The sequence below is a fragment of the Platalea leucorodia genome (assembly GCF_965183815.1).
Source record: "Platalea leucorodia genome assembly, chromosome: 6".
Lineage (NCBI taxonomy): Eukaryota > Metazoa > Chordata > Aves > Pelecaniformes > Threskiornithidae > Platalea > Platalea leucorodia.
In genome coordinates, this window is record NC_138828.1 from 39,881,369 (window position 1) to 39,953,457 (window position 72,089).

General features: G+C 39.9%; 2 protein-coding genes across 3 annotated transcripts in view; both read left to right on the forward strand.

The window, feature by feature from the left end:
* Window positions 1-368: 368 nt before the first annotated feature.
* On the forward strand, window positions 369-47,402 carry GLRB (glycine receptor beta; the record flags this gene model as incomplete). The annotated part of the gene is made up of 9 exons (XM_082315254.1): window positions 369-490; window positions 12,072-12,178; window positions 14,752-14,819; window positions 21,662-21,891; window positions 24,850-24,932; window positions 27,612-27,752; window positions 31,183-31,335; window positions 37,324-37,616; window positions 47,106-47,402. 9 exons carry the CDS (start codon window positions 369-371, stop codon window positions 47,400-47,402), a joined length of 1,494 nt encoding a protein of 497 aa, XP_082171380.1.
* Window positions 47,403-66,571: 19,169 nt separating this feature from the next.
* The window catches only part of GRIA2 (glutamate ionotropic receptor AMPA type subunit 2), a gene marked incomplete at both ends in the record, with an annotated part of 92,436 nt that continues 86,918 nt past the window's right edge, over window positions 66,572-72,089 (forward strand). For both annotated transcript variants that reach the window (XM_082316559.1, XM_082316560.1), the window contains 2 exons: window positions 66,572-66,659; window positions 67,067-67,207. In XM_082316559.1, the coding sequence (XP_082172685.1) occupies window positions 66,572-66,659; window positions 67,067-67,207 (229 nt within the window). The remainder of the gene's footprint in view (window positions 66,660-67,066; window positions 67,208-72,089) is intronic.

Sequence of the window (72,089 nt, forward strand, 5' to 3'; positions counted from 1 at the left end):
TGAAGAATTCTGTTTCCAAGTTTCTGAGGATTTTTGAGTTAGGCAGCCTTTGAAGGACATCACATTTATTTCTTAAACACACCTGAGCAAACTTGCACTTAAATCTCTTCCTCACTGTTGTTCTCTTAACTTTGGGAAGCAGCTTGACTCTCAGAAAATTGCCTAAGTTAGTTCCATATCAGAGGTCTACCTCAAGTTGCCTCTGTCTCCCAAGGCAACTAAGATCAAACTTTAAAAAAAAAAAAAAATTGTTTTGTTTACTTTATGTAGGTATATGTTTCCATTTGCCATATCTAGCCCTACTAACATAAACCTGTTTCTTTTCTTTTGCCACAGACTGAAGGTTTCTCTGAAGCTTAATCTTCAAGATGAAGTTCTTCCTAGCGGTTTTCTTTTTCGTGTTGTTCTCCTTATGGGTTGAAGAAGTCTATTCCAAAGAGAAGTCTTCAAAGAAAGGAAAAGGGAAAAAGAAACAATATCTGTGTCCATCGTAGGTTCCTTGTTTCTTTTATACTTCTGTATGATGGTGATCCTGCCATATTTTTAACAGTGGAAGTTACATGACAATTGAAGTAGAAGGTGATGCTTTCTGCCGAGAGAATGGGGTTTGGGGTGGGAATGGGAGGAATAGGGTTTGACCAGAATCATAGCTAAGTTCTGTCAATGAGTGTGTTTCTTCTGCAGCAGGTCCTCTGTTTTAATGAAAGGAAAAACCTGAGCCATAGTAAATCGGTTCTTTCTTTGTGGGGGATTCCAACGCGGTGTCTTGCTATTTATGGGGACAGTAATGTAGTCCCATAGTGCTATGCTGTCTAGCATTGTGTTGCAGGTATACTGAGAAAAGCAAAGATGCAAAACTATCGTGCTGAAATTCAGTTTCTGGTTAGCTTAGTTCTGTAAGAGAAGGCTTGTCCTATGCATATTCTTACTGCATGTTGGATAGAACTAAGGTTTTCAGCATCTTCCATCAATGATTTACAGTACTATAACTTTTATGGAGGTGGATTGATTGTTGCTACAAAGCATGCCCTTACGGAATAATCTCTCTGTAAAAATACAGAAATTATTTATAAAATACAGAAAAAGACAGAAATTATTCAGGCCAGCTGAATAGAGGACGTATTTGGGGCACCTATGATTACTTGATGTTAAAAATACTCCCTCTTTCTAATGCCTACCACGTTTTAGGTTGTGATCCATAGGACAATACAGAAGTTTTATTTGTGAGGGCTTCTTTTGTCATTTGCTTGGCCAGCTTTGCTCATCTTTTTAGTGTTATGGTGTAAATATCCGAGGAAAAGATCGATGGAATATAATAAGTTGCCAATAAGCATAGAAAAGCACTATGCCTGAAATGATAAAATTGTTTACACAAATTAAAAAACCTGTAAAATGAGATGTATCTTTGGATTTGAATACCTTAAGATACAAGTCTCAAATGTGATCCATGACTCATCTGAAATGACCCCTACTCATTTTATCCCCTTAGTGAAGGGGATAGTGAAGCTGAGCTCTGTATGGAGCTTTTGGTCTGAGCTACTGTGAGGATTTGTAGCAAGGAGAGAAATGTCATAGATCCCAGGACAGGTGTAAGCACTGAAGTCCTCAGAAAGTGAGTTACACAGCTGGGAACTGAATCTAGATCTTCCATGGTCTCATCGAAGCAGCCAGCATTTCCCCTCATTCTTGGCTTGGTCTTAATTAGAATTCAAAACGTTGATGTCATTTTATCTTGATAAGTGGGTGGATTTTTTGTTTGTTTGTTTTTCTCTTAAGCACAGTATTTCTTGGTACCCTGTTGTTTTTGATACCAGTTGACGTTACAGCCATTAAATACAACGTCATTTGTCACCAATATACTTGAAAAGCATTGAATAAATGCTATAGTTTTTGAAATGACACTTCTACATTCCAGCCAGTTGAAGCTTTCTGCGAAAATACTAGCGGAATCCAGTATTTGTCTGATGTATCGTGTGTGCAGTGCTGCTAGCTAAAATTGATTGCCGTAGCACTAAGCACTATCAGATTTTCTGAATAACGAGCAAGTTGTCTATATCTTACTTGGCTGAAGTTCACAGCTTGAGAGACAACCACTTGTAATAGCAGGGCTGCAGGACTGCTGGTTTTGTGGCTGGCACCTAGAAGATCTCTCATGTGAAAGAGCAATGAGAGTCAGTTCTGTCTTGCAGCGAAATTACCTAATGCTCTCTTAACTCAGACTACTGATGGCAAACTTTCAATCATCAGCATGTTTTTTTATAATCTTTCACGAAACTTCTTTACTTGGTGACAATCTGCGTTATAAGAAACGCTTCGTACTCTTAATAATTTTTTTCCTGTGAAAAAAAAGTAGGGAATCTTTCCTCCAAAACAAAACAAACCAAACCACAACGCAGTGGAGTGGGAATTAAGTGACACCATAAGGGTTGACCAAGAATAGTCTCAAAGGAAGTGACTGAATGAAAAATTTACTAGTAAACCACAAAATAAATCTTTTAGAAGAATGCGTTGTATCTTTTCTAAAGAAAATAGATAGGATTTTACATCATTTATAAAATTGAATGGTACAAATTCCTAGTGAAAACATACATTTATAAGTTAAAATCTTAATCTACCTTTAATTTGCAGTTGTTACTGGTGTAATAAAATTTAAAGCTTAATTGTAACAAATTACTGCCTTTTGTTTCCCTACAACATGTGAAAAGCTAAATTTTACCTCCTCAAGAGAGCAAAAAAACACACTAGTAATTATATATGGAACAGTCTTCTCTTTAGAAACTTTATAATGAAATTCAAATGTATGCAAATAATTTTCCAGGAAAGATTTATGCTGAATCTGATGTTACTGCTTGAGTTCCTTAGTTTGATGTTAAGAAACGGATGGCTATAAGACTGGTTTGGGACTTTAGCATGAATTTGTTTGTATAAAAACTGAGCATACTTGAACTTTTCCTTTTATGGCTCTCCAGAATACAAGCCTTTCACCAAATGCGCCCCTCTGGCATGAAATTAACTACTATTAGAATAAGCTGAAAACAAGCTGATTAGAAACTCCATAAAAAGTTCATTATTGTCTCATAAACAGGTATTTGCTTCCTTCAATTAGGAGAATTCTATTTTGTATCTTAGAGCAAAACCTCTTACTTGTGATTATTCATAGCACTGTACTTCTCAGTACATTATGTGATAGGGGCTTGATTGACCATCTTATTTTCAGTTATTCCTGAAACTGTTTTTCCCAGCTTTTTTATCGAGGGGTTTCATGAAGGTGATGCTTAATCACTTGGTCTTTATTTTGATTTAATGCTTGCTCAGAACAGATGTAAGATTTCACGTCCTACATTTAGATCATTTTCCTTCTTACCTCAGGCTTTCCAAATGAAACTTAGAGTAATTATGCTTGTGTCTGATTCCTGAATGTTCGTTGATTAACAAAGAAATTGATATATTAGTCCTAAAGTCCTATAATAGGGAGCTTTGTAGCATAAATCTGGGAAGCTGGTTTCCACAGATGCATAGTGTAATAAAATATAAAGCTTTAGTGCAACAAAACTCTTGCCTTTTGTCTCCATGGAAAATATATAAAAAAAAAAAAAAAGAAACAGGTCCACCTCTTCAAGAAAAAAATTTTGTGGATTACAGTTTTCTGTTTATAAAGCTATTTTGAAATTCACTGCACTGAATACAGATGATTTCAATAGAGCTACAGATGGATTTAGTCACTTGATATCTTTTGCGTGATCGTAGACAACCCATCAGCTGTATTACTTCCGTTAGTTACTTCTTATTAATTTCTTCATAATTCCTCATAATACCACTTTCTGGTAAACATGTTGGATACTTAGCTGTGACTTTTTCTAAGAGCACTGCTGAAAAATGTTTTTCCTTTTGTTACTTCGTAATAAATACTTCAGTTCTTTTATGATGTTCAAGCTGCTGCTGTTATCCCCACGATTGTTAGCAGCCCAGAAGGTCTCTCCTCAAAACTACTTGCAAGATCTCTAGACAAATGAAATTATAAGGAAAGGGAAGTTTGCTTATGACAGTGTTATAGAAGGCATAGAGATGTAAGAGTGTCAAATAGCGGCTAACAAAATCAGTTACGACTGTGCTTATAATCACAACTCTCCCTGTTAATTATAGTTCTAGTATGACTCAGCTGTTCACTTGCACAATGTTCATTTCTGGAGATCCCACAGCGTCTCTTATGTTACGGCAATGCTAAGAGTAGAGCCTCAAATCACTGAATCTCATCCTTTTGTCTCGATATCAAGACTCTGCTTTTAAAATAGCATCCCTCCTCACCTTTATGCATTTTTCCATATGGAGATTTAAATACAGTATGATATCTATAGAGACTTTTTTACCCACGAAGCAGGAGTAAAAATCATATTTTGGCTTGTATTCAATAAAGCGTATCAGCTACTTCAGAAACTGTGAAATGGCCCTCTAAGCCCTCCAGAAAACATGGCTTGTGCCATCTGCCAGGGCAGAAGCTTAGAAAGGTCACAGATGCCAAGGTTCAATAAACAGCTTCTTTTAAAAAATAACAACAAAAGACAGTGGAACTAGGGAAAAAAGCCTTTGATGTGTTTAAAACAGAGAGTTGTATAAAAGTCTGTCCTAAAATTTCTCTTGGTTAACTGTCAGCTTCTGACATGCTCTTCCCATAAAGACTAAAGTAGAAGTTCAAAGTATATCTTGTATCTTGGATCCTCTCCACCTTCCCATGGACAAGGACTTTTTAAAATTCTCTCAAATGTTTGGGTATACATGGCCTCTCTATTTGTAGTATGTGATCCTCCCCAAAATGTCAATGGTGGGAAACTGGGATCATCTCTGTCTCCATTCCCATCTCATAGAAGACGCTGTTGATAGTTTGTGAACATTTTCGTTTGTAGGTATGATGGGAGGGTTGATACAGTTTGTGGGAGAAGATGGAATGAAGTTGAAAGAAAAGCCTGAATTTGGTCATGGAGGCAGTTACATCTCACAGTCATTCTGAAGATAAGTACGTTGCAGAGCCCAGGTCTGGTTCCTATAAAAATTCTTTTGCCCCATAGTAACAGCACTTGGTCAATGGTTTAATTATTCTGTAGCATGTAACTCTCATGGAAAGCCGTGATCCTGGACAGATAGGCCACATTCCAGGAGGTTTGGGAATTTGTTTTCAGAGTGGATAAACGTGCTGGGGAGTAAAAGATAAAGCTATATAAGCAAAACCTAAGTGCTCTTGTGAAACGGTAATTAAGCATGGTAGGCTGGTTCTCATTGAGTAATTCTCCCTCTCAGTGAGCAGCATTTACTCTATTCTAAACACTGTAGTGATGAGACACTACCATCGTGCGGTAAAGTTACAGACTTTGTATTTCATATACAACCTCCAGACTGAGAAAATACTTGGATCTGCAGGTTAAATTACACCCCCTTAAACCTAAGCGCAAGGAAAACCGTAGGACTAAATTCTGTTCTCAGCTCTACCAAATGGATGTTCGAAAGACAAATTATATAGAATGTGTCTATCTCCACTTACACCACCATACAAGGGGGTTAGATTTTACCAAGATCCATGTATAATCTCAGTACTTACCACATTTAGAAAAAAGACTGGGACAAGGAACTGACGTGGATAAATTATTTTTAAAATGTCTGTAGTTCTGCTTAAACATCTGGCTGCTAATCATGTTTCATGTCTGCATGCGATATCAGGACACAACAGGACGCCCACTATGCACGAGGGTTGCTTAGGTGGTGACTGCGGTAGGATGCAGAGATGCCTAAGCTAGGCACAGACAAGCTAACTGTAAGAAAGGGAAGCACGGTTAGCTGGCTGTGAGCAGTACTAGTCAGGCTGGAGGAAGTACCGTGCTATCCTGGTTCTACTGGTTTGGGGGCTATCATCATCTCTGTGGCGGGCAGATAAATCGGCTTGCTTTTCTCAAGCTTAGGGAATAATAAGGCGGCACTTCAGATTACCATACTCACACACTCCTTAAGGTGTCCAACCCTGGCGATGTTGAATATGAAACCAAAGCTGGCCTTAGAGATTTCTGATAGACAAGGACTTAAGTAATGACACTAACTGAGCTATTCACACCACCCAACTTCAGGAACGTTGCTTACGTGCCCACATTAGGAGACTATGCTCTTTGGTCTTTCTACAATAGGAGATGAAAGATGAGTTATTTCACCCCTACAATTCAGGGTTCACAATTTGGGGTGCCCAATCTGGGTTTCTGTTTCAAATTCCACTATGAAGGAACATTTTGCTTTGTTTACCAGGCTGCATTACCTCCAAATTTAGGTACTGAAGTTATGTACCTAATTTTAGGTGTTTAGCTATCAATCAACTGCGTTTGTGAGGGCACATGAACAGTTATTCAGAGTTCCATAGTTTTAATGTAATTTGAGTGATACCACTTTGCATTGGAGGCATCATAATTATTCTTCCTAGTAATAGAGATGTCACCCAGTACAGTTTGAAAATGTAGCTATTAAGCATACTAGAGATCATAGAGATCACTCAGAAGAGTTATATAGTATCTCGTTGATTTGTATTAACCTGGTTTTATGCTTTGAATTATTGCACTCAGAAAATCAAATGCCTGCAAATCGGAACACTGATAGTTTATATCAAGGAAATAGTCCTTAAAATATATGGTGAGATGACAGATATTGTGTTTCCTAAAACTTATTTTCTTCATTCTCAGATATACACTGCCATGTTACGTGACTAAAATGTCAGTTTCCATGACATAGATTAGATAAACTCTACTAAAATCTGTTGTTTCAGCATTATATAGGAAATTTTGCTGGAGATAACTGAACAGGGTGAGTTGGAATACATATTTTTATCTGTCAGACAGTAATCTAGAACTATGCAAAGGCAAAGCTTAATGCTAGATTATCCAAGCTATGCACTCTAAGCAAACACCGACAATAGAATAAGCATGCTACCTGACTGTCTGGACTGCACTGTGTTATAAGATGGTGTGTGAATATGTGCCTGTGACGTGCCTTTTTTTTTTTTTCTCCTGGCTGTCATGCCAGAAGTATGTTCATGTTCTCTTCTAAAATTAGAGGTTCTTCAGCATAATGGGATCTTAAGACTAGGGATCAGGGCAGTAGGTGAATTAATACAACAGCAAAGGTTCTCCTTCCCACTTAGGTAGAATATTGTTTATATTCTTTTCTCCAGTCATCCTCCTGTAGCACTGTGTGTGATAAGAACTCCTTGTAACTTTAGTGAGCTCTGAGAGACTAAATGTCATGATAACCCATAGAGATCTAATGTCTTCTGACACATTTGCTTAACACAAACGTAAGGAAGCTATGTACATTTCAAACCAAGTGTAATAAATGCTTCCTTTTGCCATGCATGTCTGCTTATCTAAACTTTTGGATTTTGGTTAGTGAATTATGAAAATAATTATATGTTGCCATCAATTGAAAATGCTAATCATATTCTTCAAAGGCAGTAATAAAATGTGTAGAGCTGCATTGGAAGAGCAGATGGATATCTTACTGCATATCCTGTGAAATACAGTATTTAAAGTCATGCTTTTGTTCATTAATGATGCCAGAAGTAACCTCCCAAAGACCGGAGAGAGGCCAGTCATATCACACAGAGATGTTATGCCAAAAGACTAACTGTACTTTGTTTTCCTTCTGGCTTTTGAGGACACCATTTGTAGAAGTGAGAACACTTTTGAGAATAATGTTTTTCTCTTTTTTTACAGAAAAAGAGAAAACATACTTTGGGTTTGGGTTTTTTGTGGTTTGGGGTTTTTTTTGGTTTTTTGTTTTTTTTTTTTTCCAGAACTGTTATTTAGGCAAAATTCTTGTTAAGGCAATTTCTAGCTTTACTACTGCTTGCTTTTAAATTCCCTTTGTAGCAACTGTGAGACTTCTCTTGCCTTACCCTTTGTTTGGTATTCACCATATCTTGATTAGAACTCATCAATTACTGTGAAGAATGCTGCTGCATTTCCTAATCCTTTCCAGCAGCTCCACATACATTCAGCACAAGCTGAAATAAATGTATTAAAATTACAATGCATGCTACAACTGGGGGAAATCGAAGGGAAATCTTAGGCTAGTTATCAGCATTTCACAAACGTGAACATTGTAGGTTGAATAAGAAAAAGTACTAAGTAACTTCTCAATCGGAGTGAGTGGTGTTATATGGGAATCAGACAGCCTTTAGCAAATTGAAAAGTACTGCTTCTTTTAGGAAGGGAGATCTCAGCTCAAATTCTTTTTCTCTTATGTAGTCTACACGTTTGCCTGTCATTAATTCATTCCTGAATGGCCAATTAAGCAGGGGTGGTAGTGGCTTTAGGTAAATATCTTAGTGGCATGAATAGTCCCAGCCTGTTTCTCCAAGCGCCTAACCAATCCCATTCACTGTTTCCTTAAGTCATTCTGCTCATCTGTCGCTCTGGAAGTGGCATAACCTCTTAACTCACCAAAAGCTACACATATGATTTATTGATTTGCAGGTGAAAGTTAGGCATTTTGATCAGCAAGGCTCTCTGAAGGAAAACCAGTCCTTGTGACGATGTTTAGTCGCATGAGTGCTATTCAGTGACAGTAGTTTAATGACAGCATGCTGTAAGAGGCCACAGTGAAAATATAACTGATACTCAGCAGAGCTTTTTTTCCAGTAGCTATTCCAACCACTTCATTCAAAGTCACCTTTAAAAAATAGCAATTACTGACTCTATGCTGCTTCTTCCAACTCAAAACAGCCAATGCGGTTGTATTTCACTTTGTTCTTATATAAATGAGGATAAATGTGTGTGCATTACACGTGTATAAGTTCAAAACACTACCCAGCAACTTACGGAAGATGTGATCATGATGTTCTTTACCAGAAAGCAGCGCTGCCACCTGTTCTTCATCCCATCACTGTCTTCCCAGTGCAGTAAATCTCCTTTGCCTAATTTATGGTTGACCTTTGAACAAACAGCCTGAACAGGTATTTGTATTAACGTACTTCTGCAGTGCAACTCAGATCTCACAAAACTACTGCCTTATTCCTCTTACTTGAAGAGACAAATAAACCTGCCAGCTGTATTTGGCTTTCTTTTGCTGTTTGATGCTCACTCATTTAATTTCTCAGACTTTTTTCCTCTTTTCCTCATTGCATTTTATGAGCATCTGTATTTAATTTATGTGTCCATGTTATCCCATGCGTGGTTCAGATTACCATCATCACTATTTAATGAACTTCTTCGTATAATCCATAGCAGAAATCTAAAAAGAAAATAAGATTGAAGTTTGTTCATTAGTTGTTGTTTGGTTTTGCTTTGATATTTCGTTAATACCAGGTATATATGATTTTGAAAGAAATCCTTTTCCTTGTGTTAAGGAGACCCTCATTTTAGAAATATAATTTCTGTAGACATCTGCTGTAGATGTTTTAGATGTTAAGATGTGCATCTTGCAAGGAAGCCATGCTGTATCAGGTAGAATACAATGTACAGAGTGTTTGCCACCTTCTAAATAGTTAAATGAACATTCTTTTCTGTCTTGTTCCTGCTACAAAATGGAAAATAATCTTAACATTTAACTTTATTTTTTCCTATTGTCCAATTAGTGGTAACTGCAAAAAAAAAGCATACAAAGCTGGTTTATGATATTTCTGTAGCAACCTGCTCATTGCTAAAGGTCATCACTGAAAACTGAACGCAAATCTCAAAGTGACAGAAATAAATTACTTCTTTTGCATAATGATCCAAATCCAAATCAAATATGAAAAGCCATAAACACAACCCTGGGAGAATTGTTTGAAAGTGAATTTATCAATTATTCAAAGGGGCTAGAACACCTGTTGCTATTTAATTGCTTAATAGTAAATTAGCAGAGGTTTATTGTACACAGAATAAGGAGATACTAGTGGAAGTTAACATATGTTCCTAAAAGTAAAAATTTCCTTGTTTTGTTAGTGGACCATTTATCTCTGGATAAGTGCTGATAGAACAAGTAGTTCACCTGTGTGGTTGTTAAATGTGGCAGCAGTTTTAGTGCGTTTGCAAGAGGTGGGTGGGGAATTATATACTGCAGCCACTTAAAGCTGCTCCACATTTTTTTCTCTTCCTGTGTGTTATAATTTAACCTATACTCATGGATACATACTTTTTGGTAGCTACATCTTTGGGCAGCCTTCAGAATCCATATAATCCTGCTAGCAACTGGTGAGTAGTCTGAAATTTCAAGGAGAATTGGGTGGTGGTTTGCTCTCTTAGCTGAGTTGGTGTACTTTTCTCCTTCATGTATAATGTCAAACAAATACACGCAAATGGTTAAACAGATATGCAGCTTTAGGTTTCAGAAATATCCTGAATACAATAGGGAAAACAGAAATCTGATTGTTTTGTTTCTGAAGGATAAAATGCTCAAAGGTTATCAAGGAGACTATGATAGAATAAAATGCAGTTGCGTTATCATAAATGGTTGACATGTTTTTAATACTAGGGAATTCCTTCATAGTTTTATTTATAAACATTTTAGCTGTTAAATGTTAACTGAGGAGATTAAATCTCATTGTGAAGGCATAGTAAGTGCTACCCAGTCAGCAGATCTTGTTCAATTGCTCCTGTTGTTTCCCTTATGGTTTGAGTTAATTTTAAAGAGCTTTCATAAAAGCTCTGTAAGGGCTAGGATCTGGTCTCATCTCCAGTTTTCAATCAAATAGTGATATCATGCCATCGTGACAGTTACTAATTAATTAATTATTTTCCCAGTAGTTATTAAGGAAGATGCTGAACAGGAGCTACTATAATGGGAAATCTTAAAATCAGGAGGTCTGATACATTCATACAACTTTTTTTTTTTTTTTGAACTGGCCAAAAGCCGTTTGGAGAGTTAATATTTTTTTCAATAAATGTTTGAATAATGCAGAAGTCACAGAGGACATGAAGGAAACTGAAGGATGAGAAGAAAACTAGCAGTGAACCGAGACGTTATAAAGAATAACCCATAGGTCCGTCAAGCTGACATTGATATGGGAAAGAATAACAAAAAAAAGAAATTAACCAGGGTAAAGGAGGCAACAGTAGCTGATGCTGATTATGGAAAACATTTAGGAAATAAACTGGATCATTTTCTAAAATATGTTCATACATTTGTTTGCTAGAGATGATAGTGTTGATGCATATGACATGCCTCTGTAGGGCGTTTGTCTTATTTTTAAATGGCATCTTGATTACTAAATTATAATGACAGAAAGTCAGCAGAGGAGTCTTCGTAAAATGGATGGAAAAGTGATTACAAGACAGGATTCAAAATTGGAAAACATCGCTGGACAGGTTCTACAGACAGCATATAAATTCATTTACATGACATTATCAGCCTGCTAAGTGCGTAAAGTACATGGGGTGGGGACCGATGCACCCTTATTGCTTGTTATTACAGTCAATTTCCTGTTACTCGTATAGCTACATTTACCTGTCACAGGTTCTTTTTAATTTTAGCCCTGGTTTTAATTTAACACCCAACACAATAACAGCAAGGTAAATGGAGATGTTTAAATTCCCCCTGTCAAACCAGAGGAGAGTCCAAGGCCTCGTTTTCCATTAACAAAGCTTTTATTAGCACTTGACAAGGAGATTATGCAATGGCTCCAGCTCTGGGTGGAATAGCTGGCGCTGGCCTGCGAGAGCAGGAGACTGCCAAAAGCCTCTGCATGGTTTGGCACCTACGAAGTGCCTGTCAACTTACTTATGTTCCTAATCTGACAGTCACTAAAAATAGTTCAGGTGGCTGCTTTCTACTAAAGAAGAAATTATGTCCCTCTGGATATTTGTTTTAGGAGGGAAGGGAACAATTAGTGAATCGCGGTTTGTTTATTTTCTCAGATTTACAGTTAAGAGTATATAGGAGAGCTTTGACTTTTGTTTCTTGAAAAATAGTGAAGCACCACAAAGAAAGGAATACAGTATGGAACCTGAAAACAGTGAACATATTTTGCTTACAAAATGATATTTGTGGCATGACTTTAAAATGACTTAAATTTAAGCACACAGTTGTTTCTGTCTTAATAGTAACTAATGCACTTTTTTTTACAGCCAGCAATCAGCTGAAGACCTTGCAAGAGTACCAGTTAATTCTACCAGCAATATCTTGAATAGGCTATTGCTCAGTTATGATCCCAGGATAAGGCCTAATTTCAAAGGTTTGTCAGATATTTCAGCCTTTTTTTTTAATCTTCGGAATTTAACTTTTTCTCTTTTCACACAAACAAAATTTATGTAGAGATAATATTCACAACCTAAATTTCTGTTTTGTTTTTTTTTTAAATGGCAGTTTCCCTAGATAATGTGGAACTGCAGAACATATTTACCCTTTTGAGCTGAAAGGTGATATGTTAGGATTTCATGATCATAATAGTATGTGATGCTTTAATATTATTATTATTTTATGATTTTTTTAAGCAGAATTAGATTTTATAGAATAAGTTTTTTCAATGTCTTTTTATCTCTACCTTTTAATTAGACTTCAGTAGTATCTCCTCTTTACAGTATTTTAAAACACCAAAATTCTCTATAGAGATCCTTTAGGATGACTTTATAAAACTTGGGATCAGCAGTATCACTATTTGGAAACCATCCAGTTATTAAACCCTTTAAAGGCATGTTAGTAATACAGCTTACACACTTTGGGATTTCAAATAGGCAATGAATTTAAACACGTTCTCTGACTTTAAAACATCTCCCTGGTAGTCAAATGTTGTAGGAATCGTCCATGTAGGCAAATCTGATTTCTTTACAGAAAAGGTTGGAATACATATTCTCTGCAGAACCTCTAAGAACTCATACAGCTGTAAGTTACGCTTTCTAGGAATTAGATTATTTGCCTGCTGGAAAAAGACATAGACAGTTTTATTACATTACAGACACTGCAGTTTACATAAGTCAGTTCTTTCTTTTTTAAAACTTATATTTAATTATGTGTACATTAGGAGACATTTTAACATGCATATCAATAGTATGATAAATTTGGAAATCTATAATCTTTACTGTGCTTTTGAAGAGACCATTTTCAGATGTTCTGTTTAACTAAGTTTTATAAATGTTTTAAACTGAGTTCTCAGCAAGTGACCTGCTTTTTTCTTATTCTCTGTATAATCTTATTTATATGTTTTCAGCACTGAGCCTTGTCACAAAGAATAAATGTCCAGCCTCTGTTCTACCTGTTCTTCAGCATGATAAATCACAAAGCATGTTGCAGATTTCTTTATATTTTTGATAACCCCGCTGGCAGTCTGGTAAGAATCAAGATGGAAGGAAAAGGGAGGACACGCAATGTTAACTCACAGGGAGGCTGAAGAAAAAGAACATTTTCTGACAAGTAGTTTGCCCATGTTAAAACGTTCCTCACACATGAGTGATTTTCTTGGACGGCACTTCCTATTCAAATCTGGAAGAGATAGTACACTCTTGGCTACTAGTGGTGTGGTGGGTGCTCTGTCGCATGCGTCAGGCGCTAAACAAAGTATGACGCTTATTGCATAACCAAAAGCACCACGTTTAACTGGTCTGATTTTTTTTTAAAAAAAAACAACAAAGTGGTTTAACTGAAAAAAGTGAAATTTTATCTTAGTGATCTTCTGGTGAACCAAGAGAACGAGTTTGAATTTATGTATTAAATTTACACTGAAATATTGTATGCAGACAAGCAAACTATTAGATGAGGCATGTATTACTTTGTATTTGCTTACTTTGTCAAAATAGTCTTTATATATTGTTATATCTCTTACTGCTGAAAACTGGAAGAATCCCACTGAATTAAGTACTTTTAACAGTGTAAAGGAGATCAGATACATGCATCTAGTGTACATACTGACACTCTCAACATATAGGTGCTAAATAAAACCAGTGGACCATAATTAGTTCTCACAACCATCAGGCCACTTCTCCCTGCTTCATGATGACTCTCTGTTAATACCAGATTAAATGACTGCCAATCAGTTCCTGCAGCTTGACAGAGGGCAGATGTAGCAGCTGTCACACCATCCCTCTTCAACTACAGGAATCCTGGCTGTGGAAAAGAGGCAAAAATCCAGTCCATCTTAATATCTTCACAGCTGCTGGCTTCTAGAAATTTTTCTTGGCAGATTGGTAACCATTGTAAAATGGAGTGGCTTTCTCTTGCACCAAGGCTAGGTAGCTGTAAAAGCTGCATGCAACAATTTTTCTCTGCCTGTATTCATACTTTACAGGTATGTACTTGACTTGCACAAAGAACTATCCTCTTAGAGTATAAGTAAATGTGTCATCATAAATCATAAACAGGTAATCTGGGATGGCAGATCATCATTATGACCTTGACAGTTAAAAGTGTCTGCCGCTGAATGTGAATTGCCTCTATCCATTACACTGCGTGCAAAAGTGATACTGGATTGTGCATTCTGTCATAACAGAAAATCATGGAATTTGAAAATTATTTAAATTTATGATCTGTGAAATGCTTTAAGCTTAGCACTCTGGACTAAGGATTTTTTTCTCTGTTTTCTTATCACTGTGTTGAAAAGAGGTTTTGCGATTTCCATTGACTTTCAATGGAAATAGATTAAACCACAGATTTTGAAAACTTGAAGTTATGCTAACTTGAAAAGATGAAGTTGTATGACCCTATAAAAACAAATTTCACATTGTGATACTGGTATAAAGGAACTTTAATGAAGGATAACATAGCTTTACTGGATTGTGCAGTTCACTAGAAACCTTTTTCTTTTTTTTTTTAAAGGAATTCCAGTCGATGTTGCAGTCAACATCTTCATTAACAGCTTTGGGTCAATTCAAGAGACAACTATGGTAAGACTGAAATGAAATTAATATATCACACATGGAGATTTTCTTATTAAATTAAATTTCAGGCTGAGGATTATGAACTGTAAAGCAGAAATAATTGTTATGATTGTAGACACTGAGAATTGAGTTAATGGGGTTAGTGATAGACTGACTGTGCTTTATGTCATAAACCTATTAATCTGTTTCACTCTATATTGTTCACACATTGTCATAGCTTTTAGAATCTGATGTACATGAAAGGAAATCCATGGTTTCTAAGATGCAAGAAATACACTTATTTCCACAAGTTATTAAGTTCAGGGGAATTAAGTAATCTTCCTGAGAGTTAATATATATGTTGGTTGGTGTATTACTAAAGAAAATACTAGGACTGTATATGAGAGAAAAAGAACATACATGCAGAAGGCTGAAGCATACAGGTTCTCTGTTTTATGTAGTTCTGAGGATAGGAGTAAATCGTGGAGGAATAGAAGGAGAAGGAGTAAAGGAGTTGATCAGCACTAACCATACTCTTACTTCTGTTTATTTGCTGTGTGAGAGAGATAAACTGAGGAGTGAAGTGTCTAAAAATGTGTTTCCAATTCAGTCAGAAAATTTCAACATGTCAATAACAGCATGAAATAAACCTCATTACAACCTTGACTTTTTTGTTTCTATAGGAAATAATACCAATTTCAAAATAAAAAGTCATTTCAGCAAAGCCATTCCAAATATTTTTGGACTTGAAGATCTTTTTGCAATGGTATTTCCAATAAATATTGTCAAAAATATTGCAAAAAAAATGACATTTAATTGTTGAAGATGTTCTGACCTGATCGGGGTTTTCTTTTCTGTAAAAAAGAGGGGAGCACACCATGTCTTGCCAGTATGCAGGAAGCCACAGCCAGGGCATGCACTCAGCGAGGGAGTTCTGGGGCGCTCCCTGAGCATCCCATTTAGAAATATCTTTGGTGATGGGCTGCATCCAAAGCACTGAGGCAGTTCCCAAAACCAGGCTGCTCTTTTCAATGCTGTGACTAAGGCAGCGTTCCTACTTATAATGACAAAGAAACGATAAACCATAATACGGCTAATAAATAATAAAACACCTTTTGGTGTCAGTGGAAGTAAGTACCCACTTAAAATTCAGGACCAGCTTATGCAATACCCTAATGCCTTTTCAGTAGGACTGCAGAGCCTCTCAAAGTTAAACATGTGTGATAGCTGAAACAGCTTTTGAACAGCTTGGCGAGAAATTTCTGTTTCCTTAACTAGGAGTGAATAAAGATTTAGATTTGATTGCAAATGATAGTAAGTCAACTAATAGCATTAGTGGGAAGTGATATTAAAGCAAAGAATGTAAGTATGCCGAAGATACCTTGAGATTTATTTGCTGAAAACAGAAAGGGGACTGAAGTTTAAAGAGGGGCAGGGAGGAAGAGCAGGAAAGTAGGAGTGAGATAAGTGTCTAAGATGGCAGGTATATTAGTCCAGATGGTCCTTTCAAGTTTTGGAAATTTATTGCGTGCTTTAAAAAGTGACTTTTACAGAGGCTTTTTTACAATTCACGTAGATCCAAATAGTAACAAAACATGAATGTAAAGGTTGTGCTTCCCCCCCAAAAAATTAAGTATGCTCTCTACAGCAGTGCATGTATACCTGTCTGTGAATTCCTGATACGGTCACTCACAAATTTACTAGGATGTTCTGTAAGATAAGTCATGCTTTCCTCCATATTTCAGAACTTCAGACACCATCCTTACTTTAATTTATGCTTTTATTTAGATTTCTACATCCAGCTGATCACCATGATAGCTAAGCATGTGTATGTGAAGTCTGGATTACTTCGTGGTTGCCTTAATGTATCACAGGAAGCACTGACAAAAGAAATGGTCAATCTGTATATCTTCCATATATCACTTGGGAAACTCTTCCTGCTGCAGTGGGCATTGGGTCCTGTGGATGTTCAGGAACCACTGCTCTCTTGGGGATAGCGTTGTACATGTCTTCAGGTGGTCTGAATAATGCACCAGAAACAGTAGAAGCAAGTCCCTTAGACTAGGAAAAAACTTGTACCTCCAGAATGACAGGAAAAGTGTTTCCTGGAGCTGAGGCACCAACTCTGTGAAGGACCAGAGGGGCCTCTTGCATTCAGAAAGGAGAGACATTTGTAGGCAGTAACAGAACAGCTGAAAAAGGTTCCTCAGTGTTGGAGAAGAGAGTGGCTGTCCACATCTCTACTGTCTCAGGTGTTGGTGTGAATCGCAAGGAATATTGATTTCTTGACTGTCTCTAAAGTTACCAGAAGCTATTAAACTGGTTGGAGTGATATCATTAGTGATACCAAAATCTGTGAAATAATATATTTCTAAGTATTTCAGTCGATGAAGTATCATGATGATTCTTGGCTCTGTAGCCACTTCTGGCTGTAATAGCTGAATTCATAGGTTTTTGCAAAATCTATGTGGGTGTAAAGTGTCCTGGTTTAGCCATGCTAAAGGGACAATTCCTTCTTTTGGATGATGGAAGGGTGGGGAAAAATAACCATGGGTGCCAGGTGATTGGAAGTGAGGTGGTGGTAGAAGGCTCAACAAACAAATGTGTAAAGTGCCAGTGAGTAAAGGCCAGTCAGCATGCTGATCTCCTTTTGTTCAGAAGGATGTTAAAAGAGATGCAGAAGGAAATATCTTCAAAAAGATGTCCTGTATCGCGCTCTTAGACCCCTCTCTGAAATAGCCAACTCTGGGCTTAATGTCTGGAACTGCTAACTAGTCAACGGGCTCCCACAGTGTCCCTTGCCTTGACATCATGGTGGCTGGTTCTGATAGTTCCGCACATATTTCAGGAATCCCACAAAATTATTTTCAATTATTTTTTGCTTGCTGTCCTTCTGGTCCCATGACGATTGCATTCTTAGCTATGCAGTTGGCTCATCCTCAAAAACAGGGCAGAGATTACCTCCCACAGAGCTAGAGTCTACCCAGTTTTAAGAGAGAAGGGAATTTCTTTATAGAAAAGCATCGACAGGTTTGAAGTAGTATTGGTTTGAAGCAAGATAGGACCCACAGTGTGGATCCTATGCCCAGAAGCCTCTATTGCTTTAATCAAGCCCTTATGAAGTAACTGAAGGGCAAATGTTCACTCTGTGTCTAGAAAGGGTAGTGTTCATGTTATGTTGTTGAATACTCAAGAGAATTGTGGCATTTTCACACACATATCAAACCAGTTACCTGGAAAAACTAAACAAAAAAATGAGTTAACTACAGAGTGAATAAGAATTTGTACAGCTGAAATGGAGAAGAGCTTATACCAGAGCTGCTACCTTCCAGTAAGTTCCCTTTATCTCGAATCCTGTAACTTGTTTCCTTCTAGCTCATGAGACTTCCTTGTCTAGCATCCCCATGCTAACTCTGCTTCTGATTTTGCAGATGTTTTTTTAGACTGCAGATTTGTGGGATAATATGGTGATTATGTCACATTTAGAAACTGTTATAGACTGAGTGACCAGTCAAGGATTCCTGGGGATAGATCTGTTCTGGTATAAATACCCATAGGGCTATAATATTTCAGCTGTGCTGATGATCTAACCCTCTGTCTATAGAATCTCTATTTAAGGTTTGTACTTGCAGTGTAACCTTTCGTCACTGACTCAAATGGCAAAACACTACTTCCTCCTTCTCCTTTACTTTAAAACATTGCAGAATGGTCTTTTTAATATCTATGTATAAAATGAAAATTTGATTTCCTTATTTTTATCTTAAACATGCCATTTTCTACTTTATTAACAGACAGTGCTATTATGCTTCCGTTCTTTGTACGAGTGCAGTTCATGTAGGAAAAGCCTTTCATGATCTTCTGTGTGTTCCAGTTTGCAGAAAGAGATGTATTGGCTATGCCTCGTTTCTGGCCTGAGGAGTTTTTCTGGCCACATGCCCACTGTTTAGTAGGTTGCATTTGAAATATTTCCTAGAATGCCTCCCCTTTCAACCTCCCTGAAAACAACTTGCCTTCTGTTGGAGTTTTGTGGGAAAACAAAGCCCTCCTCTGATTCTTTTTACCTACCAGGTCCTCTTAGCTCTAATGCTGATGAATATCTCTTCTACCCCCCTTAGTTTCAGGCTTTTTAATTGCTGTTTGACTCTCCTTTATTATAAAATGCCAATCATTCTGCAGTATTCAAAGAATGTTTGTAAAACGTATAGGAGGAAGACTGTATGCTTCATGTAGACCACTTCTTCAGCCCCTGTTGAACCTAATTGTAGTGCACATACTGAATCTTAAAATTCATTGCCCAAATTTGGGAGAACTGGTTGCAGACTTCTTTCAAAATAGATTTATACCAGATCATAGTATATACTGCTGCCAGATGCTATAACAATTCATATTCTTCTAAAAAGAAGCCCTTCTGCACATCATCGTCTGGCTAGCCACAGTTGTGTATCCTGATATCTCTCTGCTTCTTTGCAACATTTTCTGTATTGCCTCAAGTATGTTGGTGGCCTTCCTCTCCAAGTTTCTAGTCATGTAGGTAGGTCTGAACCTACCCATTTTAGGTTAATGGGATTTTTCTTCCATTGCCTTAAATGGGAACAGAATCAAGTTCTTAAAATGTCACAACATCCCGTTGTTTGGTATATTTAAATCCATTTGTGACAGAGCAAGGAAGGAAATAAAATAGCATCCACCTGATCTTACTTCCAATTCTTATTTTGCTGGTGCATTCTGCTTTTCAGTGATGTAAACATCATCTTCTGAATGGGTAAGCTGAAGGCAAGCATTGGACACTGCTTATCATTTGCCTGTGGCTTTGAGAAGGCATTTTATTTTGTTAAATTTAGGGGAATGCACTTGTTTATGGGGAAATTAATTTTGGTGTAATGAATAGTGTAATGCTTGTGAGCATGAACAGTATGGAGTACTTATCTCATATGGTTTAAAGTAATTGTTTTCACTGAGACAAGAAGTGCATGTGGAATGGGAACTTCAGCAAGAAGCAAGTAAAGTGAATTTTCAATTATATACATATAATAGAAAAGATGCTTTCTGAGATAATGACCTAAATTCCATCCTGTTCCAAAGCTTCTCTACGAGACCCTTACAGTACAAAGTCACTTCATTTCAACTATAATATTTTCTTCTTTACTTTGACAAGATAATATAGGTCTTTGTATAAATAAGAGTCAGACTACATACATTTTTTCAGAAATGGACTGCCAACAATTAACGTATCTCTCAGAACTGTGCATATTAGTAAATATTGCCTCAGTTCTTTCTACTTAGTTTTGATGTTTTGCTTTTCCTTACAACGCACTAAGGAAAAATATTACACAGTATAGCGTAATAAAGAAGTACCTGGGCTGATATACTGGTGGACTGGACATAGGAGAGTGGGCACCGTATTCCAGTTAACAGGGTAAATCAACAGAGTAAATTATTCTGCATGAGGTCTTAGCCAAGTAAACTCCTCCCTGTTGGAGTTAGCATGACTGTCTTAACATGGCACTTGCTTTGAACTGTAAATGTATACATTATAGTAAGTACAACAGAAGAGAACTCACATTGTATCAACAGAAAAATGTGTAAGAGAGCATTTATGTGTAAAATAAACAGCTTTATAAAATTAGTTTGTTATGCAGAATACACTGACAAACCAAAAATATGTTAAGAGCCTTCACTCACAGATTTCTAGCATTTTGCTGTAATTGTCAAGCAGTAGCAGTGTTTTCACTGCTCTAAAAGACACAGCCCTTCTCTCAGGATGCTTTGTACCTAATAAACAAATATGAAAAACCAAAACACACCATAGAGGACAACTAGGAGGACTAGAGATAGAAGTTAGCTTACATATAGAATTTTGGTTTATTTGTTGTTTTTTTTTTTTCACTTTATTTCAACAATACCTTTAGTCTTTTTCTGTTATGTGGTCTGCCTAGTTTACATATACATAAAAAAGAGGCACCAGCCTAAATGTAAACGTAAAAACCAAGAAGACTTAGAGGTAAGACTGAAAAATCGTAATTGACATACTGGGTCAGATTTTTCCTTTGGATGCACACAGCTTTCATGAAGGACAGAACGCGTGCGGGTATCGTTTTGTCCTGAGACACATGCTACTCCAATTCCCGAAGGCAAAATTAGGTTCTCATTGAGCATGGCTCTACTACTGTCCATCTTTGAGCAAGAGTCCTGCTGAATTCAGAGGGAAGTTTCCTCTGTGTAATGTCTTGATTTTGTCTCTTTGAGACGTACTGTTTCTGCTTTCACACATGCTACCTCAGTACTTGTGTTGCAAGCTGGCATCAGTTTTCCTCTGTTACCACAATAGTCCCAAATCAGTGTTACAAGGTCTGGGGCTGCATTCTGGGTGTGTAGTGTAAAATCTATTATCTGCCTGGTCTGTGCTCTGCTTTTATAATGTGATATTTTGCCATCAGTGTGCCACTTAACCAAATGCAGAATAAGCTGGAATTTACACTCGCAGGATATCCTGATAGAAGTGATATCGTGCCTGCTGCCTGCAGCAATTTAGTGTAGTCAAGCTATGGCCTCCCTGTGTCCTGCTGCATGCTTTTGTCTATGCCTAGGTAACAGAGGACTAATATCAAGGAGACATAAAAATGATCCTGGGGGGGAGAATTTCACCCTTTCTAAAAAAAATGTTACCGTATTCAAAACATGAGTGAGACATAATCTACCAATTTGTCATAAACTTAACAATGTCATTTGAAAACTGATTACTAGCTTTGTGACAGAAAAATCAGGGCATAAATTGCTTTTCTCTTCAGTCTGATAGAGTGGTTTTCTTTCTCCTTGGGTTTTTGGCTAGATTTTTGATTCATCTAATATTTATGCATTCTTCCTATCAGGATTATAGAGTCAACATCTTTCTAAGACAGAAGTGGAATGACCCCAGACTCAAACTGCCCAATGACTGGAGAGGTTCAGATACGCTGACAGTGGACCCAACAATGTTTAAATGTCTTTGGAAGCCGGACTTATTCTTTGCAAATGAAAAAAATGCTAACTTCCATGATGTCACACAAGAAAATATTCTCCTTTTTATATTTCGGGATGGCGATGTCCTAGTCAGCATGAGGTATTTTATTGATATATTTCTACTCTTTTTATAAATTACTTGATATGAGATATATGTGCTGTGTTAGACTTAGTAACATAATACAGTTTATGACTAATATTTAAATTTATATAACAGTTTGTAAACAATACTGCAATAAATTAAATGTGTGTAAAGAAATCAGATGACGATGTTTTAAAGAATGTCGGTTGATAGCACAGCAAGTACTAGAAATTTGAAGTGTATGTACGTTTGCATGTCATGTTAAGCTAACACATTAGGTAAACCAGTATTATTAGAAACAAGATTTAAACCATTTTGATAATTGCTTGGATTCCTGGAAGCATAATGAAATGGATAAGATATCTGAAATAAAGCCTTCAGCAAAACAATATCATTTGCACACCACTTGAATTTCTACATCAACTAAAGAAAATTATGATTACTTACTAATGATATAAGGAAAGGCAGAAATTACAAAGTTTGTGAATATAAATGTTTTGTAAAAGTACTGGGACATCATCCTGATTAAGTTCTATGCCTTACTGGATATAGATTTTTTTCAGATTTTTTTCAAATTGTTTAATTTCATTGCAATTAATGCATATTTTTTTTGTGGTTTGACTTGGTTTATCAAAGGTATACACCATGCCATAAAAATAATCCACTGAAAATAGTAAATTGGTTGATTGAAAAGGATCCCATAGTGAACTACAGATGTGGAGAGTTTATAGACACAATGATTTGTAGAGATCAGGCTCAATTTCCTAACAGTGAGTGAATTTTCTTCTGGTGTGAACTGGAACATATTACCCTGATAGAGGAAAAAATGATTACGTGAATATACCGCAACTTTACCATTAAGAGGGAACCACTTCTGAAATTATGGTCACATGAGCTATTTCTTCCTGGAGTAGAACTGGCTAGAAAAAAGAAAGAAAACAGGAGAGTCTGGATTCTTTTTTGCCCATTTGAAATCAGGATGAGAAAACTCAATTGCAAGACTTCTGCTGACAGTGATCGGAAAAGAAAATATATTGGGCAATCAAAGCATTTCATTTGGCTTACTCCGAAGGTCCTAGTTCTGATTTCAGTTGTTTATGTAGCAGGTTTTGAAGTCTGTAGAAATTAATATTTCAACATAGAAAATCACTTTCAGCTATGAAAGAAGCTTCCCATTTGAAATAGCAAATGTTAAGTGAAACATTGAAACTTTTTTCAAATATTTTTCCAGGTTGCAGCTATTCATAAATGAGCTTATTTCAGTCAGTAGGTTGGGTTAGCGAATAGTGAATATTGAGTGAATACTAATAGAAGTGTTTCTAATGGAAAAATTCTTGTCTGAAAACTTCCAAATAACAAAACCAAATTCAATAAAGTTTGAAATTAATGTCATCCTCTAAAAATATTCTGTTGATTTTAATAATACAGTATGTTCATAAATGATGTGTATGCAGGTAAGATTAATTTTTTGAGGCACTGTGGTTTGGTGACATGCTACTAAGATTTTCTTCTTTTTTAAATATATTATTGCTATGCCTTGTGTTTTTAGTTTACAGAGATACTATCACATACTAATGAAAGAATCTCCAGTTATCAAAATACATGAATGACAGAATGCATGTGAGAGAAAGCTCTTGCCTGCATAAATAGTTAAGAATTAGGAAACTGAATGTAGGATTAAACAGCTAGTGCTCACAGGAGGGGAAGTAAGCAGTAGAGTCCCACAGAAAAACCTCTTCTGGGTCCTGTGCTGTTCAACATAAATCATCTGGAAAACTGTGAATTGGCAGGCACTTTTAATGATGCCAAAATATTCAGGATAGTAAAGATAAGAGACAACAGTGAGAATTACAAATTAGTCTAATGACTAGGCAACAAAGTATGAAATTGAATGTAAGTAACTGAAAATGATGCACGTGGGAGAAAAATATTTTAACTTTACATAAAAACTGATTGGTTTTGGCGTGGTTATTACCAGCTAGGAGAAATGACCTTTGGGTCATAATGGCTAGTTCTCTGAAAATGTCAGCTAACAGCTGAGTACTGGTTGAAAAAGTGAATTGAATTCTAGGAAGTATTAGTGATTAAATAGAACGTCATGCCACTATACTTTGATGCTATCCTTGCATCTTGAATACAAGGTGCAGTTCTGGTCTTCCCACTGCAAGAAGGGAGGCAAGGATGTTCAAAATATGGAACAGCATCCTTTATAAAGAAGAGCTAAGCAAGGCAGAACTTTTCACACTGGAAAAAAACAATATAATTGAGGTGGTGGCATAGAGGTCTCTAAATCATGAATGGCACAGAGAGAATGGATGGACATTGATTTTTTCACCTTCTTTTCCAGTAAAAGAACTATGAGGCAGGCTCAAGATAGAGAAAAGGAGATGATTAGAGTGTGTGCAGCTTAGCTATGGCATTCCTTGCTGCAGGATGCTGGGCGTGTTTAAAGTTCACACAGATTCCAGAAAGCAACTGGAAGCAAAGCAGCTTCTTGGAGGGAAAAAAAAAAAAAATCTATCGATGTCCCTTAAATACTGAAGCATCACTTCTGGTTTAGGAACTCCTTGAGGTGCAACTTTTGGGAGGCTGATGGATATCTGGTGAAATGTCATTTCCTGATTGCTGTAGTCTCATATTCTTCTTCAGGAGTCTGCCGTTGGCCACTGCTGGAGACAGAACTCTGTTCTGTATGGACCTTTAGTTTGGTTATTCTTACGACCTATATGTATTTTGTCATGTATTAGTAGGTCTCTAATTTGTGAACTACTATATAGTTAAAACTGCCTGTAAAATTTTATTCTTGGACTACTAGAAATAGCTCAATTTCAAACTCCTACTTATTATAACTTTAATTAAATTTTTCTGCTATTTTAGAAGCTGAAAATCAAATACCTATGATTTTTTTTTCTTACTGCAGTCTGCTGCTTACATGGCAGCTCACACTGGTTTTAAATTCCATTTCTGTATTTTCAGATTGTCTATTACTCTGTCATGCCCTTTGGACTTGACCTTGTTCCCCATGGATACACAGCGCTGCAAGATGCAATTGGAAAGCTGTATGTAAATCAGTCTGTGCATAAAAACAATTGCCTTCTAGGCATGCCTGAGAATCAAACGAAAAATGATCAATTCTGTATTGTTCATGTCAACAATTTTAATGAAACTTGAAATTAATTTTCACTGGTTCCTACCATCATACATTTCCCTATCAGAAATATTTCTTACAATTATGGCACCATGCACTCTGTTTTTAGCTTTTGCTATCAAACATAATGACAACTGATGAGTTTTATAAAAACATTTACAATAAACTTAGTAAAATGGAAACACATATAATTTGGAAAAAAGAATACATGATTTCCCCAGGTAGTTTTAACTTCCACAACCTTTGCTGCTTTGTAGGTTGTCGGGGTCCAATTTATCCCCTTGCATTGATGATGCAATTTGTTTGAATCCCTTTTGTGATACAGTACTGAAAGAGAAGTATTTGATGCCAATAGATTGAGAACATTTAATATGAAATTTTTTGAAAGTGGTTTCAAGATGTGTTGTGGGTGTAGTCAGGCATCTCTCCCTTAGCAATCCTTCCCTGGTCTCTAGGTGATTTGATCTTATGAAGGGGCAGCCAGGTCTCATCTCTGAAGGGCTTCATGCCATGCTGGAAGTTGCAGCCAAAACGTTTCCGAAACCCGTCTTCTTTCCTGCTCCTCAAGTGCAAGGGCGTCCATTCCAGTACAGCCTTTTCCCAGTATTCCAACCCTTGGTGATCCCGCTCTCACAGCAATCTGTTTTGCTGAGTAAGGACAAGTGTGAAGCAGAGAGAAGGAAGGTGGCTTGCTCCAGCCCGTTCCTGCTATAATACAAAAACTTCATGCAGTTGTTACTCCACCAAGTCTGGTGGGGAAGGTGGAGTTAGGGAAGGGAAGACAAAAGCAAAGAAAGAGCAAGGTTAATCAAAGCTGAGCAGGGCATCCCAGTGGGGGCAAGGGTAATAATAATAATGATATCGGAGCTTTACACTGTAGTTTTTGATTGCCAGCATTTACCTTTAGAATTGTGATATGTCCATAGTAGTTTTGCCCATCATTAATATGTATATGCATTAGCTGAAGTAAACTATTATGGTAAACCCAAACCAGTTTGTGGTTAAACTGGAATTAGACAGTAATATTAATGGAAGTTTGCTCATACTTTCTCAGGCTGGGTTGCTTTACAAGCATTGCAAGGTATAGTTATTCAACGAAGAACTAATAAAAAAATACTCAATAACTTTATTTAAACAACCTTATTGTGTCTCCGTGCTAAGTTGATATATTCAAATTCAGGAGGAAATCGCTCCTTTGGAAAGACAGTGTGCACTAAACTTTCTTCTACCTTTTAATTCAGTTGTGAAAAGTAAGAATGGTACCCATGAGCTCCAGTCTGTCCCTCCAGTTCCAACAGTGGGTTTACTTTCCCTGTTAGCCATTGACAGCTTTATTCTACTTCAGTTATTTTCAAATCAGTATTTTGTTTCTAGTTGTTAGATTTCCAAAACAAAAAAAGGCCACCAGCTTTTACTAAGCTGTTCTCGTATCTGCAGTTATGATTTTCACTGTCCGGTAATTGGTATCATAAAGGATCTGGGCAGTTTTGTGATTTGCTGTATGTTATAAGGGGGTGAGAGTGATTTTATGAATGAAGCATTAGAACAACTAATTTTTTTTTTTTCATATTATCTTCCATCATGGAGCTTTGAGACATTGTGATTTTTACTAAGTAGTTGTGAATCTTAGAGAAGTTAGCTTATGAACAGTTTGCCTTTTTTAATGACAGCTGTTTTTCAATGATATTAAAAAATCTGTCTAATGCCTCCAGAAAAAAGAACAGTTCTTGAAACATTTTTCAGAGGCTTTGAATTGCAAAACGCTGCATTCCAACTCCATTTTTTTATGTTTCCCCATCTCTGTTACCATTTAACACACACTATCTCTGTTTGAATTAAGTTACTCCTTAATAAACAGAAGGTAGAAGAAAAATGGCATGTAAATTCATGATTATGACTGCGTATTTAATTAATATTGCTTTATGCCTAAATATTGTGAGCCTAACTTTCACTGCCTCTCACTTCGTGGTGGTGTATATGTCATGATTTAGACACTCAGGTGTATACTGAAGTCTGTCTGTACTCGGGAGATCACGAAGGCACTGAACTGATTTCAGTAGGACTACACATCTGCTTAAATTCCTGGTCAAGTATTTCCTGAATGTCAATGCTTTCATGAATCAGGGCCTTTAATCTGAACAACTAAGCGGAAAGGTTGTTTTACACAAAAGCCGAGATTCATCACACTAATTGAGTTGTTAAATTCTTTTGAAGTTACTGGGACTTGTGAGTGCTGTTGAAGTTCAGTATATTTTTCGTGCTTTGCTGAAGTAGAGTATAAATGAATATGGAGGATTCAAAGCTGTGGAGAATAGAGCTTTGCTTTCTTTGTTTAACCAGTAAGCACTGTAACAAACACCTCTTAATCAGTGTAATATAGCTGATAATGTAACGTTCCACCCACCAAGTCCTAAATTAGGCCTACATAAAAATTCAGTTGTGGATTATTTCATTTTTGTATTTAATTCTTTGAACCGGAAATAGAAAGAAAAATCGTGAAAGAAATGTGATACATATATGCTAGATTTTCTTGCAGTCTACTCTGATTGAGAGGGTTCTTTAAACGATTACTATTATTTTGTTCTTGCAGTTGGTTACACAACTGATGACTTACGGTTTATCTGGCAGTCTGGAGATCCTGTACAACTAGAGAAAATTGCTCTGCCTCAGTTTGATATTAAAAAGGAGGATATCGAATATGGTAACTGTACCAAGTATTATAAAGGCACAGGTGGGTAATATAAGTGATTTTCTTGGTAAAAAACTTTAAGCTTCCTTCAGCGTTTAAGGTTAATGGTTGATACTCCAGTTCATGTCTTTTACATTCTATGGGGGAAAACAGATTACTTTTAACAAGCCAGTAGTTCATATAATAGTAACTATAACATATAATTACTGCAAACTAATTCAAATATAGAAATATCTAGGTTGAAGATGAGATTCAATGTTTTTCTTGGTTTTACTTACATGTCTTCTGATCTTACTATCACCGTTTTGTTTCTGTAGTCCTAATACCTTTTTATGCTTGTAAATTATTATCTTTTCTGATAGGATGTTCACATAGAATTATGCCAGTTATTATGCCAGAATTATGCCAAAGTAAGATAATTTTGGTTTTCTGGTTCGACTTTTGTTCCGGAAGTGGATAATATTAAAGTGTAACTTCAAATCCTTCACCCTGCAGGTTCTTCCTTTCTCTAAGTGTTCTGGAAAGTCTGTCATTACAGAAAGCTGCCTACAATCCTCAGACCTGTATTTATTCAATCCTATGATTATTTTCTGAGTGTGGGCACAAATTTATTCAATGATGTCTGTACTCTGGGTTCTAATGATTTATCTTTTCTACCTTGATTGATTCCTGCCTATAATTATATCCAAACTACTCGCATACTGTGGCAACCGTAAGACTTTCTACAACAACAGAAGTCAGCAGGGTGTATTTTAGTCAGTGCTCTTGCGTCATATGAATAAATCTCCCATTAAAATTCAATGATGATGGCTGTGGTGCTGCAGCTTCTGAGGATCCTCTGCAAGTTACTCATTGACTATTCAGCTGAAGTCGAGGGTCTGTGACTTGCAGTTGCTCCTGAGCTAGATCCCACATCTGAAGAGACCTCAAGTAACCTTAGTAGGTCTCAGAGTTAAGGAATTTAACTTGAAAAAGGTAATGAAAATTGAAATGAGGTTTGTTTTTTAACTGCAAAATGAGTGAGTTCTTAGCCTAACTACGTAATTCAGCATCTCAGGTGATTTACCATTTGTAAATAATATGAAGTTAGCTCCCCTCAGGAAAATTCTGCATTTGTGAAAGCACAACGAACCAGCAGTGAGTGCATTCAAATCTAAGTCTGGATATGGTAGAAGTTTACTTAGCAGTGAAAAAAATATTTTATTCTTAACTAAACAATGAATTTACTGAAAAAAATAGGCTATAAAGTAGTGAAAAATTAAAGGGATGGGTCTTGCAATTCCCAAATAAAGTTCATACAAATGGGAAAATTGGAAGACTTACATTCTATTTGAGAGAAAAAGGAAATACTTACTCAAGATTGCTATCTTGTTATTGAAGTTATCGTGGTCATTTTGAGTTTTTCCCTAAATCTGAAATGAAACATGTAAAAAATCTCTAGATATTTTAGGTATTTTTAGAAACCTTAAAGAAAAATCTAAGAATTGTACACTTTACCATTAAACAGGAAAGAAGATCAGTAGTGTTCTCTCAAGTTTCAGTATGTTGTGACCACAAGCTGAAATGACACTGTGCAAAGTGCTCCATAAAATGGTCACATTTTGTGTGTGTGTATGTGGTTTGAACATTAAAGAAAGAATATTAGAGAACTGTCAGTGGGTGGAGTGACAACATGAAATTTTTAAAAGTTTTCATAATTCTTTTATTGCAAATCCTTTTTGTTTGAAAATTAGGAACATCCATATTAATCTCATAATCAAGACTGGAATTAATACTTCATTAATGTGAATGGAGTATTTTGGTACTCTGAAGTATTTTTAAAGGTTGTTTTCAGTAATCAGTGGCTGTTTGATTACTTGAAATTCTTATATTGAAGGTATTTAAAAAAGCAGATTGTGCACACATAGTTAAAATGAATTCAGTTAGGAATTTTGTCAGGTAATCAAGAGGCAGTGTTGCACATACAAATTTTCAAAATTATGGCTTATGTAGGAGATTCTTGCCAATCGCAAAGAACTTAATCTTTACTGCCTGTTTACGTCAACTGATGTTTTATCATACCTAGCTAAGTAGAAAGAGGGTCAACAAATTTGGGGTGACTTTTTGTGGCAAGAAATTGAATATTTAAATTTGTAAATTGCCTGTTCTTTGTTTATCAAAATGTATGACAGATCCAAATAGGTCCTCTCGAGCTGAATGGTGAGGGCAATAGATAGTATTCTCTGCCTGATGAAAGATGATACAAAGCCATACAGAATGCATTTCTGGCATAAAGCAAACAAATAATGATTTTGAAGGTCATCTCTCATTTAAAAATAAAACCTAAAAGTATCTGGAAACTATTCAGAAATTATAGAGGGGAAATTTGTCAGACAATGGATCATTGAAGAGCATAGAATGAAGTATGAAATACCATATAGTGTCTTCTACACAAGAAAATTTTTCCTTCATGTTTTATTGTTTTGTTGTTTTGGTTGTTGTATGCTCAAACAGCACTTTTAGTATGACACCATTCTACGGCACTTAATTGATAAAATACAGAAGACAAATACATATATATTTGACAGATTGTATCTTCTAAATAAGCTTTGCACCAACTTTATTTGTAGATAGACTGATCTGAATTTTGAAATTGCTGTCATATAACGTAGGAATGCTTTTTCCTTGTGATGGAATAGTTTATGAAGTTGTTCTAATGATGCTGTTGTGTTAATATTAACATAAAAACACCAGTTCTGCTAATTGCCTGAAAATATGAACAGAATTTGTTTTCTGGTTATCAGACTTCCTGATCCACCTGTTATCTCCAGCAAAGCCTCTAGTATCTGCAGCTTTATTTTTTATTGACTTCATCTTAACAGATATCTTAAATGTTTGGGTGATTTAGATCCTCATTTTAAAAGATTTGAGGCAGTATTCCTTGTTTTCAAAATTCACAGTGTTTTTAGAGTCTTTTTTAAAAAGTCTGTACCAATTTTAAAAGTCACCTGTACCAGCTTTCAGTACTGGGGAAATCTCTGCTTAGAGTCACATTCAGATCACTTCTTTCCATTCTGAACTTTCTACACTAATATTTCTTAATTCCATCTTTTGCACAAATTAACGCTAAGCAGGATTTTCAGATGAGCTTAAGCTAGTATGACGGCTAGACCCCATTGGTTTTATCTGGACCGCATATTGAAGCCAGCATCAAGATGAGAGTCACTTTAACTGCCTGTTACTGATGTGCTGTGAAAAGACAGAGGGTGCCTTACAGAGCACAGAGACTACCACGTGCCTGACCACACTGGGCTGTTACATAGTTCTGTGTTTTGAACATTTTTTTTTCAAATTGAACTCTGTGCCTTTATGAAGAAAATCAAATCATTGAACTTTTGCTCTTAACTTAAATAGAAAAAGGCCTAGAAGATACAGATCTGAAGAGGTTGACCTGCAAAGCACATTAAACATTAATGCATTTATTTCTTTAAAGGTTATTACACTTGTGTAGAAGTAATCTTCACTTTAAGAAGACAAGTTGGATTTTACATGATGGGTGTTTATGCTCCTACACTGCTAATTGTTGTTCTATCCTGGCTGTCATTTTGGATCAATCCTGATGCAAGTGCTGCAAGAGTCCCACTGGGTAACCTGCATTTACACGTACCGTCACAATCCACTTTAACGCCATTGAGCCATTCTCAGTTGCTTTGACAACATGACACGGGACACTGAAAGCAACTTCACTTCCATTATCTGCTCATCATTTTCACTGAAACCTCCTCATCCCTAGTCCTGTAAAATCCACCTCAACATTGAGACTTACTTGATAATGGTTCCAGCACTTATGTGATAAGCACACTGTCTCTGCTCCCCTCAACCCAGACAAATCTGATCTTATCCACGTATGGGTGACACTGCAGACACTGTGGCAATATGCAGTTTATAGGAATTTGAACATCTGAATAAGCAGTAAGAAAGCAGGACGATGAGTAAGGCTCTAAATAGCTACCTCTTGGAGCAGTTTTTCTGAAGAGTAATAGAAAGAGAATGATGTCTGGAAGAGAATTAACATCCTTGTTACCTGATTGGTTTTATTTCATTAGGGACTCAGTTCATGAGAGTACTTCAGACTCATGCTTTCATTCTGCTCAGCACAACGCGGTATGCAGGCCCTTAATTTATTATGAGACAGTAGGACACAGAGTTAATCAAAACAATATTATCTTGACTAATTGGATTGTACACAGGACTCCAGCTCTGGGGTGGCCAGACCTGCTGACCCCAAGAGCTCAGTGAAACGCAGAGCCAGGCTCTTGCATCCTGACGCTTCTCCTCTTTGCATTCCCATCCCCGTGCCGTGACCTCTCCGTCCCCATGCTCTGGCCTCCCCATGCTCCCCCCTTTCCCTGACACTCCTCCACGAGTCCATACCCTTTATTTTCCAAATCTTTTCCGTGTCCCAGGAGGTTCAGCAAACCTGCTTTCAAGACCCTAAGGGTGCAGTTGCAGAATCCCTCCAGCCCCCTGCCTTCCTCAGAAACCTCTCGCCCACACTTGAACCTCCACACCCCCACAGGACCTGAGTCCTGTGCAGCCTCACGGGAGTCGATAAGCACTGGAGACCCTTGGCGTCAGGACCTGCCACATCACCTTACCAGTCCGTGTCTGTGGTTGGTGCAGTCTTGCAGTAGCGGGTAGCTGAAATGCCTGGGTTAAAAGCTGGCGTGGGAAGGGTGTCTGCTCAGTTTTGTCAGGTGGAAAAGTGTCTACAGAGCCCGAGGTCTGGGCCCCGCTGCTCCCATCTCAGGTCATCTACCATGCCTTTTGCTCCTCCAGTGATAGGACAGGCAAAATAAACTAAGCTGTAAAAAGTGGAGAACCATGACTGGAGTGCTACTTCTGGCCTCTGAGTCAGTGTTGGCTACCTTGCTCTAATTAAATGTAGCAAAACCACTATTTAATTATATTCATTGTATCTTTTTCCTAGGGGTCTGTTTCAGAATACAAATCAGCTTTATTTTTCTTGACCTTTAAAAATATTAATAGTTACTTAGGGAGGAGTCACAATGTATATCAGTTTGATAGCAAGTAACAAATATAACCTCTTGAAAAGTAGCAAGGATGTATTCCGTAATATGACATATAAGGAAAAAAAGGGGGGGGGGGGGGGGGGAAACACGTAGCATGCCTTAAATTAAAAACATGATAGAAACAAGAACTGGAAATATTTTTCATGTAGTGAGCTCCAATATTATCAAAACCTGAGCTGTATTTCTACTTTTATAAACCTGCACTTCAAATAGCTGAGCAGACAGGCTTATTAATTATATATTAGATTTATAAGAGGTATAGTGCTGATTTATGTAACATGGATGTCTTTGTGACTAAACATGCATGCTTATTTATTGTTCATTTATTTTCACTTATTGGCTCCTTTTATGTATTAGCATTTCTGAAATAATGCATTTTCAAAGATACTGACCACTGGCCTGGTTATGTGACTTTTCCTGACTCCCCAGAGAAGCAAAAACCACTAAATCTGACCATCACGAGTCAGAATTTAGTAACGCAAGTTGATGACACTGTCACTGGGCTAAGTTTTATGTTTGCAAGGGGGGTGACAAACTAACTCTTCTAGCTACATCCTTGAAGGTAGTTGACCTTGAAATCTAACAAAATTAACATTTTTGTGTGAAGTGGATGATATCTAATCCCAAAAAAGTGCTACCAATGGCCACTACACTCTCAATGGCTAGATACAGATCTCATCGGATGAGAAGCTACTTCAGATTTACTTACAAATATCTTAATACAGTCATCCTTAGAATTAAGTGTAGTGGGGTACTGCTCCCCATGGCTGGGCATCTCAGAAGTGTCCAGGTGATTTAGGGATACAAGATGCTTTGCAAACCAGTAAGCAGAGTATGTTTGTAGGCTGATTAATGTTCTGGAAGAAGGATGTATGTTTGTTTGAAGAAAAAGCCTTTGTCCATATAGGAACTAAATAAGTTGCAAGCCCTGTAACATTTCACCCAGTTAGATCATCCAGTGGTAGGGAAGTCCACAAAGGACTGGTACCTGGACAGCTGTGGCTGAGCAACGTCAAGGCTGGTATCACTGAATGTTTCTTTCTAATTAAATGCTGGTGTTTCACCTTTTAATGAGCCTGACAGAGGACTCTCCAGTTCTTTACAGGTGGACAGTGTGCCAGCATCTGTTTAAAAAATTCCTTTCTTTCCTTCACTACCATGTGATCCCCAAAGGGAGTAGAATCTTCCCTGGAGTTGTAGGGGTCTGAGGGACGTCGGACTTCTGTCCCCATGCAGCGGCCTGACAGCGTGGAGCATTAGTCCAGAATGCAGGTGGGAGTACAGCAGGGTAACTGAAGACTTGGAGTAGTGATGATATATTCCACACATAAAAAGGACAGCTAGATCTGAGGCCAGGCATGCCCCCGCCCCGTCACTCCTGTCCTCAGTTCTGTCTTAGTTCTAGTCATTTCATTTTATGGCATTGTAACACATGTAGGGTCTCAGAGGGAGACACAAAGATACATGTTAGAACTGTATTATGAAGAAGGATTGGCAAGAGTATGTCTTTTAGTTTATTAAGTTTAATGAGAGAAGAGAATATATTAGAGATATCAAATTGTACGGAAAGGAAGACAGAGTATTACCTTTTTCAATAACATTAGTGAGATGAAGCCAGACATTTTTAAAGCAGTAATATGAACCAGAAAATACTGTTTTATACAGCATATAATTAACCTGTGGAATTCACTGCCAGGAGATAGTGCTGAGGCCAGTAAGTTTGATGGATTCAAAAAAGGGAGATTTATTTATCTGGCAGCACACGCTGAAGAGCTTTGCTGGATTGGCACTTTCTGATATTATCCACGTGTAACCTTAGACAGTATTTTTAAAATAGTAGCTCTGTACAATCATGCATTAGGCTGGGAGCTAACTAACCTTACTGATAAGCTAAACTTTGTCATCAAGAGGGTTGCCATGCTAGGGGCAAAAATGCAGAGGTATTTCCTAAAAAGGCCAACTTTCCCTTTACTTTGCAAGTGTAGAAGAAGGAGCTCTGGCCCTTCTCTTTAGTGCTCACTGAGAAGAAAAGGGGGAATTTTTTGTTTCCTTTTTTTTTTTTTTCTTTTTTAAAAAATAAGTAATCTTGCACTTTATTTATTCATTCTCCTCACTCAGTTTGAGCCCTCGGCTTTGGACTGTGTTAGGTAAGTACCTAGGGCAGCTGCTGCCGGAGGTGCAACTTAACAACTCTGGTACTAGGGTCTCCAAGGCCATGCCAACTCTGATCTGGCAGCAAATGGTTGCTTAATAGACTATTTCTGTGCCTCTATCTCATTTTATTGTTACCTTGAAAACCCAGAAGTTTCTCAGACTCTGAGAGTGAACTTTTAATCCTAGGAATCCAGGCAAATGGAAATTAGTGGCAGGTCACCATGACCTCAATTGCTCTACTGAACAAATTGATGAAAGCACCACTAAAATCTTTTCAGCTAGTAGAATTTATACATCAGTTTTGTAGAATTAAATCCAAGATTGTAAGATCTGGTATTTTAAGCTCTACAAAGTGGTTGTACAAATGTTTTACGCACCAGACACAGTACTCACATATTAAGATAATAAACACTTTTAAAGTTAGTAGGAAAAAAATTACAATATCCAACATGTTGAGCCAGTCCATATCATTGGCTAATTTGGTTATTCAGGGTAAGGGTAGAGGCTGCCTTTCGGAAGTCTAGCATAGACATGGCATGGTACTTGATACACTACGCTGCTAGAGAACGAACAGAAAGCTGGGCATAGGCACAGGTGTCCTTTATATGTTAAGAGGCAATACAGTCTTATTTGTACTTATTATTGCAGTTCATTATGATCCATAATTAGTGTTCAGCCTAAGACAGCTGGTGTTGGTCAGTGAAAATAAATTTATAAAAAAGGAGACTGTTCTATGCTGACTTTCGATCCTTATGGGCATGTTTATACTTGAATGCTTCACATACAGTAGATGAAAAATTAGCCAGAGTGGACACTGAGGTTTGTTTGTTCATTCAGTATTTGCCATGTCGTTACGATCTGACGTAGCACATCTGGCCATTCTGTGTTATCCCAGTGGACAAAAAAATCCGGCTTTGCAATGATATGTTGTTATTGCACGTTTCAAAATAAAGCACCATAAGATCCTGTATTTTAAAATCATACGACTATAATGATATCTTCAGTGTTTTAGCAGCTAGTAAGTTGCCCATTTGAGATTAATACCAGATAAATTATCATATCAATCTTACTGAAATCCAAATGGGAACAGCAGTGAAATAATGATATGTTATTTATGATCAACTAGAATTGAATACTTTCATAGGCCAATACAGATACTTTCAGTTTTATTAACATTTTCACATCCTCAGTTATTTAAAATGAATCTGAAGAAAATATTCTCGCTATGAATTGCAGTTTTTTTCATGCTTTGGATAGCACACGTGACCAATATAAGAAACATAGTTAAGACTAACTGGGTATCTCCTTTTGGCCAACGTTTTCTATAGGCGTCAATTACATTTCATGAAGCCACCCACTCATAAGTAAAGAAGATTTTTGTCATTAGCGTTCACAAAACCAAAATGGGACATTATGAACTGGGAGGGTGAGTACATTTTCCCCACATAACAGCCATTTCTAAAGTTAGCTTTTTCCGAATGTAGCTGTTCATGATAGTTTTGCCGTTTCATAGGAGCCTCTTTGAACTGATCAGGCTTGTATTTTTTCTCTTGCAATGTGAGCCCTGTGTTGATGGTGACATTTGGAAGCCTTGTAAGGAGCAGCGCTTGTTGAAACCTGGTTTGACGATGAGTGTGACCTTTCAACAGCCTTTGCAGAAGTATTTTTTTTTTCATGATAAGGGCTTCCTGAAAAGCCCTTTATCTAGAAAGCTTCCTCTAGATCCTGGAAGCTGAAATAGGGAATGGTTGTAGACCCTCGTCACCTCAGTGTTTTCATCTTCACAGTGAACTGGGAACACAGACTTTTTAATGTGCTGGTACAGTTTTGCTCTTTAGCAAAAACTTCCCTTTCACATAAGTTTTGCATATCACACTTGCGGACATGTCATTCAGAGAATTGCCCCTGCTGTAGCACAGTTCAGATTTCTGGGACAACAGTAACTCTTCAAGTCTAATTTAAAGGACTTGGAGTCTTTTGATTTAAGTATCATATATTTCTCTTCCATTTTGCCAGACTTAGATGCACATTGTAGGATAAGTCTCTGGAAAGCCCATTTCCCCCTTGTGTGATGTGTGACGAAGCAGGAAAACCACAGCAACCAGTTTAGCCTCACTCATTTCTTTCTCCATTTATAAAATGAAGGTACTCATTATTAATAATTCATCACTAACTGCAATATCCTACATGAGTATTCGGTTTAACTTGTTCATTAACTGAAGGCATGTGCACTGTGTCTACCTGCTGCAAAATACACCAACCACATTGTGAAGTCCCATTCGCTGTTACAAAACATCATTCAGTGTTGTCTGTTTCAGAGGAAGAGCACAGCTGCTGTCAATAAGGGTAAGTTTTCTTTAATCAATATATCGTTTTTCTTTCCGTAGGTATTTTCTCAGTGCTCAGCTTGGCATCTGAATGTACCACTCTTGCCGCTGAACTTCCCAAAGTGTCTTACGTGAAGGCCTTAGATGTCTGGCTGATTGTTTGCCTTCTCTTTGGGTTTGCATCCCTGGTGGAGTATGCGGTGGTTCAGGTAATGCTAAACAATCCAAAGAGGATTGAAGCCGAAAAAGCAAAGATTGCCAAGACAGAGCAAGCTGAAGGGAAGGGTGGAAATGCTCCCAAGAAGAACACTGTGAATGGCACAGGGACGCCTGTCCACATCAGCACTTTACAGGTAGGAGCTGCGAAGCTGTGTATGCAAAATCAGCATTATCCTCTGTTAACGCAATTCCAGGAACATACTGTCGTTATAGTTTCGGATGGTGCTTAATCTTAGAAGTGGCCAAGACATTAAAAACTTTCCGGTAATTAATGGCTAGCAATCTGACCAATTGGTCCCTAGTGATTTGGGGTCAGAGGTATTAAATGAAAAATTCATCTTTTAATATCCTAGCACCATGGTTGCTGCTGAGCTTCAGGTAAATAAAGCAGCAAGCAGCTTTACAGTTGCTATTTTTCTCATAATAAATAGCAGCTGTCAAGCGTAACTATTCAGAGGAAAGGACACTCAGTATTTGCTGAGAGCGTACTCAAATAACACCCGTCTCATTGCTTTCCCCGGGATGGCCACAGCTGCACCGCATTGCATGTCAGGCATCTCTGAAGCCAGGGATCCAGAAGTCTTGGCATTTGTAAACAAAAGATAGGTCTGTTTGTCTGTCAAACAGCTCCTGCATTTCTTGTGTTGCCAGATACAGTTTATGGGTAAATTGGTCAGATCTCGTTGTCTGGATAAAGATGAGATGTACATCTTAGCTCAGGCCAAAGCTTTCCATCATGATAGAAACACAACACATCCTGGTGTTGTATAACTCCCCCTTTGTGCTCCAAGAGTTATCCGACATCCCAGACCAACTGCCCTCAGTCCTAAGTGATATTTAAATGACATTTATTCTACAGAAGAAAATACGTTATGCTGCAATATATGAAATACGAATTTGGCTTATAGTTCTCAATGACTCGGCAACTTAGATGTGTAAAATAAGGCTATTAGGCCAGATCCAAGTGATAATATTGGTATTGTACAATGTGACTGCAAAGCTGCTTCTGCTGAATTACTGACTCTCCTCGGTGTGTACACCCTTTAAGGTGCTTGCCATTGTCATAAGGAGAATAAAACGACAACTTTTATCACCTATGCTATCCTTCCATCTTTTAGTAAATTTTTTCAAGAAGGCAAGTTTGGGTGTACAGTGCATTTTAAGACTTAGAGGAAGGGGAGTCATTGTCCACAAAAATTAAGCAACATTCCCCATGAACGGTGTCTAGCAGTAGGCTGGAGATTTTTAGGATTCAGACCTCAGTCTGCCCTCCAAGATCTTGCAGTGTCTCTCCTCCACGATCTTGCAATGTCAACTCCAGCATCTCATGTTTGACCTGCACTTTTCAGGGCCTTCCCAATTTGTTATCAGAGACCTTTAACATTCCCATATCTATAATCTCTGCAACAATAATCTGCATTGGATTCATATGGAGTCCTGGGCATGCATAGCTTCTGATGATCTTTATACAGAGTTACAAAACATTTGTTTACCAAGACATATTGGAAATACGTATCACTGCTGTAAAAGCTGGTCATGTGGCTGAGTGGTCACCGCCCCTCACGGCTAGTGATCCAGCTTGTACCCAGCCACCTGCTTTGAAATATAGCCTACCTGAGGAAGGGTGTCCTGGGCTGGTAATTTCTGGGAAGATCACCAGGCTGAGACAGAAAAAGTTCCCAGACCGATGAATCATTTGACATCAGGATGTGGTAGGACAGTCGTGCTAGATTCTATATGTTTGAATGCTATAAATCTGCCTGGCTGAAAACTCCCTCTCTGAACCAGCTACCGCATAGGAGTGCTTTGAAAGTTCTCAGCCCTGGAGAAGCCTGTACTAAACTCCTAAATCAGAACAGGTCTAAATCTTTCAGTAGCTCTGGCTCCTAATCCAAAACTAGGCCTGCCCCACAAAATTTGGATCGCTCCCGTATGGACCTAGTAATGATCAAGTAGAGAATGCATTTGTCATGTGGCAAATATGCAAGGGAGGGAAACATTAAAGAAATAAGTAATGGAAAAAAACTGTGTGTTGAAACGCATAAAAAATATGAAACAAAAAGAGGCCAGAGGCTGTCCCAGAACTTCAGGAGCTGTTTCTCATCAGGGTTGTGTAGGATTGTGTGTGAGGAGAGAGCGAATGCTGTGCTAAATGTCTGGAAAGACTTAGGCGAACCAATGTATAGCTTTAGGAGAACAGGAGGACAACTTGGAAGTGCATCCCTGACATGAGTGTGCATCCTATAGAAATGTTCGAGGATGTTCTCTTTCCACATAGGAGGTGATACTAAGGCAAAAGTGACTGAGGGCGTAGCTGGAAATCTCACCATAGCTAGGGCTGAAGCAGTGGATAGGCCAGATGGGGCTCAAAGGTAAAGCCAACAGGAAAGACCTGGAAGCAGAAGACTCCAAGTGGGGAAAAACAGAGAGCATGAAGGCATGGGGAGGATCAGAGGGAGTGAAGGGAAGCAAGTGGGGTGATCAGGCATCCCTGGTTCCAGCCCTCATGGAACAACTTGCTTTCATCTGCTTGCTCCATTTGTGAAAGATAAAAATGTCATCTGGTCTGGAGACTTGGCATGTTTGATATTAGTAAAAAACAAGCCATAACAAAAGCATGTGATCACACTTAAAATTACAAGTGGTTACTGTTCCTTTTTTGTGACAAGAAATTGGGTAAAGGGATAAACTTTTCCGTGTATCTTAAAAATCGAAAGCTTGATGCCATTCATAATTGAAGGTGAGGAGAAGAGATCCCCCGTAGCAGAACCCGTAAGGGTCCACCTGGAAGTTTTCTGCGGAAAGCACTACTGTGTCAGTAAAGTCAGCGATCACGACTGATAGTCACCAACACCACCAGTGAAGATGGCAGGATGAAAACAATGCTCACAATCTGAGAATCAGCCAAAGATGGAGAAAGCCTTCCATGGATGCATAGCTACTGCTCTCCACCAAATCCCGGGTACTGGCTGATGTAAAAGCTGTATGTTGCCAGCATACGCCAAACCCCGGAGACCATGCTTTATGACTCATGCCCCCTCCAACAAAAACCCTTGAAATGTCAGTGCCATTTTAAGCCCACAGGTTTATTGATATGACTATCTGATTAAAGTCAAGTCGTTCATCTGGCAAGATGAATCTGTAGAAAAAGGAGACAATTCAACATAAGCACTTCTGCTGTGTTTGCTAGGAGCGGCACTGGCTATGCATTTACAGGGAGGAAGCCATGAGAAAGAACAGTTTGGCTCCCTTAGCTCATAGCGGCTGCAGGTAGATGTTGTTCTAAGCAGAGGAGAAAATTATGCAACCTGGTGGTAACTGCTGGCACTGGCTTTTTATTGGGAATCCTCACTAGGAGTCTGCATGTGTTTCCTAGCAATGTAACATCATACAGTGAGAAAAACAAGCAACAAGGGAAATGTTTGGAAGATGAATCAGTTTCTTTTTGCTTTCACTGGTGTCATGATTCCAGGGAGAGATTGCACTGTTAACTATAACAACGCCCATCAATTTGAAAAGTCACAATTTCATCAAGCCCATTTATAGAAGCTGTCCCCCACAGATAATGTGCTGATGACTGGAGAGAACATTTGCTGAAAGAATCGCTCTGGCGGATGATGAATAGTGCTATGCAAGTGGTGGCAATAGCTCTAAACCCAGTTATTTTTAAAGAAAGAGAAGTAGTGCTATTGTTTGCCCTATCTTGTCAGTGCCACACCTAGGCTCTGAAACCTGGTATGGGTTATGTTCATCTCTACTGATTTGTAATACACGTGACCACTGGTGGTGGCCTGTGGTGACCTGATCTTCCCATATTGTCTTTTCCCCTTGAATGGCACTCCAGACTCAAATTTTTCTTGTAGAACTACCAGAAACCCGGTTTACATTTTATCTTGTACACAAAACCACAGGCTGCAATCTATTTTAATAGTTCCTGACAGCATTTCAGGTACAGCGTAGGTACTTTCTGCTCTAGTGACTCACGTATCCATCCTTGGAATTAATTCAGAACACGATGGTAAAAAGGCCCCGAGCAATCTGCTTTGAGCAGGGGGTTGGACTAGATGATCTCCAGAGGTCCCTGCCAACCTCAGCTATGCTGTGATTCTGTGATATTTTATGTATAAATATTTTTTGTGCTGTACTTTGCTGTTAGCAGGGTAATGGGAATTTGCAAGGAATGTAATATTTGGAATGTGATAGCAAATTCCTGCTGAGCTGCACCAGAAAACATACTCCGTCTGAATACACACTAACGCTCAACGATCATTGCTTTATTGATGATCTACATCTATCATTATGGCAAGAGCAAGAGAAGAACACAAAACAAGTAGAAGAAAGATTAATGACAGAGTTTGTTAGAACTACTCCTTCATCTTGTATGGAAGACTCGTACACAACTGGCAGCACTAGTGACAGATTTGCATGCCAAAAGAGGTTGGGTGCAGCAGCAGAAATGATTTTATGGCAGAGAAGAGGTGCTGTGTAGGGCAGAGAATGCTGCGTTACAGTAGGGAGGCACTTCAGCCTGAGGGACGCATGCTGAGCGTGAGAGTCTGCCAGTGCTGTAGTGTATTTGAAGCTTTGCTAGAAATTATGGACAATACACTCGTGCTCTCAAAAATTCTTCAATCCAGAATGATGGCATTTTATATTACGCTTCATCCTGATGGATAAAGAGGACTTGATCACAGGATGAACAGTCAATTGAAAAAAGATCTTTATTCTATTTGCACGAAACAAATTTAGTCGAGTCCTGGTATTTTTGGTGCTGTGAAAGGACAGACTTCACAAATTTGAAAATTATTTTTTCTCATCTGGGTGGAAGAATTTTAACAAAAAATGTGAACGACGCTGGTGAGCTAGCTAACAATGTTCAAAACAGCTACAGCCCAGAAGGGAAGCTATACTAATTTTAAAAGCCCAACAAAGACTGAAAACTAACTCAGCTTCAGGCATTTCTCTTTTCTTCTCACTAGCAAATGGAGAAATTGATAGCAACTAATATAAGTTGAAATCCAGAAAATCGGTGTAGATAATAGGTGTAGGTAGCAAAAGGGATACATGGTTAGCATAATTGAGGGCAATAGGAAGTTACTCTGCACGTATAGCAAGAATACAAAAACTAGTAACAAGAGTTTTGGTCCAATACTAGATAGAGGTGCTTTAAGTATCAAGAATCAGCAGAAAAGGCAAAAGTGTTGAACAAATATTCTGCTCTGTATTTGAGGAAAAGCCAGTTACATTCAATCAGACGAAACAGCTTTCATTGACAGTAGCTAATGAGGATGTTAAACAGTAGCTATTAAAGTTAGGCATTTTACAATCGAGATTTCAGTTTAAGTTGCATCTAGGATTTTTTAAAGAGCTGGTCCATGAGTGCTGTGGAACATTAATGTTGATTTTTTAATAAATCCTTTAAAACTGGGAAGGTTCCAAAAGACAGCAAGAAGCTAACATCGTGCCAGTACTTTTAAAGGCTAAGTGGCATAACATGAATAATTATAAGCCTGACATCAATCAGTGGAAAATATTGCATAGCTAACAGGGGGCTGACTAATAATTATTATTCATAAGTATTAATTATCATTAATATTATTCATAATTCAACGCCATGTTAGCTAATAAATTTAAATGGGTCAGTGAAATTAAAGCTGATCTGTGTGTTTATTGATTTAATCAAACTGAGTATAATTTTTTAAAAGATTATCAATTAGGTTGACAGAGGTAATGATGTGGAGGTAAGAAACTCTGAAGAACATTTGACTTGGCTTCATATGTCGGCCTGGTTACGTCATCTGAATTATGCAAAATCAAGGTTAGATTTGTTACCATCTGTAAGTACCAGCAGTTAATCAGACTAACTATAGTCATGCCTCGTGACTGAAAATTGAAGCCAAATAAATTCAGGTTAGAAATAAGGTACATATGTTTGTGAGGAACAAGGTCATGGAAAAAATTCTTCATTCTGGATGTTTTTAAAGGAAAATCTGGTATAAGTAGTTTGGGCAGTGAATGTGGAGAGTGATGAGGAGCACCAGAAGCAGCAGAGACAGCAATGGGGAGCTAGTTCCCCCTCCCTGCCAGTCTGCGTGCACAGGCAGCACTTCTTTCTTCTTCTCTTTCCCCGCTTTCTTATCCCATTATTCCCCTAACTCCTCAAACGAAGGCTTTCTGAGCCAGATATGGCCCTGCCGCAGCGGCACACACGGCGCAGCTCTGGACACCACGGCATCAAGGCAGCGGCAGGTGCTGAGCTTGGCAGTGGGCACCCGTCAGCCTGAATTTTGTAACAGGTGAGAAAGGGGCCTTCTGGCTTCTAGGAGTCATTTTTAGGTATTTCTGAGCTGTTCATCAAAAGGCAGGTGTCCTGTTCAACATACCAAACCTAGACAAGGTGGCCCAGTCCCGGGAGAAACGGGAACTAGGTCTGTGTTTTGGGCCAAGCCCCCAGAGCCGTGGCACCTTTCTGTGCCCTCCGCAGCCCCCCGTGCCTCCATGCTGGAGGGACGAGGAGCAGCTGCCTGGCTCCACTGGGGACGTGGGGAGGCCCTGCGCTATTCCAGCAGCCTCGCCTTCCCAAACAGCTGCCTCCCATCCCCTGCAGGGGAGGAGCCAGAGATCTGGTGGAAGCCTCCTGCGGGCTGGGTCTGGCCCACGGGTCACGATGCTGAGGCAGGGTAAGGCAAATGATATCAAATATTTTCCAGGGCCAAGTTCCGTGTCAGGATGAAGTCAAAAGGATATAACATTTATCCATGGTTTAGTTTCTTTACAAGTCTTCAGTGTAGTACTCTAAAATCAAGTCCTGTGGTATCATTTTCCACAGAAATGGTTCCTGCAGCCTTTGGTAAGTGTCAGGAATTTCTAGCACAAACCAAGACAGGAAGAATAAAAAGCAGATAAACTACTTTTAATATATATTGTGCCATTCTGTTTAGGGAAAGCTGTAGGTCAACTGAAGCGAATTTAGATTAAAACAACAGAAATATTGGAGAGTTGAAGAGATGCATGAGAAGAAATTTAAAAATATGTCTAGGCAGCGACTGAATGTAGAAAATAGAAACACACTGGATTTGTAAAGCCAGGGAAATGAAAGACATTCTTTTCAAAAGTAGCATGTACTTACTAAAGAAAAATTTGGGCCAGGTTGCTCTTACAAGGGAAACTGTGTCACCCTGATAAGTCAGTCCTACAGCTGACACTAAACTAAGCAGAGCTCTGTGTGAACATGCTGCGAACAGTCCTCTGCTTATAAGGGTGACCTAGAAGCCATTCCCTCAGTTCTCTGTCCCACAAGTGAATGAGAACTGACTTGTGTCAGCCTTTAGGGGAGCACTCTCCTAGATACTGCAGTTGGAACAGGAATATTCTGTATTGTAAATGGGAGCGCTTAGCCTGCAATTAGTGTCACTGAGTTTTACAATATATCAGTGGTAGTATGAGGCGTGGACTACAAGTTTGCAAATCCAAAAGGAGGCTTATAATTTCATATATGATTCTATTTCTTATAATGTCCTTACAAAATCTTGCTAGTTTTGGCCACGGAAAAAATGTAATATTCCTGTGGCTCTTCAGTAAACATGCACCCCAGTCCTGTGAGTTACCCTTTCATTGCACAAGGGTCTGCTTTCTACTTTATTACCCATCTCGCTGGGTATGATCTGATTGGAAGGAACCTCTCACATCACTGAGTGACAGCCCCCGTGTCACCCAGGGTCATGTAATCGTGTTCATACATGTCTCAATCACCACCTTACTAGGCAGTTTGCCCCTGCTACTCCAATACTGAACACTGTCCCAGACTGTCGGCTCTTTGATGACTGGGAAACAGTTGCAGGAAATTTGTATATATAGTTTTGCCTTACCGTCGTGGAACACGTATCTTGTTTTTCTTTTTTTATAACCTGTAATCTTAGTTTTGTTATGTAACCTGCACCTCAGTTTTAGTGCATTGGTTTCAAAATTTCCTGTTTTCCTGAGAAATATAAGTCTGGCAAACCTGGCGAGGTTTGCCACTTCTGGCTGCGGGAATAGTGCCGTGCTTCTCTTCCACCTTGCACCAGAATCAGCCTTGTCAGTTGTGGGAGTAAAAGCCCCAGTCAAAGTTTAGGTCTCTTCCTGACTGCCACAGTTCCTTTCATTCAAGATACCTTGACAGTTGTCATAGAGAAGCTAATAATGTTCTCCAGAATGTTTTTCATTCATCCAGAAGTCTGGTACTGTATTTCACTGTTATTATTTTAATTACAAAACATGATAATGCAAATATCCTGAAGCATCAGCCTAAGACTGCAGAAAAGTCAGAGCTGGAGAAAGCTGAGAGTAAAATGCCTGAAGGCTTTGTGGAGGAGAGATAGGCTACTGGGAAGGAGGGATAGGCAGCTTTTGGAAGAACCGAGTTTTAGCATATCTGTGGCTCCAGGAAGCCCTAGTGAAACTTATGTTAATGCCAGTTGCCCATGTGTATAACCTGACCTGTGAAACAGCATTTTTTCCAACTAACTCTCAGGTTATATATGTGAACAAATGGCTTTATTAATAATGCAGTTAACTTTCATAACCTGTATTCTTTTTTTTTTTCTTTTTTTTTTTTTTTCTGCTTTACTGTATAGTCCAATTGAAATGAAACTTCCAGAAAGACTTACCCGAGTCACAAAGTGCAGTACCTTGCAGGTAGTCTCCACAAGCTCCCTGAACAGTTTGGGGGTGGTCCTCCTAGAGATTTGTTGTACCTGAAATACAAACTTTATAAAATCCAAGGAAGCAAATGTAGAAACTTTTTTTTTTTTCCCCAAAAACACTTGTAGTTTGAAGGGCGCCAAATACTTTTTTCTTTTAAATGTTCATTGTACGTGCCAGTACGATTGTCTGCTCTGTAAAAGAGAATCATTCACCTGGGGTTACCCCGTGGCACAGCAGTACTTGATCCCTGAGAGCACTGACGGAGCTGTAGGAAAGGCAGGTATTCAGTTGCTGGATTTAGATTTCCCAGTTTCACGGTTCTCCAGTGTACCGATGGGAAGCACTGAGAACGGAGTCGCATCTTTGTTGCCCGTCTTTAGAGAGGCACCAAGGACTGCAGGTACAAAGAAAGTGCCTCCTAGCCATGCAAGGTGGTCAGGCTAGGATGAGAGATAGTATCTTGAGCTGGCTACTATGTAGAACCAGAAAAGACTTTAATTGTTGCATCAAACACTGACTTCTAGGGTTAATTCTGACTGTAGCTTCCAGGCCTCAGAAGAATGTAAGTATTGAATAGTATCTGTCCTGCAGGTTCATCAGCACAGAACCAATTTCCAAAAATACTTTCTACAGAAGTATTCTCTCCCCTACTATCATCTTAAAAGGAAGGAGTCTAACTATAGCAGGTTGCACAGCATGAGGCACCTTGTGCATGAAAAATTACACAATTATGAATGTTTGGATTAGTTTATATGATTGTCTGATCATCCTTAAGTACTTCATAACGCAACCATTCAGCAAATTAGGCTGATGTAATATATCCCTATCAACAAGTAATTTCCTATATGTTTGTTTGCGGTGTTCTCTAGCAGCTGCATTAAGTTTGTTAATGAAATATGGTGAGTAGATCATGATTCCCCTCACTCTTTATTTCGTAGGTTGGTGAGACCAGATGCAAAAAAGTTTGTACTTCGAAATCTGATCTGAGATCCAATGATTTCAGCATCGTTGGAAGCTTGCCAAGGGATTTTGAATTATCGAATTATGACTGTTATGGGAAGCCCATTGAAGTCAACAATGGGCTTGGGAAATCTCAAGCCAAGAACAACAAGAAGCCTCCTCCTCCCAAGCCTGTCATTCCATCAGCCGCAAAGAGAATCGATCTTTATGCAAGAGCACTGTTCCCTTTTTGCTTCTTGTTCTTCAACGTCATATACTGGTCCATATATTTATGATAAATCTTTTATTTATTTTTTTCATATGTGTAAAATATATCCCATTTCATTACCCCTTCCCATTCATGAAGGCCACTGTGTGAAATTATTTGCATTTGCAAAGCAATATGTTGCATTTTGATGCCATGCGATTGTACTGAACATATGGCATCTGAATTTTGAATGAAAGCATGACACTGCAATGTCTGTGCTCTGACCAACGTTGTATATAAATGTACAGCATACATCCTGCTTTAGGAATATATATGAAGGACAATGCATACTACATTATAAAGCTGAATAACGCTCTTCAGTTATTAGTAACATACAGAGATTTAAACTGTTTCTGACAATGAAACTGATGTGCACGTTGAGTATTATTAAAATAAGTATTCTAGTATATGTAGTATTTAACAGCTTTTCTGCTGACTTCCAGAAGGAAACAAAAAACCCAAACATCTTGTTCTTGTATAATTTTAGATGGCATTGTTGAAGAAAAAGCTAAGTTGTAATTCATATTATTTAGACTTTGTAAGTGAAGGCAGCATTGAATAAGCTGATCTTGTCTATGTGGAAAAATAAAGATCAGAGAATTACTAATTTTGTAAAATCAGCTCATTTAGGAAAAAAACCAATTGTATCCATCAAGCAGGCACACTTCAGTGTGTGAGAATATGCTGACAATAAAACATTGGGCCAAATTTTGACTGCTTTTTCCTTAGGCACAAACAAGATAAAATATGTCAAAAACAAACAGGACACTTTCTCGACTAAAGGTATCAGGAGTTTTGGCAAAACATCACAAGATGCAGTTCAGTATCAGGTTATATTATAGTTTTTTACATTACTCTGTCCTCTGGCTCATCTTCTGTAGTGTCTGGCAAGCCTGCAGTATATAAGTCCCAGTTTTTTTATTGTTGTATTGGATACATCTTACTCGATTGGCTTTGTTTGTCCCCTTGAAAGCTTTCAGTTTAAACAAACCAGTTGTTGTCAAGATGAAATCCCATTTTTACCACTGGTTATACTTTTTGTGTTTGCCTGTTGTACCACAGATGACCAAAGCTAACATCTAGCCACCAGTAGAAGTGAAGAAGTGTCTAAAGGTCGAAGGGGCTGAGACTCTTAAATATATCGTGAGTCCTTGTGCCTATGTGTTAATTAATGGCTTCCCTCACCAACTCATTGATTTGACTGCTCCTTTTTGGAGAATAAGGTCCTATGCATGCATCTGCTCTGATAGGAGACGGCTCTCCATTTTCCAGAGGAACCCCCGTGACATGGAGACTACAGAAACGTGACGTGTGTAGGGCAGGACCTGCGGTCTCCCGTGGGTGCCAGGGTACACCCCTTCCTAAGGGCAAGTCATGAGGTGAAACGCAGCCAAAAGAAAGCTGCCTGTACGTAGGCATCTGAGTAGCGTGTGTTCCCCGGGAACGCACAGGGGCTGTGCCTCAGCGCTTGCGAGCGTGCCATAGGGAAACATGTCTCCTCTTGTAAAACTGGGGCACCACAGTCAGTTAAAATATTAAAATAAGGCGGTCCTCACTAACTTGGCAGTTCATAAAAGGAAATACAGATTGTTGGCTCCTCATAGGCGAGGAAGGGACAGAATTAAAGACCTGGAACCTTCCATAGTGAGGAAATGGACACAATCACACTTGCGCTACGTTTCTAGCTCATCCAGGATGTGCTGAGCCAATGCAGGCCACAAGCGGACTGTTGGATTACTTGGGTATTGCCCACCACGTGAACGTTGTCCACGTATGGCGAGCCGGCACAACCAGAAGGTCAGAAGTGGGAATATGAAGAGAGTGAAGCATGCCATGCTGGCTTCACTGGGCATCTGGTAGATCTGCACGTGCCCAGGGTTTTTTCTAACCACTGCCACTTTGTGATCAACACACTGGTGGCAACGATTCGCGTTTGGGTTGAAGAGATCTGCTCTTCAGAATGCGGTCATGCACTTTCTGCCAGCTTCTTGGCCACCTCCTCGAGGAGATTTCAGGGAGCCACTTTACCAGGCGGCTGCAGTTTGGATTTCTTTCTGATCAGAGGAAATGGAAGGGCAATCCAAAATGTTACTGCACCATGCTGAACCAGAGGAAAAAAAAATTATATCTTTAAGATCCAGTTCACAGTTTCAATATTTCCGTCTGTCGAAGGTATTTACAGAATTGTCAGAGACTCTGAGAAGCAATAAGGATAATTCAAAGAGAGGAAGGAAGGGAGGGGTGATTTTTTTACGTACAACCAGAATACTATATTTATAGACATTATTTATTCTCATACTTGTATTTTTTCTTACAGTACTGGAAGGCGAGAAAATAATTATCCTGTGTTGGAAATTACGAGAATTTTGGAAGATAATTTTCTTGTTAGAACTCTTATTAAATGATTTATCTGTAATTAATGTCCACATTCTATCTGTATAATCTCAATTATAGATTTTATTGTTAAATTAATCTTTGTTCCTTCTTGCTTTCCTGCTTACTTGATGGCTTTTGTGTTTTATCATAAAACATGTAATCAATAATACACTCTAATTGTTTTCCAACTCACACAAAAGGAAGCAAAAGGAATGTGTATTGTTAAGATAAAGGCTTTTTGTTCATTACAGCACAAAAACTAAGGACAGAAACAAAGTTTAAGAGCAAATTTGAAACAAAATTTAAAATAAAACAGTATCAGCTATAGAGTATTTTTTTTTACTTACACTAGATAATATTGCAGTATTTGTATTACCTCAGAATATATTAACTTGTCCTACTGAGCAGTAATAATTGATTTATTTTATTTTTCTTCTTTCCACTAAAGGTCATTGAGAGTTTTGCATACCATATCGCATTGTGGTCCTCCAGCACCCTCTAGTTGTAAAATTCTGCCTGTTGACTTATTTCCAGAATGAGGTGCAAATATAAAACCATATAGGGAGTGTAGGATGTTACTTGATAGTGATAATACGAAGGGAAAAAAATATTAATAAATTAAAAATAAATGGACATAAAATCAATGGACAGCTATAGAAACTTGCCATGCAGTATGAATTTAAAAGTGTAGAAATTAAGACATTCAAGTAGTAGCAAAGGTGAGACTCATGAAGTACACATTAGTAACTAGATTAACTAGTCATGATGTCTGAACAAACTACATGACAGCAAAATCTGTTTCTGAGGGAGAGACCATCTGTGTTTCAGCTGACATTTACTTTAAGTTCTCCTGTTTACTGGTAGGCGAGTTACAAATTTTCGTTCTACCCTTAACATAAACCTCAGTATTTTCTTGGCTCGCAAGCGTTGAGGAGTAGTCTCCAAATAGTTCATTCCTTTCTTTCAAAGTGTTATGGCCCTTTAGATATCTTTCTATTTCAGGATTTTAGAATACATTCAAACACTGCATCAGGAATTTCCGTGGAGATGAATTAATTCATTGCTTAACTGCATCCACAAATTTAAGCTATACTGTAAGTAAGGATGTGACTTGAAGAGTATATCAGCTGCTATGAGTTAATTCCCTGTTAGGATGTGTGAAATGTACTGTGTGGAGTAATCCACACCTTACTTTCTCGTGCTGGTTCTACTCATGTTTGACAGCCAGTTTTAGGAGCAGCTCTGTAGTGGGTTTTGGCACCTCCTCTTTTTTCAGTCTCACGTTAATTCTAGCTGAGATGGTGTATGTGAGCAGGCTGTCTTTTGAGTGAGGAAGAGAGTTTATTTCTGTAGGTGCAGCGTACAGAAGATTGACCGCTTGGAAACACTGCCAAGCAGCTTTCATTCTTCAAAGTCTTCAAATTAATTTGGACTTTGTAACAGGAAATGTGTGGGGACAGAGAGGGCGTCTTCAGTGCCCTGTCAGCCATTAAAGAGGCAGTGGTAACACTGCATTTTGGGGTAGTTTCAATGAGCGTGACCCACAGAGATTGGTCTGGCTGCATAATCATTTTGAAAGAAATGCACTTACCGGTAGTCTTTCTTTGCAAATATTTCACTCTGAAGAGAGACAATAACTCACTCACGTAGTCTGTCACAGCTGTTAAGGTAATCTATTAAGAGACGTTATAACACAGCTGAGACCATTGGTCTCTTCTTCAATTAAAGCAGCTTACCGTTATGGTTATTAGTTGACTTGTGCTGAGGATATTTATAGAATATGTAACAATAAATTATTTATTTCTAAGGCAGTGCAACCTGAATATATGCAACGTTAAGTGATTTTTTCAGGCTCTAGAGATAGCTTAGTGCTGAAATGAGTGCAGATGTGGTGTGTAGCAATAAGGGAATGATAGGACACTGTTATGTGATGCTTTGGTGTACTAATTCCAGGATTAGCGAAGGTAATGTGGAAAGGAAAAGAAATTCAGATTAGAGAGATTGAATAATAGTTTTGTTTGTGTCTGCAATTTAATTTAATTGTGTCTACCAATTTAATTGCTCCATATAGTAATAATACGCTATAACAGTTACCTTCTTTTTATATAAATAATTACTAAAAAAGAAGAAAGCTTAAGCTCATCTGTGGTGCCAGAAAGATACAGAAACTAGTTCTTTTCATAGGAAGCTCTACACTTGAATAAACAATGGAACATAGACAAAACAAAATGCAGTTTTAATGACATAAAATTCTTGTGGTTTTGTCTCGACCATTGTATCAAATAAATCACAAGCAATCTGGGCTGCTTGCAGCACTCCCTTGCATTTTGGCTTGCTCGGGAAAGTCGCCCGCCCAGCTACCTCCCAGCACCTGTCCTCATTCCATCAGTGGAAGTAGCGTCAGCAGACATTTTAAAAAATATATTACATGGCAATTTTGAAATCTTTCTGAAAACCCTTCGTTGCTATGAATATGTCTACACTGCAGTCACTAAAATGTCTGCAGCTAATGCAGGCTTATCCAAATTAGCTTTAAACTAGCTGACTTGGGGACGGCTGGCAACGTAGCCATGGTAACGGCGAGCTCCGCGCTGGGAAGCCTACCTGCTGGCGTAGGAAATGAAAAAATATACTTTGGTGTTAACCCCCACGAAGCTTTACGCTGCCTGGGCTATTGCGCTCAAACAGTTGGTTTAAAGTTAGCTCGTGTGGGTGTTTATCAGCCTGCGTCTGCGAAATGTAGATGTACGTCGTGTGACGCACTGTGTGCTAGAACTGAATTATTTTTTCCCACTGGTGATGTGAAAGTTGCCACTGTAAAATATTCTCTCTATGGGTTTTGATGACATACAGGATTTCTGCCATATTTAATTTTGTTCACTGGTAGTGCCAAAAATGAAACTCATTTTCCCGAACCAACAACCACATGTAAAAGAATGAGCTGGATTCACCCACTTGAGCATAAATGAGGTTGCCTACTGAATCCAGGTCCTAAGACTATCCCTTTTATACATTAAAAGACCCATTCTGTTTAAAGTCCCTAACTCTAATAGTGGCTACTGGATCATAAACTTTTAAATGAAGAATGAGACTAAAGAGACTAGTGAGACTAATGAAGCTAAGTGTATAAAAGTCTTTTTTGACTTCCAGGTTGTCCATGGGGGTCAACCGTGGTTTTGAGGGGCACTGATTGCTTTTCAGCATGGTGTTTTTCAACACGTCAGTGCCTATCAGGGTTCTGGAGAACGGCATCGACTGATGCCCTCCAAACAAGGAAGGTATTTGAAGGGCCTTCAGGCTCGCTAGGCAACTCTTCTTTGGAGTACTGAGGTAAATCTAAATTCTGCCTCGCACCATTAGCTGTCACACGGAGAGAGCACGTACATTAAGCACATGTCTTTCAGTACAAGAAAATTTACTGTCTTTCCCCTTATTGCCTGAAAGTATAGTTTACAGTGACGGAAAACAACCAGTAAGGCAATGTGGGTTACTAAGAGTTTTTATCCCACCAGGTAGCTGCTTAAGCCACATAATGTGCTTTGAAAGGAAGTATGGGGACCGTGGAGTCAAAAGGATAAGGTTTTGGATAACTGTTCTCCACCTGATGAGATCTTCAGGCTGTGGCAGTAGATAGTGTGAGTTTTTTCATATATATCTGTGTATGTCTGTTTCTTTCTATGAATATCCACAGTGGGGGTCATTTTTCTCTTGAGGAAGAACACTCCAGAGCTTTTTGGGCCCAAGAAACCCTCCTGAGCATAACAGGTCAAGTTACTGTACTGCTGCCTCCTGCAAAAACCTTTCAACTCCGAGGAATCCTTCTCTAATGCCATAAATTGCAAGAAAAATCCCTGCTGAAAGTGCAACTGCTGCTGAGAGGAAAAGCTGTGCGTAGGCAGCCCCTGTGTTTCCACCTTCTTTTGCCATAGCATACATCATGATAATCAATAGCACTGTTTAGCTTTTCTGTTCTGCAAAGCACTCCTTTTATCAAGACTGAGTTATTTCCTTGGCAATACGCTTCAGCTAGCCTACCTTTCATCTCTGTACAGTCAGAGCAAAGATCGTGCGTGTGACTCTGCTGGAGTTCGTGAAGGCAAGCCAGTGCTGATGTTCAAGAACAGATGAACAGTAATATATGAGAAGACCGGGGACTCCCTTGTTTCTCAAATTTTGACATCATCTACATTATCCTGTTTTAGTTATGTCCCTATAACTGAGAATATCGTGTTATTTGGCTAATACCTCACTACGTGCATTAAATTTTTGAGTCAAGTGTGTTGAATCATGAATTTCTTGTCAAAAGCAGAATACAAAAAAAAGTAGTCCATGTGACTTTTTTTTAAATGTTCGTTTCCTCTATTAACCTCAAAACTTGCATTTGACCCAGAGGCTAGGGAAATACATTTCTCAGTGTTTAATAAGCCTTACATTGTCGTAACAGATTTATCAGTGTCTCAGGCAGACTCATTCATTCAGATTAATTTGTTTGTTTCTTTGACTCCCAAAGGCCAGCTCATTGGAAAACATTAATTTGAAGAGTGGCAATTTCAAAGGCGTAATACTGACATGAACTGGCTGCAAAGACTAATGGTTTTGACCAATATCACTTCGGCATCAGTTTCTGCTTTTGACAAAGCCTATCTTGCTACCTGCTCCTGCTTCTGACAAATCTTGTTTAGCCTCAGCCTACCGAAGGGTGTAAAATCTTTGCAGGCTTTTTAAAATATCTGCCTGATGATTGTGTCAGCTTCTGAGGCAGCTCTGTTTCCATTCTCCTCCTGGATGTGCTTCAGGATCAGGCTATTACAGAAACAATCTTCTTTTTTCAAGCAAATACAAATGATATACAGCATCCACCGCGAGCTATAATCTACTTCATGGAATTAAACTTTAGTCTTTATTTATTAATTCTTCATATTTTCTGGTTGGTTGTTTCCCTGAGGTGAAAACTTCTTAAATAAATATATTTCTTAAATGAATAAACAATGTGCATAATGGCAGGAGAGGATCGCCTTGGCCCTGCTTGTTTTCTCTGGACTTAACGCTCTTGCCCTGCAGTGGTCTTAAAGCCAAGAAGGCTTCGGAGGATCTACTGCTGCTTAAGTCATTATGGCTGCCCTACAGAAGCACGGACAAAGACAAGACCCCCTGCGTAGGACCTGCCCTATACGGCTGCGTTCAATGCAAACCAGCCAAAGGAAAACACAGCTAGCTTTCCCAAACCCTGTGCCTTTGCAACAACGAGTTCATCACATTTTCCACTTGATGAGTTTTCTTGCAACAGAGAGGCACTTTATTTAGAAAAATAACAACAATGATTCCATAGTAATATTCCCAGACACTGCAGTTTCATGGGAGGACTTTACACCACTACTGTAGAAGACAGAATATTGTGAATTTCACCATGGGAGATTTTAAACAGAAAGTGCATATCCAAGTTGGCAGCACCTTATTATCTGTTACCCATAAGCATGGCTTTATTGTTTTATTTATCATATGCTTCCATATTGTTCCCATTTCAGGACCAGCATCTTAAAATGGGAATTTTTCTAAGTATATGAATTATTAAAGCTTATTGTGGTTTATCCTATTTTTTCCACAGGGATATAAGAAAGAGATTGTGTCTTTTGCATTATAGTGCTCTTGCAGCAAGTTTACTAGTCTCTGTGAAGAAAGTCTTGATGAAATTAAATAGGTGGAAAAAAATTTCATGGAGTGTGCAAATGAAACAGCCAGGAATGAATCCATTTATGCAAGACTCACGCTGAGAGTCTGATGAGCTTTGACAATTGGAATAAATTATCTTGGCTGAAAGGAGATTCCAGCCTTAAAAGACAGGACAACACTGAATCTTTCAACAGTTTTTGTTTCTCAGCCAAAAAGAAAAATATAGCTTTATAGAAAAGACTAGGTAGTCTTGTCCGTACTGACCTCGTATCGGTTCCTGACCAGCATGCTGTCCCATAATGTGGTCTTTCCGACAGTTCGTGCTGCAAGAATTCAATAGATGAAATTATTTCTTCTCTGACCAAGCAGTAAAACGACTGCTGTTACCTGATTGGCGCACGGTGCGTGGCTGAAGGCACGGCCCTGTATACAGAGTAAGTTTGAACATTGTACGTCAGTGACGGTCTGTAGCTCCACACAGTACCCAGTAACTAAAGAGAGCCAGATGTCCCTTCCCCAGGTCTCCTGGGCAAGTTTGGCAGGCTATTTCCTCTGTTTTCTTATGTTCCTCTGCATCAACTTCAACTTACCAGATGCCTGCTGGAAATACAGTACAGCGGAGAGGAAACAGTCTCGGGGGTTCCTGGCGCGTGTGGAAGATGACTGCCTGACGCAGCTGGTGAGGGGGCCAACGGGGGAAGGCGCCCCGCTGGACCTGCTGTTTGCGAACAGAGAAGGACTTGCGCGTGATGTGACGGCTGGAGGCCGTCCTGGGCACAGCGATCACGAAATGATAGAGTTTTCGATTCTCCGAGAAGTAAGGAGGGGGGTCAGCAGAACTGCTGCTACCTTGGACTTCTGGAGGGCAGACTTTGGCCTGTTCAGGAGCTTGTCAGGATTTAATCACTTACCAGTATTTTCCCCTTCCATTATTATTATTTTGTTTTGCAAGTATTTTCAAAGTACATCAGTATCATACCGTGTATTTTTTCAGTTCCCTGTAAAATAAATCATCCCCTGCCGTGGCACAGAGTGAGCTATGTGGGCCATGGGATATTAAATCACATGCTGGAATAGCTCCTTCAATTGCAAGCTCAGAACAAGTTCTGTCACATATAATGTAATCAATAAGTACTATTTTTTAACAAAAAACAGTGATTAATTGGTATCTTATTTTTTCTAGATTGTTAATATTAGTAATGCTATAAAGTAATTAACCAGTATGTTAAGTTAATTACTAGTAAATAAATTAATAAAAGGGATACTGAAAAGTATGGATATGTTTCCTGGGGTTTGTTAGCTAAATCCTTGAGGTGGGAAGCTCGCATTAGGCGATAGAGTCTCTCATTTATAGGACAATAATCCAACAGCAGTGTAGATATAAACACCTGGGGGCTGGTTTATATACAGAAAGTTAAAAGTGAATGTGACACATCTGTCTGACTTGTGGATTGCTTACTGCCTTCTCCAGGACGGAGTGGAAGCCCAGAGCTGCTCTTGTCAGAAAGCAGGGTTTTCTTTCATGGTTGACATTCAAAAGCAAAAGATTGTGGGAGCCCACGCAGGGTGGCATTTTCAATCCATTTAATTTCACCGTCGTTTCATGGGATGTTACTGTAATTGATTATCCAAATGTATCACACAATCATTTGTCAATAACACCAAATTGTCTGTCGTTCTAATGAGACACTGTATTGAGATGAGTTATAATTAATAAAATTATAAAATAATCGGATGATGAATAGAGAAAATTCCACTCCAAAGCGTAACATTTATACTACAGACTTCTTTTTAGTGCAGCGCTGCAATAGCTGTGAAGAAGTAATATCGCATTCTGCTATCGTGTTCAGCAGTAACACTCAGAGTGCTTGCGAGATTTGTGATTTTCCCTAACTGCCTCAAATAACCAGACTCTTCTCACGGTAAAGAAAATCTGAACTACTGCTACTATTCTGTTATGAAAACATCAGTAAGAACTGGATTATTCTGGACACACGTTTAAGACTAGAAATTTCTGATCTCTTTCTATTTCCCTTGTTTTTTCTAAAGGAGATCGTGTGTGTTTTGGGTAAGCTCATTTCGTTGCCTTTGACATTTATTTGCTATAGCTGACCAACCTCTAAAATTAAGGTCCTATTTTCTTATTACCACTAAAACCACCAGGAGCCCAGTAGAATACAGGCAAACGTTGGTGAGGGTTCTCCTCCAGAAGACGCCTTTCAGTACTCATATTTACTTCAGATACCATCAGCAAATACTTTTTATATTAGTTATAGAAACTGAGATCATTAGATCACATTAGCAGATCTGTTTGATTTAACAAAAAGGCATAAATGCTGTATTCACAGTAGCTACAGCTGGCACTGGCAGATTGGGGACAGCCAAAATATGGGACAGAGGATGATGGGTCCCTACAGGAGTGTGCCTGTCGTTGGTCCACATATTCCTAGCTGTGGCATCAATCCTTTCTCTGCCTGTAGGTCGTTTCTCTTTGTAGCTGGTTTAGACTCAGGACAGTGATGTTCCTAAGTTCAAGGTTAGGTTTTTGTTGTGTACTCCTAACTACTGTCTTTGAGCTGTCCTTGAAACCCCTTCCGCTTCCCTCTTTCTTTTAAGCCCTTGATGCATTGTGTTGTGTATGTTGACCTGTAATGAAAGGAAACCATACATTTAAAATTGTTCTGAATGCAGATACCTGCGGACATCATCTCTGTGCGTATGTCTTATTAGGGCAATGCAATTAGCAAAGAATAAGGTAAATCTCAGGTTAAATGGCAACTACATTGATTCTAATAAGGGCTAGCAGTTAATCTGTATAGGACAACTGTCCCTTGTAACACAAACGAAGTTTCAGTAAAGACAAGTGGCATCATTTAGGTTGCCTTTAATGCCGCAAATCTTATAAGCAGAATTTTTCTAGTATAAGCTCTGCCATTAAAGCTTATATTTAAAGCAATTATGCAATTAAAAGAATGTTTTTTTCTGCGTGTTTACCATGATGTAGATGTGTTTCTAGTCCAAAGTGTGTAACTAAGTGCCTCATAAGAATTGTTTCTTTTTTCTTACATTTCTGGTTTGTTGCTTTTCCTTCTGTAAAAGCTTGCCATTAGCACCACATTTTATCACAGTTAATCTCTGGGAAGATATGCCTATGCAGAGGTGAAAGTAAAAATATCTCTTATCTGTGCTATGAACTAGTTCTGGGACTGAACCGCTGAAGTGGTTTTTCAGAACTAAAAATAAACTTCTGTTGAGCACAACTCCGTACATTTCCGTGATAACTCAAATAAGCTGTTTCTTGACAAGATGATTTTTTCAAAATAAAAGTTATTGATGCCAAACAAGTAAACAGTGAACCCAAAAGATACTTCTGTTGCTGAAAGATCATAATGATAAGAGAGCTGGTGTTTCAAATCACAACAGTCCTTTTAATCTTATATCCCCTTTTTTATGGGATTTTTCAAAGAATAGTGTAAAATGCCTGCAGTGGGTAGCTGAACAAAACAAAACAACCCAAAATCTTCATATCTTTTGGATATTTCCTGAAGAAAGGAATTATTATCTTGTCTCACGCAATTCTATCTATTCCTCCAATTTAACTTGTTTTTAATGTTGCTAAGTGCTTGAGCTCCATTGTATGATTTCTGCAACAGCACAATTTGTCTCTTACTTATTTGTGTCATAAAATACATTATTTTAACATTTGCTCCAGTGTTTTTGTATGATTTATATAATTTTTCTATTATTTTTAATGAAAAACATAACGGGGAATGTTTGACTGATCTGTGTTTAATCTCTTACTCCCTATAGCTTAAAATTCACTTTATTTTCCTAGTGACAGAAGCCCTGACAAAACTATAAAACTATAAAAGTGATCTCAATAACATGTACTGTAATAACACAGCCATTGTTTAAATTAAATCCATAACATGAACATCTCTCTTATTAAAAGAAGGGGTTTTTTTGCTTTTTAAAATTCACACACACACACACACAAAAATCCAGCTTCACACAATTTGCTTATAAATGAATCTATGACCTATTTCTCAGTTACCTGTGGACACATAAAACCATATTACGTTGCCACTTTGGTTTAAGGTGGTTATGACTGTGACCAGTGGCGTTGGTATAAATGGAAACTGATGCCCATGTACCTTCTGATACTTCTGTAAGGTTCAAAAGGGAAACACACCCCTACGGAAGAAGAAAAATGGAGGTTTCATGTACTCCCTTGGCAACCGCAGTGAATTTTGTTCTGCTTCACTGTGGAGGGAGCAGAAAAGCAGTCTGTTACCACCATATATCTCATGACGTTGCCAGCTAGCCAAATTGCCTGGGCTCCACTGAGCAGCCTGGAACCAGGCATCCCAGCCCCAAGGGACGGAGGTGACGCACCGCCCTTTCCCCCTCCCCTGGGCTGGCTCCTGACCAGTTTGGTCTCCAAAAGCAGGGGTAGCGCCAGCGTTGCCATTGCAGCTTTCCTGCTTGTTCAAATAGCTCTCGGCCTCAAAGCCTTGTGCAAAGGACGCGAATGAGATCGCAGGGATGTTGTTTCAGACAAGAAGTTAAGCAGGAGAAATTCACTCCTGCACTGCAATATATGATGAGAAGCTGTCTTACTTGGATTAAGGAGTTTATCGTAAAAGTTAGGGATTCATTAGTTCTGCTGTGGTTGAAAGCATCTCTGCAAAGCTTATTTGAATGCTATCCTGAATGCTGTGTGAGGGTGTAAAACAGAGTACTGACTAGCAGTGCAATACCACCGTCAGAACTTCCATTCTCTGTAAGAGTTCAGTGTTCATGAACTAATTTTTCCTTGTTGGGATACAAAAAGCAGCCAATTCTCTGGCGTTCTTTGACCTTGTCAAGACATCAGACTTGCATCAGGTTCAAATTCAGAAAAGATCAGTTGATTTCTCCAGGCTTCTAAGGTAGGCGGAGTAGGCATATATTTTACAGGTAGTTTTTATGAATGAAACATTAAACCGAGAACAGGCCTTCTCCATCTCAAGAATGATCATTACATGGTCCATTTCCCACGGGCTGGTGTTTGTCCAGTATCATTGTTCAAAATACTGCCTCAGCACGTGCAGTACAATGACAGAAACTACTTCTTACAACATTCATAATGTTAAGTGCAGCCATAAGGAATGTTTGAGCAAGCATATACAAAGGCGTTGTTATCAAAGGCACATCTTACCCTTGTTTTTCAATCTGTCTGTAATCTGTGGACCTGAAGCTGCTCCTCGCTATCATCGCTTGGGATTCTGAAGATGCCAGATCACCGCATGGTGCTGTGATTGCTGAGGGAGAAAACACCTAGTTTTCCGGAAATTGCTTCTGTTGTACAGAAAAAAGGCCCAAGTCACAAGTGAGTAGAAATCAGAGGATGAGTAAGAATAAAAGCATACCGCAAATATGTCAATAGAGAGCGGACTATAACATTCTTGTCAACTTGTATATGCCTTTTAACATTTTAGCATGTTTTTTATGAATGCAGGGAACTGAGGTGGAGAGGCAATTTGACAAGTACCATACCTCAGCAGAGTACAGCCCACCAGTATATGAAATCTGATGTCTTCATCATCTCCAAAGGGCTTTTTATTATGAATAACGAGTAATACGTTTCTCACAGGTGGCAGAAAAGAAGCAAGGCTAAAGAGGAATTTCAATGATTAAGAACTGACCTGAAAAATGGGTGTAGGGTTCATATTTCAAACATAGACGTTGGCATGGAGAAAGGAATAAGAACATGATGAGAATGAAAAACAACGCTGGAGTCAAGGCTGGCATGGCTCGTGGAACAGATGGGAGAGGCGGCAGATGAAAAGAGAGAGGATCAAGGCTGGTTGTTACAGTCTAAAGCAAAAAACCAACACATTTGAATTAGCTGTGCTCCGCAGGGGGAATGGGGATGGTAAAATCAAAATAACAGGAGAGACAAAAAAGATTCTGGTGGCGCTGCTTTGGAAAACCAGATGGAAATCAGGCAAGGAAGGAGACAACAAGGAAGAAGAGAGGTAGCAGGTAGGCAGGAAAAATTTCGGACAGGAATAAGAAATGTAGTCCTTGGGACTGAGACAAAAGCAATGAAAGTTGTTTATACTGTTGGAAGAAAAGGGAAGACATTGCCAGACAAGAATCACGGATTTAGCATGCATAGTCTAATCTGAAAGTGTTCCTTTTAACTTTTTCTGGAGCCTTAATAATGTAATTTGCTATAATTGCAGCAGAAAAAATTGAAGTAATCTATAGCAGATTTTCCATGCACATGGATAGTTCAGCATATACCTAAGTGATTTTATCGGCAAAATAAATTTAACGTTTCTTGCAAATGGCAAGAATGCAAGTAGCTCAGATAAATATAGTAAATCCCAATTTGCTATAAATTTCTCACAATGGTTAGCTAAGCTGGTAACGAACTGCACTGTCACAGCTACTGTACAGCAAAGGGAACTTAAAGTTGTAAGATTATCGCTAATTATTTTACATTAGTTATACCACAGGGCAGTGATGTTGCTTTTTTCACCATCAGGATCACATAACAGAAGCCTAAGCTATGCTTTAGTGTGTGTCACCCCCGGGTATGTGCACTGTTAATGGGAACAGTATGCGTTTGCTAATCAGAAGAGGAAGCAGAACGAGCACGGGAGATCAGGATGTACTTTTTATTTTTAAAAAGACTCTTGAGATCCAGAATGAACATATGGGACTAAACAATTTAAGAAAGATTTGGAACTTGAAACTTTCATTTATATTTCCTCTTTATTTACATGTACTGGTATTTGCAAAAGTTCTGCAGATTTCAATAATCCAAAGATAACAATCTTTTTTGAAGGAAAGGATTTCTTGACCGGCCATAGAATCAAAGGATTCATACACTGGTACAGCATTTTACAAAATCTGCATATTTTAAGATTTTTTCCCAAAGAAAAAAATAATGACAATAATTCTGAATATAAAAACCAAATATTGATGGCATATAAGGCCAGAAGGGACCACGATAACCATTTAGTCTGAGCTCTTGCCAAGGGTCTTCTTGGAATTTAACTTTTTCAACAAGGATTTTTAGAAAAGAATCTGATTTTAACTGAGCATTTTCCAGGGCTGAGGAACGCTACAACGCTCAGCATGTGATTGCCATGGTCAATGACACATTACTAAAACAGCAAAACAAAAGATAAACTTTATTTCTAATCTGAATATGATTAATATCAGCATTCAGATACTGGGGTTTTTACTGCATCCATCTCTTCGAATACTTTATATTATCAAAGTTACTTTCCTGAAGCACATAATCCGTGTCATCAAGTCATTCCTGAACTATGTTTTTGATAAATATATGGAGCGATCGCTAAATGTTTCTGAGCACAAGGCAAAAATTTCCAGTTCTTCAGTCATTTCCAAATTTCTTTCCATGTCTCCTGTGCACCTGCTGAAACATATGAACATTTGGCTGAATTGCAGCCACTGTCTCAACCAGGATTGTGCCAGGATGAATTGCTGAGGAAATGTATTCCTGATAAACTCATATTTATTTCTGATTAGCACATATATTAGCCCTTTTTAGCTTCCTCACCAACTTCTACCTTATGTTCAGAATATCATCCATTAGAACCTATTAAATCAAATGTAGGCATGATTGAATCCTGCATTCTTTGCAATAAGTAGCAAATCTCTCCTGGACTTCTATGGAATCAGGATTAAGCACTTAGCCTTTTTAGGGCTTTGACATCTTATTATTTGATATCTGGCCTTCTGATATCTGTCATTGTTTTCATTATTATTGCACTGCTATGTTCCTTTCAACAAGTGATTGATGCTTATTATTAACAGCCCCCCTGTTCATGCTTTGTTCAGATTCTGAACTAATGCATTTTTATATGAGCTTTTATCATGGATTTAGAAGAATGCATAGAAGAATATAATCTACTGTTTTTAAGATTACGATCCTTACTTACCTCTTGCTAGATTCTTTTCATTTTCTTGTGCAAAAAGTATTGAATGTGATTCCCAGTAATGCGGTCTGATTTTTTTATGCACAGTGTTAATGAGTATGTCTATTCTTAGTACACGGTCATAAATTACTATCACCTATAAATTTCTTTTTTCTCCTTTGCCTGCTTGCATCTTTTCAATTAGCATATAAAAAATAGAGAGTTGAAGAAGGCTTTATTTTATTATCATCATTTTCCCCTGTTATTAAATTCTGATTAAACTGTTTTCTTGATGATTCACTAGCCCATGCTGTCCCTTTGTAGTTACTCATCTCAGTTGAAATCTTTTATTTTTCTCTGGCACACCAACGGTAGGATATGGCCACGTAATTTGACATTTTTTCTCCATGTTCTGACATGATAATAAAAATCGGGAATATTATATACACATACACACACACACACGCGCACACACACACATTGTACATGATGTATACATATACATACTCACAATTCTGTAATGGAAAAATATGCATTAGAAAAACAATAGCCGGGATGGTACCAGTTGTGATTGCCACGGCAGTTGTTTTTAACTCACCACAAATAGTCTGTACAAAATCCCCAGCTGTAATTGGTAATTAACTTCTTACTCGGGCTACTTATATTTTACCTACCTGCTACGCTGTGTTCTGTAGGTCTTTAGCTTGAAAGGTGTAGCAAGGACACTGCCATGACAGCACGTGTGTTCAGGACCTACATAAAATGTTTGACTCTGGTAAGGTTGCTCGTTGCGTAGTGCCCACTACAGTGGAATCCAAACTCAGTTTAGCGTTTATCCATGGTTTAGTATAAACAATAGAATAGCATTTTACTATCTATCTGACCAGATAAAACATGCATTACCATGAATTATTCTTACTGTATCTGACAAAGGTCTTGATGTCCGTGTGGAATAGGACTGTTCTCTACGACAGAAAAAACCCCCAATACAAACCAACCAAACAAAATAGCTTAGAGATTTCAATCCTTTCCATAACTGTAAGGACAATTAGTTCAAAAAGTGGGATTCTTCTAGATTTCAGTTTTATATTTCGCATCATCATAATCCTTTTTATGTTTTAGTTCATTATGCAGCTGTAATGTATATTGGCAAACACGATGTTTTGTTTTATTATAAAATATTAAAATACAATCTTCAAACTGAGATCTTTGCTGCATTTTAACCTCATTTGATATACATAAGGGGATTCTTCAGACCTGGGTGAAAAAAGTGTATGTTTATGATTTGTCTGTGCTCTTGTTAAAGGTTGGCTATATTACACTAACGTATTTATTAAAAGTAAATGCCTGTACATCTCATTGTTCAGGGTGCAGTCAGGACTACCTGAATGCAAGCTTTCCTCTGATACCTTAATCTATCGACCGTCACAGTGACACCGTTTGCTCCTTTCACAGAATTCAGCGGTGGGTTTTACCGTGGAGCACAAAACCTGACTGCTGGGAGGGACCAGGCTGGGGCAGAGAGCAAGGAAGGGCTGTAGTCGCGCTGCCGTTCCGCCCAGATAACGCAGTAGGGTCTCTAAGCTCATGATGTTAAAGCTTGCTCTCTTTTTCTTTTTCAGGCTCATTTCATCTTGTGGTGCTAGACAGATGACGACACCAGTACAGACAGAAGCTAGTACAGAATTTCCTGGTGAAATGACCCAAATGAAACTAAACTCGTCATGAATTAGTGACGGGTGAAGGGCGTCAAACTGCCTACTTCCTATGTGTTCAGCATATGTACTTATGGTGACATCTGAGTATCTGAAGCTTCAAGATCTTTCTTTGTCTCTGGAAAGGAGAATTAAGACAACTTAATAATGAAGAAAAAAAAAAAGGAAATGCGATGCAAGATGAGTATCCTTTCCTACATGGATATTCCTCAGCTTTATTAACAACAACAACAAAAAAAATTTAAAAAAAATACCAGCAAATGATCGTTTAATGGCAAATTTATTCTCACAGTCTCAGTATTGCTACACTGCTGCTTCTTCCGTAAGATGTGTGTGTGTGTGGTGCATAGCAACAGACTTTGTGCCAAACTGAAAAATGTTAAATTTAGCTTGCAGTAAATAATATAGCTGGAATCCATCTTGGAACAAAAATCCCCATTATACATGAAAATGAAATATCTGGGTAGGTTTAAACCTTCCTGCATATTAACTCTTCTGTTTTGTTATGGCAGTTCAGAATATGCTTTTCAGGTATACCTGGAAGGTGGCCACATCCAAGTGTCATCCTAATGAAGACTAGTGAAATTAAAAAAAAATTAAAATGATTGTTAAAAAAATAGGTGTGGGTTTTGTTGTTTTTTTTTTTGCGTTTCTGCTTTCCATCCCAGCTACCACCTCCCGCCGTCAGAGAGAGAAATCGCCGTGTGGTTGACTCGCGTCCCTGATTTGTACCTGTTCAGAGCAGCCCAGACCCGCGCGGCCCCGCGCCCGGGGAGGGTTGCGGGCGGGGGTGCCCAGCTCGGGGGGCACCCTCCCCTCTGCCGGGGCCGGGGGGAGCAAAGCACCGCCCCGCAGCAGCGGGGCCGGGCCGGGCCGCGGGGGTCAGGCCCGGGGGGGCCGCCGCGGCACCGCCGCCCCCCGCGGCTCCCCGGGGCGCCCCGGCCGCCGCAGCGCCTCTGTCCGCGGTGCTGAAGGGTGGCGGCGGCGGCCCCTCACCGCGGCCGCGCGCGAAGGGGCGGGGCGCGGCGGCGACGGGGGGGCGGGAGGGGCGCGCTCCCGCCGGCCCGGCTGCTCGCGCAGGCGCGCCGCCGCCTCGCCGGCTGCGCCGCCCGCCCCCTGGAGCGCGAGGCAGCGCGGGCGAGCGCGTGTGAGGGCAGGGCCGGGCGGCGGGCGCGCTCAGGCAGCGGGAGCACAGCGGCGCCGCCGCCACCGGCACGCGGCCACCCCCCCCCCCCCCCATCCCCGTTATTTCCGGAGCCGGGACGAGGACCGGAGCGGCGGCAGCGCTCGGCGGCAGCGCGGGCAACGGCTTCCTCGGCTCCTGCCGCCCGCCCAGGGCTTATTTTCGTTCCGTTCCTCCCGTGGTTGGCTTGCTCCCGCCGGCCGCTCGCCCGGCGCGCAGAGGATCTAATTTGCTGACGAGCGCGCCCCGCGGAGGAGGAGGAGGAGGAAGAAAGGCCTGTTTCCGTGGCTTTGTGGATGCTCTACTTTTCCTGGAAATGCAAAAGATTATGCATATTTCTGTCTTCCTGGCGCCTGTGTTGTGGGGACTGATCTGGGGGGTCAATTCCAACAGCATACAGATCGGTAGGTGCCCGCGAGCCGGGGGACCTCGCGCTCCCCCCGCCGGAGCGCCCGCTCCCTCGCGCCGGCCGGTGCCGCTCGGGCATTCCTGTCATGTCGCCGGCAGCCCGGCCCCGCCGCGGCACCCGCCGGGCGCCTGGCCGGTCCCCTCCGGCGGCCGCGGCCAGCGCCTCCCCCGTCCCCTCGCCTTTCCCCCGAGCCGCGCCGCCCGTCCCGCCGCGCCCCGCAGGCTCCGCCGCGGCGGCCCCCAACGGGACGGACCCGCAGCCGGCCTCGCTCCGGCAGCGGTGGCCGAGCCGCCGGAGCCCCCCCGGCACCCCGGCGGGCGGGAAGGGACGCGGCCCCGGCGCCGCTCTGCCCGCGCCGGGGGCCCGCCTGATCCGTGCGTGCCTGTGTGTGTTTCCCTGCAGGGGGGCTGTTCCCGAGGGGCGCCGATCAGGAGTACAGCGCGTTTCGGGTAGGGATGGTTCAGTTTTCCACCTCGGAGTTCAGGCTGACTCCCCACATCGACAACCTGGAGGTGGCCAACAGCTTCGCCGTCACCAACGCCTGTGAGTAGCGGACGCCGCCAGCCGGCTGTGGCGGCGGGGGCGGGGCGCCGGTGTGGGGTGCCGGTGGGTGCCGGTGTGTGTGCCGGTGTGGTGTGGCGGGGGCGGGGGGGGGCGCTGCCCCGCCGCCGCCCAGCCGGTGCGGGAGCGCCCGGGCCCGGCCCCGGGGAAGCGGGGCGCGGGGTCTCCCCGCGCCGCCCCAGCCCTCGCGGGGGTTTAGCGGGGTTCCCGCCGCCCCCGCCCGGCGGCTCTCCCCGCGCGTTACATAAGGCTGCGCGGCCGTCCGCAGCGCTCCCCCACCGCCCGGGGGCCGCCCGCGGGCTCTGCCGCGGCGGCGGAGCCTTCCCGGTAACCGGCGGGGGACCACCCCCGACAGCAGTCGAGCGGGCGCGGAGCGGGCGGCTGCGATCAGCCATTTTACGCCGCGCCGCGCTCCATCTCGCCGCCCCGGGAGCCCCCCGCCCGGCGGGCTCGTGGCCTCCCCCTCCGCCTCGCCGCGAGCCCGCGGCGAGCCCTCGCCCGGCGGCGAGCCCTCGCCCGGCGGCGGGCGGCGCGGGCGGCCGCGGGGCTCTGCCCTGGCTCCGCCCCCGGCGAGGCAGGGCCGGGCCGCACGCGTGCCGCGGGGCGCGGGGCGCACGCGTTGCTCGGGCCGGCGATGGGGAAGGCGGGGCGGTGCAGCGCCGCCGTCCCAGCGCCGAGAGAGGAGCCCTGGGGCGCGGGGGTCCCGCAGCGCTGCTCGCTGCTGCCCGCCGCTCGGTGGCTGCCCGCCGGGTGCAGTCTGAGCCCGCGGAGCGGCGCGGCTGGCGGGGGAGGGCCGGCCGGGCGTGCCATAGAGGGGCCGCTGCAGCGAGGGGCTGCGGGCGCTGCCCGTGTGGGTGGTGAGAGCTGTGAGCGTCAGGCTGCCGGTCCCAGAGCGAGGAGGGGTGTCCGCCTCCCCCCGCCGCCCGGCCTGACGTGCCCGTGGCAAGCGAAACCGGGGGCCCGCAGGGAGGAGGGGGCTCGCTCTTGTGCCGTGCTGGCCGCTCCCGCCGAGCCACGGCTCATCGGCCACCCAGCGCTGCGCTCCCCGAGGCGCTTCCCCATCCCTCCTGGGGGCAAGCTGTAAGGGACCCTGTGTCTGGAGGTTAGCTATCAGTGAGAGCAATTCTCCTCCATTGGCGACCTTTTTTTTTTCCTTCCCTAATTTAGCTACGTTATGGTAGGTGCGGTGGTGCTGAAGAGGGGCGTTTCAGCACAGACGCAGGTGTAGGGGGTGCAAGAGTTCAGCCCAAGGAGCTTTCAGTGGCATGTGTGAGGATAGGAGGGTATAGCATGCACACCTGAAGTCGAAAAAGGTCAGAGCACGTAACCAGCCACAGTAAGGCTACTTTGCTAATCTTTGCAAACTGGGGAGTTCTTGCTTTCTTAGGTAATGAGGGTTTCCAGCAACCAGAACTGCATGTGGTTAATATGTGCAGTATGTATTACTAGGACTGTCGGTGAAGTAAAGGGTTGTGTAGCAGTCTAGATGGCATTCTGCAAAAATGTGACGGGTCCTTCTGTGTTTCTCAATTCTCTGAAGTCAGCGAAATCCTGAAAATAATTTGTGTAAAATGCCCATTTTTTTTTTTTTTTCCTACTAGTACTATAGACATGTATAGCCACCTGGTCTTTGTGAAAGTAAAGGATTCATGTTCTTCTCCAGTCCCATCAAGTTTTTTATCTGGGTTTGTGTGCATGCATCAGCCTTTTTGTTGAGCTTAGCCGTCTTCCTTGGAGAACTCTTGTAATACTCATATGACATGTGTAGGCTGTAGACTGCAGCGATGAACTTTGAGACTTCCAGCAGAAGGGAGATGCTCTCCACGTTTTGGGTTTCCCTTTCTCTGAACATTGTCCAAGTCTTCCATTTTCAAGCAGTTTGAAGAGCACCGAATTGAAGACATGAACATGTATTCTCTTTTCCATCACCTCAAGTCAGCCTTTAGTGAAGTTATCTTGTCAATTGGATTTAATTGACTAGTGAAGCATATGCTAAAAATATGCATAGTATTTCCTTGATTACCTTCCAAGGAAGGTTTGATTGCAGAACAAGGAATTCTGAAGACAAGTGTTTGCCATATATGAAGCAGAATTTAGCAGTTGATCACAGAGCATTGCATGCACAAATGGTTAAGGAGGATCCATCTTTTTTCTGTCCCCGTTATGCTTGTTCTCATTTGAAAGATTGAAAAATCTGCAGGTTGTGTTTTTTCAGAATAGTGTACAAAGAACCTGTGTCCAAAGCCAGCACTATCAAGAGTTAAACAATGCAAGTGTAAAAGAAGGTCACAGAAATGTAAGATAGCATGGAACTGAAAATGCTTCAGTATTTACCCAGGTATTTCACTCCAGCAAGGTGATCTTCCTTCACAGGAATGTAGTGGCAGGCTTATACCGTAATAGAAATAATGCCCTAAGAATAACAATTTTCTGAAATGGACAAGCAAAGTATTTCAGCTTTTGATTTAAAACTCCCAAGCCAGCCTGGTCTCGAGCTGCAGAAACTCTGGGCGATGGTGTGAGGGAGGCGGCTCTCAGCCCTGTGGCCCAGGGGGGCGGCAGCCAGACCCACCCCACCACCCGGCCGCGGGTGGCCGCCTAGGGCCCATCGCCCTGCTGGGGTTCTGCCTGCCTGCCTGACTGGCTCCTGCCGCTTGGTAACCAAAGGGAAACTGGGGCATGCAATTCCATCTGCTTTGAAAACAAACAAACAAAAAACCCACTGTAAAACCATTCAAAGGAATCTTCAAACATATTATCAGCATTTGCTCAGAGGTCATTGATGGAGCAACCATTTTTTAGAGGAATGAGTTGTATTCCTGGTACTACTTTTAAATTAGGTTCCTAAACTCCCAGAAAGAGGAGACGGTGGTCATGTACCACTGAGGGATGTTTGAAACAATGTAAGACTACTCAGTCATTTAAAGGTGACCAGAAGACATGTGTAGTAGAGGAGAAATGGAGACTCTGTGAGCCTTAGCTCACATAGTATATCCATAACAAATAGTCACTTGTTGGACTGTTGCAAGTCTTGTGCAAAACTGTGTTGACAGGTCATTAGGAGTAGCTGTTGGAATCTAATTGCAGTTTGACACCTCGCAGGTCAGTGTCACTAGGAGGCTTAATGGTTTTGATTGAGAGATGGTGCAGTCTTTCTTCAGACTGATGGCACAATTAAGGGAAATGTTCACTGCCATGGCTACTGTTACATCCTTGACGAGAAATGGGCTAGACTTAGCCCTCTTTGAGAATTCTTGGTGATCCAGAGGATTGCAGTCTAGCTGGTAAAGGCAAAAGTTAACGAAGCGGTTCACTCTTAACAGAACCTCTTTGACTTTTAACAGCTGGGGCACTGCAGGTAATACATAGGGTGGAATTGGAAGGTATCCAAACCACTGGACTTTATTGTCCTTCAGCACAGTGTCATTGAGTCTAGTCTAAATGGAGAAGTGCTGACCATCAGTGACATCAGATTTTTTTCTTCAACACAAGAAAAGAGGAAACTGGTGAAGATGAAATCCTTTCCTCTTAAATCCACCAGCCAAAACAGGGATAGTTGTGTTACGTACTCACATATTTTTTCACTGAAAGGATATTGGAGTCACCTAAAGAGAGGTTTCCTATGGAGTACTGTAAAACCTCCATAGCTGTAACAAGTTTTTCACGTAGTAGTTTCAGCACAGAGGTAATATATGCATGATCCTGGATGTTTAATCCTGCTGGCTCAAGAGCCAGTGTTGAGCTCTTCTGTTTTAAATCAAGTCTTACAGCTCTGCAGGGATCACTGCACCATGACATTATGACAAGGGGATGCTGATTCATGCATAAATCTTAGATCCTTTCATTATATCTTTAACCAGCAGCTTTGAAAACCTATGAATATCTAGCATGTTGCAACTTGGGAGTCATGTCAAAGGTTTTCCCAGACATTTTGCAATATAATGCTGTAGATTGCATTCTTAAAGAAATAGCATTCAGCATACTGCTGAAAAAATGATTAAAGAATAAGCGAAAAAAAATATATCCTGTAGTACTGAAGATGCGAGAAATTTAGATGTGTTTATTTGAATTAAAATTACTGTGGACCAAGCCCAAATATGTTTCACAATAAATGATTAGAACTGATTTTGAAGGAAAGAAGGAATTTATTAAATGCTTGCATTTCAGTTCATTCGTATTCCTGGTAGTTCTCATTTCCTTTTCACTATAAAATATTTCTTGGGCTCAGTGAGCAGATGTGAAATAGGTTCTGTGCCCCCTTGTAATTAAAATGGACAAGATCAGATGGGTTTCTGTAGTAAAATGGTACAATAAAACCAGGATGTAGCCTACAATAGGACCTCTTGTGCTTTTGCTGGTCTCAAAATATTCCTTCCCTCAAAATCAAGCTCTGTAGCAAACTGTAAACATTCTTCTACTCCTGAGAGTTATTCGTAAAGAAACCTGGGGTATTTATTGTGTGACAGCGCTGTCCCTGCTGTGCATCTTTGCTCCTGCCTCACAGAGCATTTTCACACAGCTGTGTTCCAGAATGTGGGCAGATACAAGTACGACAGTTTTGGCTTGGCTACTTGACTTTTCAGGTTTTTATTATGTGATTATTGCATTAACTTTGTCAATATATCTGAAATAAAAATTCAATTTTTAATCTAGTATGAATATATATTTTGCTCTTATAGAGCTTAAAGGGAGTTATATTTAATAGTTTGTGAGTAGCATATCAGTCAAGCCTTAAATGCACCGATCAAGCTCCTAAATCAACCAATATTATCAGTCAATCTCTTCTATATATTCATATGTTTATATATGCTTTTATTTATATTTAAGAAATGAAAATGTGGTAACTTTTTTCTATTTATGCTAA